General features: G+C 41.8%; 1 protein-coding gene and 1 pseudogene across 1 annotated transcript; one reads left to right on the top strand and one right to left on the bottom strand.

The window, feature by feature from the left end:
* Nucleotides 1-15447: 15447 nt before the first annotated feature.
* On the bottom strand, nucleotides 15448-65526 carry DYNC1LI1 (dynein cytoplasmic 1 light intermediate chain 1). The gene is made up of 13 exons (XM_020993252.2): nucleotides 65305-65526; nucleotides 64270-64343; nucleotides 39276-39395; nucleotides 38345-38575; nucleotides 34656-34822; nucleotides 31379-31472; nucleotides 29579-29714; nucleotides 28223-28334; nucleotides 26021-26080; nucleotides 25844-25888; nucleotides 23833-23953; nucleotides 23271-23426; nucleotides 15448-16408 (listed from the first exon to the last, which is right to left on the bottom strand). The coding sequence occupies exons 1-13, from the start codon at nucleotides 65433-65435 to the stop codon at nucleotides 16296-16298; spliced, it is 1560 nt and encodes a 519-aa protein (XP_020848911.1). The 5' UTR covers nucleotides 65436-65526; the 3' UTR covers nucleotides 15448-16295.
* LOC144455216 (U6atac minor spliceosomal RNA) lies at nucleotides 53357-53451 on the top strand (annotated as a pseudogene).
* Nucleotides 65527-72089: the final 6563 nt, after the last annotated feature.

The following is a 72089-nucleotide window of genomic DNA, read 5'->3' as shown; positions in this document are numbered from 1 at the left end:
CCTAACACATCCCATCCATCTTCTAAGGATACCCTCCCCCAGCCATGAAGAGGGCAGGAAGGGCCCTTGGAGAACCTCTAGAAACCGTCCCATCTTACAGAAGGACAAACTGAGAATCTGAGGGGGACACACTTTCTTGGTGCTCTGGTCCCTCCCCTTTCTCCTCCCTTATCTCTGTCTGATCCAGTTCAATCCCACAGACACTTAGGAAGTAGCTACGAGCAGGGAAGAACCACGTGTAGACCCTGGGGATACAAAACCCGATAAGACGCAGACCCGGGACCCGGGGGTTGAGCAGGGCCGAGCCTAAGCTCTGAATACGTTCTAGGACTCTAATTCCTCCATTTACTGGAGGAGGGGGGGTGAAGGAGGAGGCGGCATTTCTTCTTGGCAAAGGCATACCCTCTGCGTGGACTGACCCAGAAGCTCACCTCCGCCTTGACTCACTCTCTCACCTTCAGTCCTTCCTCGCCCACTGGAATTTACCCAGCCGCCCACAAACCCCTCTGTGTCTATCCAAGCCCATGGTTGCCCGTTCAGCTCTGCCATTCCCTCCGTCCGTTGTCCCATGGCCTTTTCCCCTACGCTGACAAACATCTAGAAAGAATAGTCTACATTCTGCACTCACTTGCTTATTTCTCAGTCCCTTCCAACCTGGCTGCAGAAGTCTCTCACTCGCACCCTGTCCCCAAGGATACCAACCTCCTCTTATCTATGCAAACGCCGCGGACTTTTCTCAGTCTTCATCCTCCTCAACATCTGTTGGCTTCCACCATGACTGCTCCCTCCTCGCTCCCTTTCTACCTGTCCAACTAATTCTTCTCAGTCTCACCCTGTGTTTTCTGCCTCTCAGGGTTCTTAAGAATGCCAAGTTCAGAATTCTTTGGACAGACTGCTTGAATATAGATAAGTGAATGAATGAATACATGAATGAATGACATCTGGCCTTGTAACAAGGAGCCTGGCTCAGTGTAGCAGGTGTAACATGCTCATGCACAGACTACACCTGCATGCGTGGCTTATGCAAATGCCCCTTCTGGAAGGGAGAATAAAATGGAGGTGCTTTGGAGAGACTGGGGAGCAATGGATATGTTCTGTACCTGGGACCACATATGGAACAGTAGCCTCTTTGGCTACAGTTGTAGAATGGAAAAGGCCTTAGCAGGCTTCACCAGTTCATTCTCTTCAGCTGCTCTCCCTGGATCTCCCTCCGCTCTTGGTTTGATTTTACAAATGGTGTCCAGTGAGACAATGCTAAAATGGAAAGGCTTTCTCTCCTCTGAGGGATCTGGGTAAATAAATCTGTCATCAGCATTTCTGTTGTTCAGTCATTTTTCAGGCGTATCGAATTCTTCATGACCCCATTTGAGGTTTTCTTGGCAAAGAAACTGGACTGGTTTACCATTTCCTTCTCTAGTTCATTTTACAGATGAGGAAACTGAGGCAAACAGGGTTAAGTGACTTGCTCAGAGTCACACAGCTAGTGACAAACACAGTTGATTAAGAACGGACTGAATGCCATACCAATCAAACTACTAAAAAATTATTTTATAGAGTTAGAAAAAATAATAAGATTCATTTGGAAAAACAAAAGGTCCAGAATATCAAAGGAACTAATGAAAAGAAATGCAGGGGAAGGTAGCCTAGCCATTCCAGATCTTAAATTGTATTATAAAGCAGCAATCATCAAAACTGCTTGGTAGTGGCTAAGAAATAGGGAGGTGTGGGATCAGTGGAATAGGTTAAATATGCAAGACACAGTAGTCAATGACTGTAGTAATCTATTATTTGATAAACCCAAAGACCCTAGCTTCTGGGATAAGAACTCACTCTTTGACAAAAACTGCTGGGAAAACTGGAAAAGAGCATGGCAGACACCAGGCATAGACCCAAATCTCACACCATATACCAAAATAAAGTCAAAATGGGTTCAGGACTTAGATATAAAGGCTGATACTATAAGTAAACTGGGAGAACAAGGAATAGTTTACCTATCAGATCTATGGAGAACAGAAGAATTCACGACCAAACAGGAGACAGATCATTACGAAAAGCAAAATGGATAATTTTGATTACATTAAATTGAAAAGTTTTTGCACAAACAAAGCCAATACAACCACGATTAGAAGGAAGGTAGAAAATTGGGAAAGAATTTTTACAACCAGTCTCTCTGATAAAGGCCTCATTTCTAAAATACATAGAGAATTAAGACAAATTTATAAGAACACAAGCCATTCTCCAATTAAATAAATGGTCAAAGGATATGAACAGACAGTTCTCAGATGAAGAAATTAAAGCCATCAATCTCTATTGATTAGAGAAATGCAAATCAAAACAACTCTGAGGTACCACATCACGCCTATCAGATTGGCCAACATGACAAAACAGGAAAATGATATAATACATTGTTGGTGAAGTTGTGAAATGATCCAACCATTTTGGAGAACAATTTGGAACTATGCCCAAAGGGCTACAAAAATGTGCATACCCTTTGACCCAGCAATAGCACTTCTAGGGCTATATCCCAAAGAGATCACACAAATGGGAAAAGGACCCACATGTACAAAAATATTCATAGCAGCTCTTTTTGTGGTGGCCAAGAATCGGAAATTGAGAGGATGCCCATCAACTGGGGAATGGCTCAACAAGTTGTGGTATATGAATGTAATAGAATACTATTGTGCTATAAGAAATGATGAACAGGCTGAGTTCAGAAAAATCTGAAAAGACTTATATGGTCTGATGCTGAGTGAAGTGAGCAGAACCAAGAGGACTTTGTACACAGTAACAGCCACGTTACGGGGTGACTAATATTGTTAAACTGAACCCTTCTCAGCATTACAAGGATCTAAGACATCTCCAGAGTCCTCGGGATGGAAAATGCTGTCCACATCCAAAAAAAGAACTATGGAAGTCGAATCGCTAACACTTATTTTTACCTTCTGTTGAGTTTTGTTTCATTTTTCTAATGGTTCCTCCTATTGGTTTTAATTTTTACTTACAACTTCACTAATGTGAAAATATGTTTTATTATTAACCCATGGAAGTTGATGAGGTTACTGGGAGAGACAGAATAAAGAAGAGGGCCTGGGATTGAACCTTATTGATGTGGGTGAGCTCCATCAAAAAAAAAATGGTAGAAAGAGGTCAGACAGACAGAAAGAGAACTGGAAAAGAATAGTGTCATGAAAACCCTGAGAGGAAAGAGCATACAGGGAGTAGTCAATGACAAATGAAGTCAAGAATGTAAATGTAAAGCCTATATCAGATTGTGTGCCATCTTGGGGAGGGTGGGGGGGAGGAAGGGGGAGAAAAATTTTCAACTCAAAAGCATATGGAAGTGATTGTTGAGAAATCAGAATAAATTAATAAAATTTTAAAAAAAACGGACTGAAGCTGCCCAAGTGTCAGTTCCCAGGACAATGAATTGCTCAGCGCTGACCAGACTGATCACTTTCAGACTCTGATTCTTTGGTAGATCTCCCAAACTCTCCCCTCCAGAAGTTCCTGAGCTTTCTTAAGGGACTTTAACTTGTTATGTAAAAACAACTTACCTAGTGAAACCCCTCCCACCTGCTGCCTAGTGCCTCTCTGCTTTAGTGCCCTATATAAATCCTGTTCTCAGACTCCTCTTGGGGTATCCCAGTACTTGCTGCGTGGCACTTTGAGCTGAAATTCACTTGCCCTGATTAAAGAACTCCATTTTGTTGTATTGACTGTTTTCATTTAAAATTCACTTTGACAATAAGTATCTGAGGCTGGATTTGAACTCAGGCCTCCTGACTCCAGACCTAGCAACTCTATCCACTGGCCACCTACCTGCCCCATTATTTGCACAGAGATGATAATTAAACCCATGGAAGTTGATGAGGTTACTGGGAGAGATAGAATGAAGAAGAGGACCTGGGATTGAACCTCATTGATGTGGGTGAGCTCCATCAAAAAAAAAAATGGTAGAAAGAGGTCAGATGGACAGAAAGAGAACCGGAAAAGAATAGTGTCATGAAAACCCTGAGAGGAAAGAGCATACAGGGAGTAGTCAATGACAAATGAAGTCAAGAAGGATGAAGACTGAGAAAGACCATTGAATGTGTCAAGTAGAGATTCTTGGTAACTTTAGAGAGAGTAGTTTCAATCGAATGAAGAGGGAAGATTGTTGTTTTGTTTGTCCTGCATTCTTGAAGAAGACCAAGACATCAGGGAGGTGATGCCATGACATGCAAGGGAATTGGATTACAGTGAGGAAGGGACGGCTGTGCAAAGTCACCAGCCTCACTTTCTCCTCCAGAGCCAGCTGGGACCAATGGCCAGATATAGATCAGGATGATTGGAGGTGGCCCAGGAGGCGGTGGGAGACCTTGGCCTTTTAAGCTAAGGTCTTTAACAGGTCTCAGTTCGACTGAGACAACACCCATTCAGTGATTAAGGCTAGATAAAATGAGGCAAAGAAGCCAAGCTGCAGAGAGTTGAAGAGTGAGTGAAAGGAGAAATGCAACAGTGGATGTGTATGTAGCTTTTCCAAGAAATTTGGGTGCGAAAGGGAGGACAGATAGAGGATGGTAGCGTCTAGTAGAAGGGTTTTTTTGGTGAAATTTCAATCATTCCCAATTTACTGTGCATAATTGGCTCTTGAAAATCCTGCAATACATAAACTTATATCCATTCCCCAAGGACACCATCAACCTAAATTGCTGTACATTACTTTTGCCACCTTCATACAATCTGGTTCATGTTTCAACTAAAAATTTCTAATGGCCTAAATCTAACCTATTCCAAACCAACATCTTGGACACCTATGCCACTGAAAATGAATTAGAAGCAGAGAACCTTAAAAATGGATACTACCACAACCCAAAATTAATTGCACATTCCCCCATCCTGCTTAAACAATACTTATAAAAGTTGAAAGGGTACTGTCTTGAGCAATACAGACTCAAGTGCATGGTAAAGGTTCTAATTATATTAAGGCTTCCACTGTCATGATCCCTTAGATTCTAGATTATTTAGTGTTTGTATACTGTTTATTATTATGAATTTTATTTCCTATTAGGAGACTTGGTTTGATCTTTTGATAGGCAACTACCCTATCTTTGAATGTTAAAGGTGATCCCACAGGGCTTAAGAGAAGAGGTGACAACCAAATTTTTAGTCTGCAATACCAAAACAACAGTGATTGACACATTGAAGTTAGGGGAAAAAATTGAAAATTGGTTAGGTATAAAAACATTTTGTAAAAGCTGTTGTTCTGGGACATTCTCCCCTTACCAAGAGCAAGTTTACACTGTATGGAGGGACATTTTATTCTTACACACACAGGTGTCGGGATTACACCCATTATATTTGTTTATAGGAGACACTGTAACTTTAAGGTAATTTACATTCCTTGGCATTCAAGTTACTGTGTAACAGGCAATGTCTTTTCAGTGTTCCATCTAGCACTTGCCAACACCATCCTTAAAGAACCTGGAAAATGAAGGTCAGTCACTCCACTTACCAAGGACACAACTAAATTACGACAAGTTTCTGGAGAAAGATCAAAAAATTCTGGTTCATCACTATTTCCCTTAGGGCAAAACACAACTCCTCCTTCCATGATAGCTTTCCAACAAAGGGAGGCTTTAAAAAAAAACCAACTAGAATTTAAAAAAAAAGACGACAAAAGAAAAAAAGTCTTTTCCCCACAAACTGTTGCGTTTATATAGGTGAAAGAGCCAGTCTTGGTAGCAGATGAATATTGCACTGCCATTCACATATTCTGTGTACAGTCCGGGTCCGATGTGGTAGAAGTTTTTTTTAAGGATGAGGGAGACTCAGGCATGTTTAAAGGCAGGGAAGGAGGTAAAGAAGTGGAAGATTAAAGAGAGAGGGAGAGATGATTGAGGTTGTAATCTGCTGGAGAAGATGAAAGGGATGAGATCTAAGGCAAATGTAGGGCCTTGGCAAGCATTCAAGTCTTCCTCTTCAATCAGAAACTGGAGAGAAAGAAGAGAGTAGGGCAACACTGAGAAGCACCAGTAACGGATCGCCACAGACTGAAACAGTCTGAGCAGAATCTACTGAAACAGTCTACTGGGGAACATGTCATTGGCTCTACGTTCTGAATTTCCTTCAGCAATTCAAGGATAAGAAGTAGCATGGTACAGGTGATAGAATGTCAGATTTGGAGTCAGAGGACACCTGGACTCATTCTGCCTCGTTTCCTTACTGTGTAACTTTAGCCAAGGCATTTGACCTCTACTGGGCCTCTGTTTGCTCATCTATAGGGCAGGGAGGTGGCACAGTGGACCGAGCACGAGGCCTGGAGTCAGGAAGACTCATCTTCCTTGAGTTCAAATCTGACCTCAGACACTTACTAGCTGTGTGACCCTGGGCCAGTCACTTAACCTTGTTGGCCTCAGTTTTCTCACCTGTAAGATGAGCCAGAGAAGGAAATGACAAACCATTTCAGTATCTCTGCCAAGAAAACCCCAGATGGGGTCATGAAGATTTGGACACAACTGACAAAAACAACCAATTCCTCATCTGCAAAATGACCTGTAGGTCCCTTCCAACTTTCAACGGATGATTCTCTATTCAGATCCCATCCTACCTCACAGGCCTGGGAGACAAATCTCATCCCCAACCTAATGGAAATGCTGTACCTTTGTAAATTCAGGCTTCATAAAAGAAACATAGACCCCCTTTGTTTGAACGTTTGCATTGGACAGAACTGTGGTAGGAATATCCCCACAGGAAACAGCTGCAGAAGTTGTAGTTAGCATAGATGGCCAAAAGGTGGCAGATTGAAATGTGGAAATAGGCAACCTTGTGTCCGCTGAAAAGGCAGCTGTTGGTTTTTTCCCCCTTTCAAACCTTTGAAAACTGAAAATCCAAAGGACAAATTACTATTTCTATATGAACATAAAGGTCCATTAGCCTTCACTAAATCGCGGAATTTCAAAGGTGGAAGAGAGCCAATCAACAAACATTTTTAAAAGACCTACCATATATGCCAGATATTGTGACAGGCATTAGGAATTCAAACACAAAAGTGAGACAGTTCTTGACCTCTGGGAGTTTATATTCTATTGGGGAGACTAAGTAAATACAGAGCACATGCAAAATAAATACAGTCATGGGGTGGGGCAGAGGTTGCCAGCTAGCAACTGGGGAAATCAGGCCAAGATGAGGACTGCCTGGTATGTTACGATTTTGTAGTTCACATTACCAGGACGAGGATTCCCTCTTACCCCTAAGAAGAAATTTGGGACTATCACGGGGATGTGCTAAAGCCAGCTGGTATTGGTGCCAGAGAATGATCGTTAAATTTTCAACAGGAATATTTATTTACACCTTGGAAACTCGAAAAGTACAAATGGGGGGGGAGGGACCTGATTTATTGCTTTGTCAGCTGTGTCAACTGTTTACCAAAGGTTTGGTCCAAAAAACAATCAGTTTCCCCCTTCACAGGTTTGTCCTAACAACAAACAACAGAATGGGGTTTTCCCTTAGCAAAGGTTTGGCTAAGGAACAAACAGAATCAGGCTGCACCCACGCTGTAAGCTGCTTATTTATTCTCAGTAAGCTAGAGAATCATGCGAGCTATGGGAATCAGAAAGTAAGTCGAGCTCAGAGATAAACAAGCTGAAGGAGACTATATACTCAGAGCAATCCCAACTCAGGCTGCCTGCATCAAGCAAAATTATAGCCCCCATCTGTCTTAACCATAATATGAGAAAGAAATTTCTTAATAGGATAGATTGTAAATACAGTAAGTGTCAACTGAAATTATAGATCCAGGATGTGTGTTTCTTTTATCATTAACATGACAACATATAGAGCATACCATAGCATAATGTGTCCATAAAATACTAAATTAGAAAAGTCCATTATTCAAGATAGTGTCCAGCTCAAGGCATCTTGCCCTGGACAGTCATAAATAGAAGAATGCTCCTGGTCAGCTTCATCTGGCCTTGTGGCTGCTGACACAGAAGGGGCGTTTTGGGTTCACTCAGAAAGCAAGGCAAAGCATGTCTGCTGTGCCAGGGCACGCAAAGCATTATGGTAGGTTAAGCCCAGAGTGGCCCCAAAATGTCTTTCTCCTGATGGGCCAATCCAGGCTTTAGGCCTTTCTCAGGGGATGGGGCCCTCAAAATGGTTCACATTAGTGAAGACTTAAAAAACTAGTGTAGAAAATGTTAATGACACACGTTAAACTTAAAAGCATGTCCTGACTACATTTCCTCTTAGCTAGAAGTTAAACATTTACCAGTAATCCCAGGGTTACGGTAATCTTTGAGCTCAGGAGGTGGAATTGAATCACACCCTAGAATTCTACTGGGGGAGACAGGCGGAAAGGAAGCGGCAGCAGCAACAGCTGGGTGGCTTCAGCAGCAATGGGGTCATCCTTCACAGCCCTGTCCAGGGCTTAACTTAACCAGCTGAGCTAGAAGGAGTTGGTGGCAGTGGGGTGACAGGAAATAGAAGCCATAAAAAATAGAATGGCGTGATGGCAAAGAAGGGAGAGTTCAAGCAGGGCCCTGGGCCCACACTCCAGACATCTCAGAGGAGAAGACTCGGGCTGAAGCCACCAGTTTTACTCCTCCCTCCTAGCTAAGACTGAGGAAAGTTCCAAGAATAGGTCTACTCTTTCTCCAGCATCCCTTCCTGGTTTTTGGCCATTAGCAGACACCGTAACATACTTTGAATGCTTCTTTACTTCGTAACCTGAATTTTGCCTCAACTATAAGAAGGCTGGGGGATAGCTAGAGATAAACATCTATTCAAATTAATTAATTAGAAATCATGCCCAAATGATTCTTTAAGGACCTATTTGCAGTAATCCAAGTAGCTCTAAATTCTCATTCATTCACCCACTCAGAAAATATTCATGAAAATATAGTGCAGAACACTATGCCCAGGATAGAGCTAGTACTGAGGAAAAGGCATGCAAGTAGAGAAACTCAGGGCACAGAGAACAACGTCTTGGCTGGCTAGAGCAAGTATGTGCAAGACAGTAATAGTGAAGTAAGATTGGTAGGGTCGGCGGTGGATGATGGAGGGCCTTGAGTGCCAAAAGAAATCTGAGCCTTACTTGTAGGCAACAGACAAAACTGAGAAATGACATAAAGATGACGAATCTTGCAGGGGTGGGAAGGATGGATTGGGGGAGATAGGAAAATGAAGGGCTGAATTTAGGTAAGATTGTCCTCGATTGCTTTAGAAAGTACAAAAATCAATCAATAAATATTTATGAAGTGTCTACTGTGGTAGGCATTGGAAGTACAAAGTTGATGACCTGTTAACCATCTCCTCACCATTTAACACATTCTCTGGCCCTCATCTAACTTCTTAGTCTTTGGAACCTTAGATTCCATCCTGGGTCTCACAGCTTTGTTAAGTAGGCTTCCCCACTACCACTTTCTAGCCAGATCCACACCCTGCCATTTTTTTTCCCCAATTAGAATGCAAGCTCCTTGAAGGTAGGGGCTGTCTTGTTGGCTTATATCTATAGAAGCCAACATTGCTCAGCCCAGTGCCTGGCACACATAATGTTTAATAAATGTTCTCTCTCTCCCTCCCTCCCTTTTTTTCTTCATATCTCTATCTACACACTAATCTCAACACATCATATTACTTCTTGTTGTCCTCAAGGTATACTTCCTGCTACAATGTCCTTTTAAAAAACTGTACCTGCCTTATTATGGTAGCTACTGGTGCAGTGGACAGAGTTCAGGGCCTGAAATCACGAAGACTCATCTTTCTGAGTTCAAATCTAGCCTCAGGTCCTAGCTGTGTGACCCTAGGCAAGTCACTTAACCCTGTTTGCCTCAGTTTCCTCATCTGTAAAATGAGCAGGAGAAGGAAACGGCAAACTCGTATCTTGGCCAAGAAAGCCCCAAATGGGGTCACAGAGAGTCAGACACACCTGAAATGACTGAACAACAACAAATGCCTTATTTCTTCTTCAAGGTAGAGAATTAAGGAACTGGAAGGAAAAAAAAAATAAAGAAAACAAGCCTGGTGATTCTGGCAGCCAAGTTAAGTTCAGTGGTTTGGACAGAGACAGAACGTTACATTGCATTGGTTCATACAAAACAGACAAATTAATAATGGAACAAATCAAGCCAGCAAACTAGTGTAACTCTGCGCACTGGGTGCAGGGTTATGCTTTGATTCCACCTTTCCAACGGCTGAGCCAAACTTTGCCAAACTGTTCCAAGAGCAATCATTTAAGGATTAAACTGGAAAGACAAGGAAAAGAAACACAAAAGAGATGCTGAGACTTCTGTAATGATCCCTTTCTTGGAAGTGGAGCCACATCTGGACTCAACAACATAATTCCTTTTTAAAAAATGATGTTTTTTAAAAAAATCTCAGCACCATGTATTGGAGCAAAGAAGTAGTGAAGCAAGACCAACCCATACACTCACGAAATCTACCAGCACATGCATGAGGAAGCAGAAACATCACTAAAGAATGTAAGAGCAGGCAGACAGCACTATGCACATTATATACAGGAGGGCTCTTGCACACCCTGGAGAGTACTGACAGGTCAGTTCTCAAGACAATGATAGCAAACTAAATGTCTGGGAAAAAATCAATGGACTTTTTTCTTTTTAATGGCAAACTGAGAACTATCCATCACAATTAACCTCATGTGCCTGCATTCCTGTTTCTACATCTTTGTAAGGATGATCTACATGCACATTGAGGGCATCCTTGATGGTTAGAGGAGAGAACAAAGTTGTCACAGATATTCCACAGCAGGTCACGTCTTTATAGTCATACAAATTCCCACTGTACTTGTTTACTATTTGAAAAAATCAAAACAAAACAAAACACATTTGATTCCCAAAAGCACAATGCTGACTTACAGGCTCACATGCAGTAAAATGTTTCTGGTGGTAACAGGGACTGAATCAGATTTCATGGGTACAGGGAACTTCCAGGTGAAGAAACTTCCCCCACTAACGCATCAGCACCTTCTCTTCAACTTTTAGAGAACTGTCTAGAGTACAGAGAGGTTGTGACTTGTCCAGGGTCACAAAGTCATCAAGTGTCAGAGTAGGATTTAAATCAATGTCTTTCTAATCCTGACCTCTAATTCCAAGGCCAGATCTTAATCCATTATACTAAGCTACATTAAATATGCATGCTTATCATGCATATGTAAAATTACATCAGATTCTTTGGAGCACAACTAATCATTTTCCTTCATGATTCTCTGATTAATAAAGTAGATGAAGAATTCCTATTGTTCAGATTCTAATATGCAGCTAGATGGAGAGGGAGACAGCCCAAAGACACCAGAATAAGCAGGTGGACCTCAGAACTGAACTGGAGAGGGGAGGGCTAGATTGGCTTGGGAACAAAAGTCCATCTTTTTTTTTTTAGTATCAATATCCTTGCAGTGATTTTGTATGGCTGAAAGTCATGGAACACTACAATTACTGAAAACTTAAAAAAGTTGTCGATCACCCAAAGGGTAACACAGTTTACATACAGTAGGCCTGAGTGCACTGTATCATATTACCAATGAAGAACCGTACAGTGAACAAAATCAATCGTTAGGAAAAAAAAGAGAAGCTGTCTTGAAAGGGGGAAAAACCTTTGCTATTCCCTAATAAATAGGGGTTCAAATGACACAAACGGGGAGTTTACAAAGGAAGCAGTACAAATGACAAATTATGGCATATGGGTGTGATGTAATACTCTCGTGCTGCAAGAAATAATACAGTGAGCAGTTTCTGGGAAAACTGGGAAAATGCATATAAACTGAGGCTGAGTGAAGTAAACCAGAGCTAGGAGAACAATTTATACAATAACAACACTGTAATGGCAAACAACTTTGAAAGACTTCAGAACTAAGGTCAATGAAATGGTTAACCACGATACCAGAGGAACAACGACCAATGCTAACCACCTCCTGACAGAGATGCAGGCAGACATCTATGTTGTGGACATGGCCAGGGAAGGAATTACTTCTGCTAAACTATTTATATTACAAAGGTTCTCCTCTCTCCCAGTGGGAGAGAGGAAAAGAAGGAAAAATAATTTTGGTTAAATGAAAAATTAAATTTAAAAAGAAACTGTGACTATGAAGAATTCGTATAAACATATTTTTAAAAATGTAAAGAAAAACAACATTGAAAGGAATTAAAGCTTTGCTCGGTGCAGTGACCAAACATGACTTCAGAGAACTATGAAAAACAACTTCATTCTCTTAGCAGAGATGGTGGAAAATAGACATGTAATGAGGCACAAATTGTCAGACGTGGACAATATGCTGATAAACATAGGCATAAGTGAAGGAAAAACAAGTTACGCATTCTGTGTATTGTACTACTATCCATACAATGTCAAGAGCTCCGGAGGAAAGCCTCCAAGACACTGGGCGAAACCCTTAAAGAGGATTTAAGGGAAGACACAGCTAGGTCTCTCATCTGATGAGAAGGTACAAATGGATCATGATGTGCACCCTTAGAGGAAGTACCTGTATCAGTGAGATCACACATTCATTGATCTATCGAGGAAGTACAGCTATTTATTTTAAAATGATTTACTAAACGCCTTTTCAACAAACAACTGAACCTTTAAACCACTTTCTACAAAGTGACAACGTCTTCCCACTTGCCAGTTGTCCTTGTTCAATAGTATCAACCACTTATTACAGAAATCTGAGAGTTAAGGAGCAAGGTTATTATCCTGCAAGGGGGGGAGGGTGGGAAGAAACATAAGCATTTTTATTTCCTCCGATTTTTTCCAGGGCTGGAATGATGCTTAAAAATATTAATTGGCTCATGTTAATTTTGGACCTGATCATTGCTTAGGATGATTTAAAAAATTGAACAAACATACAAGAATGAGTTAATAACCTGTTGGTTTTTTCCCCCCAAGAACGTCAACAAAAATATCACCACTTTACATTGCAAGAAAACTCAGAATTCTGATTACTTAGACACCAGAAAGAATATATAGTAGTAGTGGATGTATTTTAGGCAAATAATTTCTTTGAAAAATTGCAATTCAGGGGCAGCTAGGTGGCACAGTGGATAGAGCACCGGCCCTGGATTCAGGAGGACCTGAGTTCAAATCCAGCTTCAGACACATAACACTTACTAGCTGTGTGACTCTGGGCAAGTCACTTAACCCCATTGCCTAGCCAAAAAAAAAAAAAAGAAAAATTGCAATTCACCATTGTTGACATTCACTTGCAATGACTAGTATCATTTCCCTTTTTCAGTTTCTTCTTTTAAATTACAACAATACTTGGATAGGATGAGCAGTGACCTGCCATGTTGTTGTTCGGAGTACCTCTATTTTCAAGATCATATGCATTAACATAATGGGGCCTGTCTTTGCTACTCCTGTCTTGTCATATCATTGGCACCCTCTAATAGAAGGTGGCCTTGAGGGTAAAAAAACCAAATTACTGATTTTGTTACTTGGTTTAAAATTTGGCAAGTGAGTGACTTAAATTTTTTTTTTACATATCAAACATTTGCAAACATGGATAATAAGGGGTTTACTACAATTTGTCTTTGAATAAAGTATTTATTCATGATACTGTGACATTTTTGTTGCCTAAAGGGTCACTAAGTGAAGAGTTTAAATAATCTTAAGGCAAGGTTCTCCTTATCTGTATTTTAACCCATTTAATTAAGTGCACTGCTTATATTCGTTTCATACACTTCTTTAAATTACGGCGAATAGAGAAGCTTTCAATTAAGGAATAGTTTTTCGGTAGAGGACTAAATCTGACTATCTTATACAAATAATTCATAAAAAGGGGCAAAGTAATTTAATATGGCATAAACATTTTAAATGAGATGACGACTATATGGAGAAACTAAATCGGGCATTTTGCGACAGTTTAAAAAGCAAAGCAATTCTCTGTAAAAGTAAAAATTAAAAAAAAGAAACTCATGTAATGGGCACTTCTTCAATACATGCACCATTTGTCCAGTCTCACAAAGGGCCTCAAAATTTAATATCTGAAGGTTTGGATGGACAACTGAGATATTAAAAAAAAGTGTCTTCCTTGCAAACATTAGCAAGTACAAAAATAGTTTTAGCAGCCAGACATGCTATAAACATAAGGAGCTGGGATTAGTTACACCTGAACCTTCTAGAACAGCGGTATCAAATTCAAATAAAAACGGGTCAGCTAAACCTATTATATAAAGATTTTTGCAAGCTGCATTGTGAGAAAACCACATGTTAACATTATTTATGTTCTGCTGTATTTTTATTTGATTAAATATGTCCCAATTACATTTTAATCTGGTTTGGGATAGTGTCTGACACCTCTGCTCTAGAGTAACCAGCATTGGTGATGCCAGATAGCACATAAAGAATTGGATTTGCCTCTGGGGCTCTTCGGTACATCTCCATGCCCTATAGGAAACAGCTCATTATTCTGTGCATGCAAACACAGAAGTAGATATCCAAGGTATACAGAAATGCAGATTGAACACCAATTTTATTGGTCTTCCCAGTTATTCCATGGTGTTCTGTATTAGTGTCAAGTAGTAATTCAGAAAATTTGGTTATCATTACAATTTATTTGCATAACCACTTACTAAGCTGAATATTTATTCTTTTGTCAGTGGTATGTTTTACTTAGCTCAATTTTAAGAAATATTTTTTCAAGTTGACAACTTTTCAGTGTGAAGGAACATCCTTTCCTCCCCAAGTACTCCCTTATGGAGGAAACTATGAAGCTTTTCCTCTTCTCACACACCTTCAGTATTTACGTTCAGTTACAGAGGTACAGTAAACCAAATGCTTTTTCTATAACTAAATTGATTTTGAAAGACCTCCTGAAAGATGACTTTTCTTTAATGCTCAGGGACTTCTAAAGAATCTTTAGAATATAGAATATATCTTTAACGTTTAAAAATTGAGGTGTCATTTAAGAGAAAGCAAACAATTTTTAAAAAAATAACTTAATTGGTTTAAGTTGGTCTAACATGGCTGTATTCATCAATTGATCAATGAAAATATCCTCTAATTTAATGTTATTATAGCTAGATTCTAAAATCCCAGCTACTGAAAATCTACTACTGGAGAAATGACACGAATGTTGATTTGGAAGGGAGTAGTTCACCATGAGCATACTGACCAAATGCTAAAAAAGCAGCCTCTCTCATTCAATAATCGCCGAGGCTGAATGCTACAGAAAGTTCCAGAGGATGGAAACTCTCCATCCTTAGGGATGCAAGGTTACCAGAGGCGAGCAAACCATCCACTCTTCCTGATATCCCTTGGTATACAAAATCAAGGAAGTTGAAATAAACTTAGCCAGTTTTGTCTTAGGAAAACTTGGATGAAGAAATGGGAATTATCAGTATGCTTAATAATCCTACTGAGTCAAACATAAAAACACTAGCAGACCTTATCTTCTGTTAACTAACAAATAGAAATTTAAACATAAGAGAAGGCAATGAATTATTTAAATCTGAATGCAGAGAATAAATACTTTATTAACTGATTACAGTTTAAAAGACTGATCATTAAAACCATCATGGTAATGTGGAAAACATATAGGGGAGTATTAGGGCTGGGCCACAGAGAAACAAATATGGCGAGTGTTTTTCTTTTCATTTTGATAACCTCTGCATTTTTCTTTGCTACATAGTTAGGCAGTGGGCTGTCATCTTACGCTAGTTAATTAAATCAAACTTGGTCAACATCTCTCTAGGCCATCTACTTGGGAGAGGACACTGCCCCACAACTTTCAATAGATCTAGTGGCCCAGATGTGACCCAGTAGGTTGGTGAGCACATTCCACACGTGGCAGTAAACAGAGCTGGAATGCATTCATGTTGGTGCACACAAGAGTGAACAAGTTCATCATCTGTCTTCCAGGAAAACTAACAGGTTAATTTACTTACCCATCTTCACAGCCCTAACTCTAAAACAGACAGGGATTTCCAACTTAGTCCAGTGCCTAGGTTGCATATTGCTTACCACCCATCCCCAAACCCTTCCATTTAAAAAAAACAACCCCAAAATGGTGTTTAGAATAAGATCAAATGGACAAATTGCAGTTTTAGAAATTATTTTGAGTGTTCAAAATCTCAAAATTACTTCCTTACGCCAAGCGGCAATGCAAACAGCAGTCCGACATAGTGTAGTTTAATTTTCCATTCGTACAGTTCCCTTTTTGTAAGATTGGGCAACAAAAAAAGACATCAATTTTATCCTTCTGAAAACAATGTTTCAGCTCCCTAATTCCCCTTTTGAAGGAAAAGGCAGAGGCAAGTTTACATTATCTCAGAAAACTGAATAAATGGCTTTATTTGGTATCTTCAAGATGCTTCACCTTCTGTAGGGGACGTTGGTGTTGCAGGAGAAACCATATCAGGTTTTCGTGAGATTCTGTCCAATTCTGCCTGAACATCTGTCAAGACAGGTTTCTGGCCTACAAGAAAATGAAAAATACAAAGGTGAGTTTACAAGAAAAAGTACTTCATTTATATTAACACTCCTAGTAAAAATCTAATCATCAAATAAACTCAAAATTATGTCCCACACAGTAAGCTATGGCGAGTACTCAGTTAGAAAAGGTTCTATCTACCAAAGGGATGTCAAACTTGAAACTGCCTGCATGGAAGCAACCCTATAATAACACTCAAATCTTCAAGGTTCATTATTTCAGATGACTTATCAGTAGCAACTAGAGTTGAATATAGTAGCATCCCAAAGTTATATTACTAATTTCTAAGCTATGAATAGATCGTCTACACCGGGGATTCATCATACAAAATGTGAAGCCTTTGTGTGTTACCTAAGGGTCATCCAAATTGGCTCTTTATAGAGTGGCAAAGAACAAACCTGTTAAAGACTGGCCGATGGCTCTGCTGAAGCTAAAGATAACGAGCCCATCTTCTCCCTTTCGCCCCCCAATCAATCCATCAATGATTTGTGATTTCATCAGTGTTTCAGATTTCATCCAGCAACCCCTCTACAAATGAGTAGACCAATCTTAGAGTTACCTGAGGGTCACACAGCTAGTAAGTGACAAACATCTGGTGTCCCTGAGTTCACATTATCCCGCATCTGTGCAGTTTCTCCCTAGGATCTATACTCAATGTACAAAAATCTGAAGACCAAAAACTGAAGTGTTTTACAAAAACATTTCCAGTCCCCCTTTCCAAACGCTCAAAGAATGTTACCATCTTCATTTACAACCTGATCGTTAAGCACCATGAGGGGTGGTGCTGCTTCTGTGAAGTGGGATAACCCTGACCTCCGTAATGAAAAATGTGTTTAGTAACAGTAGCAAGATGGCAGAAGGACACTATTTAAAGGCATTCACTGATCACTATTTAGGGGCCTGGTCTCTATTCCAATTATTTTTACCTTCAACCATGAGTTATTAAGGTTTTGTATTGGGCATCTAGAATAGAAAGGCAACAGTTACTACTCTCAAAAAACTTACATTGTAGTGGGAGATAAAGCATGTAAATGCTGTTATTTAGTCAATCAGCCATGCCCAACTCTTCATGACCCCCTGGACTATAGTATACCAGGCCCTTCTATCCTCCACTGTCTCTCAAAATCCATCCAAGCTCATGTTTGTTTCTTCCATGACACTATCTATTCATCTCATCCTCTCCTATCCTGTTCTCTTTTTGCTTTCAATCTTTCTCAACACCAGGATCTTTTCCCAATGAGTTCTAATTATGTGGCCAAAGTATTTAAGTTTCAGATTCAGTATTTGACCTTCCAGTAAACAGTCTGAATTAATTTCTTTAAGCATTGACTAATTTGATCTCCTTGCCCTCCAAGGGACTCTCAACAGTCCTCTCCAGCACCACAATTTGAAAGTGTCGATTCTGTGGTGCTCAACTTTCCTTACAATTCAACTCTCACAGTCATATACTGCTACTAGAAAAATGATAGCCTTGACTATAGAGACCTTTGTCAGCAAGGTGACATTTCTGCCTAATACTATGTTGTCCAGATTTTCCATAGCTTTCCTTCCAAAGAGCAAGTGTCTTAATTTCATGGCACAGTTGCCATCTGCAGTGCCCACAAATACAAAATCTGGCACCGCTTCCATTTCTTCTCTTTCTATTTGCCCAGAAGTGATGGAAACAATTGCGAAGATCTTAGTTTTTATTATTTTTTTAACGTTAAGCTTCAAGTCAGCTTTTTTTTTTTTGGAAGGCAACTGGGGTTTAATGACTTGCCCAGGGTCACACAGCTAGCAAGTGTCAAGTGTGGTCTGAGGTCAGATTTGAACTCAGGTCCTCCTGACTTCAGGGCCGGTGCTCTATTCACTATGCCACCTAGTTGCTCCTCAAGCCAGCTTTTTATACTCTCCTCTTTCACCGACATCAAGAGGTTTCTTAATGATTCCCTTTTTGCCATCAGAGCAGTATCACCTGCATATATGAAAGTGTTGATATTTCTTTTGGCAACCTTAAGCCAGCCAAGCATTTCACATGATGATACATAAAAGTTAAATAAATAAGGTGGCAATATACAATCCTGTCTTACTCCTTTTCCAATCTTAAACCAATCAATTGTTCCATGTTTGGTTATAACTGCTGCTTCTTGGCATGCAGATAGGTTCCTCAGGAGACAAGTAAGATGATCTGGTACTCCCATTTCTTTGAGGACTTGACATTTTTTGTTGTGAACCACCCAGTAAAAGGCTTCAGTATAGTCCACCTCTTCTTAAACTTTTTCCACTCTCGATCCCTGAAGCACTTCTTAGACTGTGGGTTGCGACCCCATATGGCCTCGCAACCCACAGTCTGAAAAGTGCTATAAGTCAGTGAAGCAGAAGTAAATGCTGTTTGTGCAGAACTCCTCTGCTTTCTCTATAATCTAGTGAATGCTGGCAATTTGGTCTCTACTTCCTCTGCCTCTTTGAAAACCAGCCTGTCACCAATAGTTAAATGGCAAAGGATATAAACAGGCAGTGTTTATATGATGAAGAAATTAAAGCTATAGTCATATGAAAAAAGGCTCTAAATCACTGTTGATTAGAGAAATGCAAATTAAAATAACTGAGGGACCACCTCACACCTGTCAGATTGGCTAATACGACAGAAAAGGAAGACAATAAATGTTGGAGAAGATGTGGGAAAATGGACACTAATGCATTGCTGGCAGAGTTGTGAACTGATCCAACCATTCTGGACAGCAATTTGGAACTATGCCCAAAGGGCTAAGAAACTGTGCATACCCTTTGATCCAGCAATACCACTTCTAAGACTGCATCCCAAAGAGATCATAAAAAAGGGAAAAGGACTCACACACAAAAATACTGATAGCAGCTCTTTTTGTGGTGGCGAAGAATTGGAAATTTAGGGGATGCCCATCAACTGGGGAATGGCTGAACAGGCTGTGGTCTATGAATGTAATGGAACACTACTGTGCTATAAGAAACAGTGAGCAAGTGGATTCAGAAAAACCTGGAAAGACTTATATGAACTGATGCTAAGTGAAGTGAGCAGAACCAGGAGAACACTGTACACAACAGCAGCAGCACTGTGCAATGATCAATTAGGACTGACTTAACTCTTCTCAGCAGCGCAATGATCCAAGACAATCCCAAAGACTCATAATGGAAAAAGCTATCCACATCCAGAAAAAGAACCAACAGAGTCTGAATGCAGATCAAAGCAGACTATTTTCACTTTTTAGAAACTTTTTGTGTTTTTTTTCTTTTGTTTTGTTTCTTCTTTTACAACATGACTAATTGGAAATAGGTTTTACATGACTGTACATGTATAACATATCAGATCGCATGCTGTCTTAGGGAAGAGGAAAAAAATTTGAAACTAAACATTTTTCAAAAGATGAATGTTGAAAATTGCCTTTAAATGTAATTGGAAAAATACTATTAAATTTTTAAAAATCAATAAGTAAAATGTTAAAAAAAGAAACCCAGCCTGCTCTTCTGATAATTCTTGATTCACATATTGCTGAAGCCTAGCTTGCAGAACTTTAAAACATAACCTTGCTGGTGTGTGAAATGAGCACAACTGCTCAGCAATTTGAACATTCCTTGGCATTGCCCTTCTTTTGGATTGGGATGTAAACTGATCCTTTCCAATCCAGTGGCCACCGTGTTGAGTTTTCCAAATTTGCTGACATATTGCATACAGCAGTTTAATAGCATCATCTTTAAAGATTTTAAATAGTTCGGCTGGAATTTCATCACCTCCACTGGCCTTATTGTTAGCAATGCTTCCTAAGCCTCACTTGACTTCATTCTCCAGAATGTCTGGCTCTAGACCAGCAACCACACCATTCTGGTCATCGGTGTGGTAAGATCTTTCTTGTAGAGTTCTTCTTTGTGTTCTTGCCACCTCTTCTTCATTTCTTCTACTTCTATTAAGTCCTACCATTTTTGTCTTTTTTCAAGCCCATTTTTGCATGAAACATTCCCTTGATATCTCTAATTACCTTGAAGAGATCCCCTCTTTCCCATTCTATTGTTTTCTTCTATTTCTTTGCATTGCTCATTTAAGAAAATCTCTCCTCGCTATTCTCTGGAATTCTGCATTCAGCTGGGTATCTCTTTCCCTTTCCTTCTTTCCTCAGCTATTTGTAAAGCCTCATCAGAGAGCCATTTTGCTTTCTTGCTCTTCTTTTTCTTTGGGGTGTTTTTGTTGTTGTCTCTCGTACAATACTGCACAGTTTTACAGGCACTCTATGTACCAGATTTAATCCCTTATATCTATTCATCACTTCCAGGTCATATTCATATGAGATGTGATTTAGGTTATACCTATATGGGCTGATGGTTTTCCCTACTTTTTTCAATTTAAGTCTGAATTTTGCAAAGAGAAGCTCATGATCTGAGCCAAAGACGGCTTCAGGTCTTGTTAACTGACTGTACAGAGTTTTTCCACCTTTGGCTACAAAGCATGTAATCAGTCTGATTGTGATATGGATCATCTGGTGATGTCTACATGTAGAGTCACCGTTCCGGTTGCTGAAAAAGAATGTTTGTTATGACCAGTGAATTATCTTGACAAACCTCTTGTTAGTCTCTGCCCTGCTTCATTTTGTACTTCAAGGCCAAACCTGTCCATTATTCCAATTATCTTCTGTTTTCCTACTTGAGTATTCCAATCCTCTAGGATGAATGACATCTATTTTAGACATTATTTCTAGATGATGATGTAGGTCTTCATGAAGCTGACCAACTTTAGCATCTTTGACATCAGTGGTTGGAGCATACACTTGTATTAGTGTATATTACTTGTATTACTGTTGAATGGTTTCCCTTGGATTTGAACAGATATTGTTCGGTCATTCTTGAGATGATACCCCAGTATTGCTTTTCTCACCCTTTTATTGATTAGGAGGGCCACTCCATTTCTTCAAAGGAATTCTTGTTTACAGTAGTATATATAGTGATCACTGACCTAAATTCACCCATGCCCATCCATTTAAGTTCACAGACACCCAGGATGTCGATGTTTAAACTTTCCATCTCCTGTTTGACCACATCCAGCCTTCCCTGGGTCACAGATCTTACATTCCAGGTTCCTATGCCATACTGATCTTTGCAGCATCAGACTTTCCTTCTATGACCAGGCACATCCACTGCTGAGCTTCCCTTTGGCTTTGGCCCAGCTGCTTCATTCTTCCTAGAGCTACTTCTACTTGGCCTCCACTCTTCTCCAGTGGTGTGCTGGACACCTTCCGACCTGAAGGGCTCATCATCTGGTGTCACCTCTTCTTTTTTAATGCTATCCATGGGGTTTTTTGGGCAAAGATACCGGAGCGGTTTTCCATTTCCTTCTCCAATGGATCACCTTTTGTCAGAACTCTCCACTATGACCTGTCTGTCTTCGGTAACAGTGCACAGCCTAGCTCATAATTTTATTGAGCTATGCAAGTCCCTCTGCTACAACAAGGCAGGATATGTAAATACAGACGTTTACAATTTTAGTAACTACTAGCAGAAGCATTTCAAAAGCTGCTGACCCACGCAAAATGGTTTTTAATGAGGTCAGCTACTAGTCAGTACTTTTATGAAACAACCTCTAGGATGCATACATAAAATACGATACACAATTAGCAAATACTACTAAACAAAAAATGTTCCAGTTCAAAAAGACAAATTGAATGACTACTCAAAATCCAGGCCTACCTTTTAGTCACGTAAACAAAAATGCTTATTTCTAGAACCTAGGAGTAGGCACACTCTAGGGACTACAACTCATGTAACACACACAGTTCATTCCATCATTTTCAATATTTTACCCCAATCCTTACCTTACCCCATCCTGAGACTGTAAAAGTGATAAGCAACAGAAATATATAAAATAAGTGAGCATTTTCTAAATCCCCATGCCTCTATTTCCATAAGCTGTTTAAGTTCCAATGTAAGCTTGGAGAAGAGGGGGTTCCACGTTGACTTAACTTTGCCCAATAGGATCTAGGACTTTCACATGTTTGCTTATACTTCCTAATCCGAGGCTAAAGACCCCTTAGGCCTAGGGTAGCGCACGCTGTAGGACCAAATGGCTTTTTGTCTGAACTGCTGAGCCACCTCATTGTTACCTCAGCCTGATCTGTTTTCTCTAGTGTCCTTTGGCCAGGGGACGACCTAAAAGGCCCTGGACATCTCAGGCAGAGAATGATTTCCAGAATTAAACCCAAATCACACCATTGCCAGGAAATGGTTTTTTGGTTCCTTTAATCCTCTGCTCTGTTCCAGAATGACCCAAGTTCCCTCTGGAGTGTAATTCATCAGAAAATACCAACAGGGGGCAACAGATTCTTTTTTACTAAAAAAATTTCTACAGTCTCTCAAACTGTACATTTTATTTTGCCTTGTATCGATTACTTTCTCTCCCACTCTTTTTTTCCAGGTTAAAGAAAAGCTTTCCACATAGGGCTTATTTTTCAATATAATCATGAAATCAATCTTTGTGGAACTCCTTCAGTTGCTTCATGCACTCTTCCCACTTCAGTGCTTCAGAATGGCTGGGGTCCAGGGGGTGTGGAATTAGCCCAGGGCCTGAGAACCAAGGATGAGAGGCTCTTTGGTTTCCAAAGCAAATATCTGCTGGGTACTTGGGAAGGTCAAATGAGACCTCCCCCATGCCCCCACATAAAGTTTACTACCTGTGCAATAGCACAAGTATGGAATTCTTTACAAGTCTTAGATTTTGGTCCTAGCTGTCCCATTAAATCATAACCTCACTGTGCCTCAGCTTCTCACCTATAAAGAGTTTAAAATACGGGTTTTGTGGAAGAAAATCCACAAAAACGAAAAGTCAATTATTTACTAGAGTCCACCGTACCTGACTTTTTCACCGACGATGGTAAAGTGCTGCCGCCGCCACCCCCACCACCTCCGGGGCTGCTGCTACCAACGCCAGGGCCCCCGGGTGAGCCTGTTTTTTTACTCAGCAAACTATTGAAGAAATTAGCGAGGACACCTTCACTTGTGGCTCCGGCTGCATGAAAATAAAAATTTTTACTAATGAAACATCTTCATCCCTCCCTAAATGGGAAATGCTATTAGGCAAACTCAGTCTAACTAAAAAGATTCATGTATGAAGGGCCTTCTCTGGATTGAGTACTGCGCATCGCAGGGGGAGAAACAATTTAAATTGTTGTCAATTCCTTGCCTTTTGGGGCTTAGAGTCTAGAAGGGCACTGACATGTGTCAGACTACTTTAGCTGAGGAGTTCTGAGTTCTGATTTTGAGAATCTGAGCACATCAACTTTTACCTCAGGTTAGTCCTACGTAAATAATGTCTACTGTAGCAACAGTGTCATAAATGATCAATTAAAGCAGTATGTGCTAAAAGGGGGGCCCCAAACTCCTCAAATTTAATTTAATCTCTTAGAAAAAGATACCTTTCATATTTGGATCGATTTTTTTTGACCCAGCAGGGATGGGCGACACGCTGGCCACATTGGAGGACACTGATCTATTAGGTGTTCGAGGGGAGCCGCCAGGAACTCGTGGAGAGGAATCCTGTGCCAAGACAGTAACAGGCGGAACTGTGAAGTTTATCAACAACTACGGAAGCTTTCAGTACCAAAGAGACTGTTTTGTACAAAACTGCCCCAGCCCTACTGACCCCCCACTCCATTGATACATCTGACTCAGCTACCTATGAACAACTCTGCCCTGGGGGAAGCACACTGCAGACTATCTGGAGCACGGATCCCTCCATGACACAACGACCCTTTTAATTGTGAGTAAAAGTAACGAGGACATACAGAAGAAAGGCAATGGTCATCTCCAAAAAGTAAAAGATACCAAACCTTAGAGAGGGGGAAAAAATTCCATCCAAATTGGTGAAAAGACTGACCCAGAGACAGGATCCTAGAATCACAGATCTGGACTTGGCATCAATGCCCATGAGACCTGGGGCAAATCACTTGGCCTTCTGGGCCTCAGTTTCCTCATCTGGGCGCTGGACTACACGATCTGCGGCTTTTTCCAGCTCTAAATCTCTGATCCTATGAGACTTATTTACATCTTCAAATGTACACAATCTCATAAGCAGGACTAATGTAAATGGATGCCTCAAGAAGCAAGAAAATTTGTTTTATTAGAATCAATATTTTCTTCTATTACCTGGTTTAATTTGATTAACAATTTTTTTCAGTTTCATACATACTTTTTTTCCAAGTTTAATATAGAAACATTAACCCAGCCCAAATTTATTGAATGAAGTTTTGTTTTTAGTAAACTTTCTTTAGTTGGAAACTTGCTACAGAGGGATCTGGTTCTTAATCCCTTGTCTCTCAAAAGTGGAAGAAAACAAGCCCTGAAAAGCAAAGACACGAGGTGGCGGGGTTTTCAGTGCCAAGTGCCACCCCATCCCATTTTATAACTACCAACAGTAGTTACAGTTTGAGGTGAGGCTCCTCTCCTCAAAGGTGAATCGAAACCAGCCAATCAATATTTTTAAGCACATACTGGGGGTAGCCCTGTGCTGGTGCTAGGGCAAATAACAAGTGGCCCCCACTCTCAAGAAACTTACAGTTTAGTAGCAGACAGGACACTAACAAAACACAATATTAATTATGAAACAGAGGGCAAAGTGAGGCTGGAGGGGAAAATTCTCTTTCACTATCATTTCCTCCCAGCCCTAGGCCATGAAGTCAGCGCCCGCACCTCCCCCCCCCCACTCCACACACTGTATGGGTAGTGGGGTTATTGTTTCCAGGCTGCAGCTCCCATACAAATGCTGCTACACATGAATGTTAGGGTGCTATAGCACCCTTGGTACGATACATTGATGTACTTGGATTTTTTATTTAGAATGGGGAGCCCTGGGGGAACACTCCCTCCACTGATACAAGTCTGCATCTTTTCTACAAGATACAGTTTTAGGGAGTTACCTGGGATACTAAGAAGTTAAGTGACCTGTCTGGGGTCCCACAACATCTATCAGGGGCCAGATTTAACCCAGGGCTTCCTAATTCTCTATCCACTAGGTTACACTCCCTTTTTGCATGTATTATGGATTATATATGTGTTTCTCTGGGCCAGCCTGGAAACCTAACCACTACTGTTTCTACATGAAAACAAATTCAGTTTAAATGATGTTTGGATTGTTTGAGGACTGCCTTTAAATACTTTCAAAATTTAAATTGTTTCTTGAAATGGAGTAAAAGCTATGTTTAAAACAACAAAAAAGACAAAGTTTTCAGTTCTGTCTTTACTACTAGATAAAGCAGTCATCTCTCTCTCTCTCACACACACACACACACACACACACACACACACACACACTCTCTCTCTCTCTCTCTCTCTCTCTTTCTCTCTCTCTCTCTCGCTCTCTCTCTCATTTAGGAAAAAAACACCAAAGTAATATATACTCCTGCATTTTCTTAATTTTGTAATACTAACCACTGGCCTTCCGGCAGCTGTTGGTGGTTGCTTTGCTAACTGGGACTGAAAAATAAAAACAACTAGTTTAGGCATATATGATTACAGATGAGATTTTTGCTTCAATTTTTCAACTATTTTTAGAGGACAAATTTATATATTAAATTCTAAATCTGCTTTTGAATGAAATGTACTGACCTGTTGTTTCATAAGAAATACTTGGTCATCTTCTGCTACAATTTCCTTTTCATGAACAACCTGAAACAAGAAATGTTTAATTGAGTTCAATACATTATGGTATTGATATATTACTCTAAAGATACAGAAAAATCAGAAACTGTACTACAATATGTATGTTCTCTCTCCAAAAGTCAATCTTATTCTTTGCACTGAATAGATGTTGACACAGATTCAACCTTCCCATCTGGTTGCCTCATTTTGGGGAAGTCAGGCTGGGGCTCTGATAAGATAGGAAACACCTGGGTATAGCTCCAAAGATCTTAACTTCAGTCTAAAAGAGATGTCTCAAGCGATGGCTGCTGAAGTGATAAGCAGAAGAAACCAGCAAGAACTGCCTGGGAAATTGCAGGCTCCATATTATAAGAATGGAAGCACTCCTATCTTAGGTCTCCCAGCACACAAGTTCTTTCCAGGAGCCCAACACCTGGAGGTCTTACTTTAGCACTTACTTTACTGTGTACTGCATAGACCTGCAAACACGTGCATTGTGCTTTGTGAGCAATTTTAAGTAGATATATCAAACGTGGCCCATTAACCTCAAATGCTACAGAAAGAACACGATTAAAATGTAACAGGCAAACGTTATTAGGTGGTTTTCTGAGTCAATATGCAGCTTGCAGGGATCAGTATATACAGTTCAGTGGTCCCTATTTCTATTTGAGTTTGACACAACTGATATTAAGTAATTTTAATTTATCATGTATGCTACTTATTGCATATGGACCTAGATAATTCTTTCTCCCTGGAAAATAGCCTTTATTTACTTTTCTTATATTCTCCCCCACTTCCCAAAACATTTACTATATTATGTGGGAGTTTAATAAATGTTTGCTAGTTGGGCCAAGACACATTCAGGTGCCTGATGTATAAAACATCATCATTATTATTTTAAAAACTTTTCCAGACCGTATAGTAGGAATTAGGGCTATGAAGACTAAAAAACAAAACCATAAAACAAAAAGAAAGCCAAAAGCAAAAACCAAAAAATTACACAGAAAGTCTTTGCTTTCAAAATATTTACATTCTACTGGGGGCAACTCAGATCTTCCTAGTCACAGCCAGCTCATCACCGTCCCATTCCCACGCATTAAAGCAGATTGGGTACAATCACTCAGGCTTTTGAACAGTTGGGTTTTTGTTTGCTTAATTTTGTTTTAAAGAACTACAGAATCCCAGAGCTACAAGGACCAGGAAAAGGTCATTTGATTTGAATCCACGATGGCTCCACGCCCCTTTCAGTTTTTCAATTTTCTACATTCTAAAGCTGGCTCAGATAAAACGGAGGCAGGAAGTTTCATTGTTTTGCCAGCTCCACCATCACACAGAGCCACCTTCACTATTTATTACTGCAGAGATGCAACAAACTAGGGCATGGTCCTCTCTCCCAATCCAAAACTGGATTCTTTCCTAAAAGACTCTCATAATCTACTGAAGTGACGAATAGGCCCAGCAGGCCTACCTGTTCTCAATAAACCCTTGCTTAACCCTCCAGTAAAGAAATTTCAAAGATCCCAAGAACTACTTATCATGGAATTACAAATCATTGTGGCCTGCCTAATTATTGAACTGTTTATAAAATCTGTATGGATTCAGTGGGAAAAAAAGGCTAGGTCTGGAGGATCTGGGTTCGAAGCCTGGCTCTGCAATTTACTACTTGTGTGACTCCAAGCAAATACCTTAGCCTCCTCAGGACTCACTAGAAGGAATGGAGATGAGACAACTTTCAAGGTCTCTTTGAGCTCTAGATCTTTGATCTTATCCTTAAATGCACAACTAACTTCTTAAAAGTGGGAAAGGAGAGATAGAGGACACAGGTTCTTGGTTTCTCTGGACAGGAAAGGACTGAGAAGCTTAAAAAACCCTCAATCTCCAATGGTATGAAATAAGTCCCATAGGACTCTCTACTACTATAAGAATGTGAATATGTGCTTACATTTGTAAGCAAATATAAGCTACAAAGTTAAGCAATCTAAGAGCTCAATTTTAGCTCAATTTACCCTTGTTACAATTACAATTAGACAGAGCTACAATAAATAGAAAAGGTCCTTCCTTACAAGCAAGCAAACTCCTGTTAGGACTACAATCCCATTTCTTTACGTAAAAGACCAACATTCATTTTGAGGCTGTTTCCATTAAAAACAGATAATAAAATCAAATTACCTTTCGGACAGGTGGTTTGGTTATAATATCTTCAAAACTATCTTCTGCTTTTAACGTTTGAAAATTTTCATGTAAAATTCCTATTTTCTTATCATTATCCCATCCTGCTGGACTAGAAATAAACATTATGTAGACATCAGTTCTCAATCACTTATATAGATATATATCCTCTTTTCCAACCCAATGCCACAACAAGAAGGAATCTGTTAGGGTTCATTGCCATGGTCCTGATTATTTAAATTTGGGTTCTCTTTAACGAGACCTTTGTTACAGGAGACAGGATATAAAGTGTTTAGGAGTTTTCTTGATACAACATGTCTTCATAAAATATGATCATTATTAGTGATAATCTGGATGCAGCTCAGACCCTAGGAACCTCTTGATTTCATTCAGATACATGCCTTTAACCATTTCAAAGCAATGATTTTTTTTTTCCTTGAATGGACAAACCCTTCAAAGTCATTTATTCTGAAATATCCGATTATCCTAAGTCACCTTTCTAGGCACGTATTAGGAACAGAGGCACTTAGGTGGTGCCAGAGTGCACAGAGCTTTGGGCCTGGAGTCAGGAAGACTCAGCTTCCCGAGTTCAAACCTAGCCTCAGACTTCTTACTGTGTGATCCTGGGCAAGTTACTTCACCCTGTTAGCATTAGTTTCCTCATCTGTAAAATCTGTTGGAGAAGGAATGGCAAACCGCTCTAGTATCTCTGTCAAGAAAACTCCAATGGGGGTCGTGAAGAACTGGACATGACTGAAATAACTGAACAACAATATTAGGAACAGTGGCTCATCAGACCTCTCTCACACACCTGGCAATATAAAAATAGTAGAGGCAGTGTGCTGTGATAGACTGTGTGATACCCACAGACTGCTGGGGGGAGCCCAGCTGGCCAGCTCACTTCCCTTCTCTGGGATCTAGGCAACTCTCTCACCCTCAGAGTGGCAGAGAAAGTGTTGACCAACCTTGGTAAAGAGAGTTTACTTACCCAGGAGGTCTCAATATTAATGAAATCACAAGGCCAGTCCCTATCTTTAATACAAATAATATTCACATGTGTTATATGTAAATACACTGAAATTCTTTGATGTTGTGGTATAATTAGATGGCTGGAAAATAGCTAAAAGCTAAGAGACAAACTACCTGTGCAGCTCTAGGGAAGAGAAATTCTCTTCTTGAACAACAAATTTTTTTTTTAATACATAGAAGAAAATCTTGTTGATTCCCACCTCCCTCCAGCCCCTGCCCCTGGGTTTCTCCTACTATGGTCTTTCCAAACAACTCACTATCAATATCATCACCTCTGAAACAAAAAAAAAAAATCAAGAGAGTACCTTCCACCTATGAGATACTTACATAAATACTGCATCTTTTTCCACCACAACAGCAGGGATCTTAAACGGGAATCCGTATAATTTCTGAACAATGTACTTATATACTAAATCTATATTTTTATTTTCCTTTACTGAAGTGTAAATAAGTGCTGCACCATCTAAATAAATGTGTTAAAGAAATTTCTAAGCAGACTGTAAAATTACCAGATGCGTGTTAGTCACAATACCTGGAACATTAGCACCCATAATTATTAGCTTCCATAGTAGTTACCCTGGTTTTTTACTAATTATTTTTTTTTAATGAAACTACTTAAGTATAAACTAAATAACATGAAACAGATGTATCATGTAAACTACTTAGAATGCTTTATTTCTTCTCAAACCCCAAAGCAACAGTAAAATTGGTAGAAACAACAACATCACTAGAACAAAAACTACAGAAAGACACATATTTCTTAATCTACAAAAATCTGGGGGGGGAGGGGGCTGAGAGGGAGTGGCGGGAGGAAGCCAGGAAGCATTGTTTTAAAATAAATTTATTCACCATTAAGAAAAATCTTTCCACACAGGCTGTCCTCATTCACTTTCAAATTTCATACACCTAACATTCCAACACTTCAATGTGATTTCAATACTTGCAAATTAATTAGCAATAAGGTGAGATGAACTGAGAAGCAAGACTAATTCTTCTACAGCTGCCATTCCATATTTATGTTTCTCAGGTATAGCATATGTAGTTGTGGTTTGGGTTTTTTGGGGGGGAAGGGGGCATGAAGAACATTTAATCTTAAATTATCGGGTGTATAGAGAACCTTACAGAACACCAACCTCAGCTTTCCAACTAACCACTGTTGATATACACACAAAAAGTGTCTTTTAGTGAGCCAGTGTCCTTTAATCAATTCCATTTTCAAGAATCTAATCCAGTTTTTGCTACAGGGATGGAAGGCAAATTGATAGTTACAAGGGATGGCATGGGACAGAAAACAGAAAAAGGAAATACTATCAGCATATTGTTTTGACCTAGAATTTCAATGACCTCTTCCTTCCCTAGCTCTACTTTCTTCACTCTTCTTCAGGGTTCATTTTCCTTGGGTTCCAAGCTGGTAGCTCAAGAGATCCAGTCACACAGAGGGAGCCATGCCAAGGCTCTGAGCTACAACTGGAGGGTTTCCGGCAAATGAGTGACAAAAAACAGACATTACTCGTTTGAGATTCTCCTTTCACTTCCTTTGGGCACCAGATCATCTAGCTCATTCACGCTGAACAAGTCATACAGCTTTAGAATATAATTCCATTCTGCCACTTCTTTTAATTAGATATTTTCAATATATCACCTAACTTGCTAAAGGGACTTTCTTTAATAGGTAATTATTTCCATTTTTCTACTGAGGTCATCAGGATAAAAGGAACTGACTTTGGCTGGCATCTCTCATTTGGCACTTACCATAAGCTACATTTCAATGTGCATGTTTTATACCCCAAGTAGACTGTAAATGCCGTGAAGCCAATGCTTTCAACTTTAAGCAATACATGTCTTTAATCAGTATAAAACTGACTCACTGAAGTATCTTCTCTTCCAGAGAACCAACGAGCAGGAATGTAGCGAAAAAATAGCAAGGCAGGGAGAAATAAAAGTCATGGATGACCTATTGATCAGATAATTAGACCCTAAATGAGACTATTAAAATGAGGTTCTTTCCCCACAGAGTTTAGAACGCTGAGGAATTCAATCAGCTTACTTCCTTTCCCTCTATAATGAAAATACGGATATTACTGTGCATGTACAATCACTAGGCAATCCCAGATTTTAAAAGGATACACTGTAAACAAAACTTCCGGATATGTGATTGAATAAAGTCAAAGTGTTCATCTCTGTAATCATGTTCTTTTTCCAACACACTAATGGCATCACACTGTTGAGTTAAAATAATTACAAAATTGCTGAAAAGATGGCATTAAATAACAATACAAGAACAGTAAATGAAAATAGCAAAAAAAAAAAAGGATTTAAAAAATTAAAATTCACTTAAAAATAACGTGTACCTTATTTAAAGAAATGTATTCCAGGAAAGGTGTCAAAATAAATGCTTGCATAAAACAAATAATTTTAGTGATAAGATTCCTCTACTTTCAATGTCTATGCTGATGCGTCATCAAGGCCTGAGTTCCTAAGGCAAGCTGTAGTACTGAGCAGAAAAGGCTTTGTTTATGGGCCCAGAGACAGACTATAGGTCTGTTAACCAGGCTAGCTACCTTTGGAGAGGCTTATCACCAAAAAGGTGGCCAAGAGGTAATGAATTTTTGGTCACAGAAAGTAAAGACAGCCTAGTAAGGCACAGAGGGGTGGTAATTAATGTTGGTGGGATATAGGGACAGATAAAGCAAAAAAAAAAAATTCCATTTCCCCCATGATCTTCCATTGTGGTTTACAAGAAGCGCTTTTACAAAAAAAAAAAAAATTCCAGAATTCTTCTCCAAATGTTTGTTTAGGCCTGTTACATCCCCTGGCCAGGTCCTTGATGGGCGCTGAAAAGCTTCATCATTTGTAAAGTGCTGGGGCTAAAAGATGGATTTATCGTGGGGAGTTGAGTGTAAGAGAATAAATAACCCTGGCAGGTATCTATATTGAATAAATAGGTATGAACCCCTGTATCTGCGATCCTACAAATAGGGACACACAGGCGGGTACCTGGGGCTGGCCTGAGCCCAGCACTTCTTGTTTCTGTGCTGGGAGTGACTCTGTCCCTTTATGCCTGGTAAGTGTCAGGAAAATCTGCCACCTGTAACTCATTTAGGTCTTGAGTTTATTGTGAAAATATACACTGTGTGTAAGGGCTTTAGAGCTACCTGTTAAGAGGAAAGGGAAAAGTGGAGGCTTCGTAATCAGAGGCCTTGTGTTCAATTAAGGCTCTCAACTCACTCACTGTGTGACCCTGGTGAAGCATTTAACTTTAGGTGTCTTCAGTCTTTGCCTCTGTAAAATGGAGAGGGTTGGACTAGATGGCCTGAGATGGGCTCCACAACTACGGTCCTAAGTCATGACCCACGGACCCTTACAGTCTCTTACAGCTCTCCATCTTATAGACCAATTGTCCAGCTCTAAGCACCAGAGGCAAATGTGGTAAAGTAAATGGTGGGGGAAAACACTTCAGAGGAATTTTTAATCTCTTAAATTAAGACAGAGGGGATACTGAAGTATAAGTGGTTAGCTCAACTATTTCTTTTCCACAAGAAATATCTAGAATCTAAAATTCACTTAAGATCTATCTAGATATAAAGCAAAACCTCATCCTTCATACCCTTCAAAACTGGCCAATCTCTTCATGACTTTGTTTAATTACTGACCTCAGTGTTTCAGTTTTCTGTACCTTTACTTAATTAATCAAAGGTTTACCAAAGCATAGGCATGACAACTAATGGCCAAAGAGAAACAATAGGTTACTTCTGAAAATCATGGTTCTTCTAAGAACACTGGAATGATTTTGAAGGGCTCTATTTGCTAAAAAGAAATTTATCAAGAAAAAAATTAGGCATTAAACAAAACGCCCTTTACAGCTTTTTAAAAGAAACCTGAGCCACCCAAATTTTCCCATAAGTGATGGGCAAGAATTAAATGTTTAATGTTTTTATGACATCCTATTTGTTTTAGACCACATTTAGACTGTTATGCTATAAACTTTATAGTACAGTGGGATCAATGTGTTTTACTACACACTTTATACACATTCTATTCATTTTAAAAGGATTACAAGAACATGATCATAATTTCAAATTATTCACAGCTCTGACTGGAACAGGCAGTGTGCTTCAATGGAAACAACACTGGCCTGGAAGTCACAAGGCCTGCCACTAGCTAGTCACTTACCATCTCTTGGCCTCCATTTTCTGATCTGTGCAATAAGGGAGCTGGGCTAGAATGATCTCAAAGGCCTCTCCCAAATATAAAAATCTATGAGCCCATGATTCATTTCAGGCTCGTACAGCTGGTTTGTAATACTCTCCCCAATTATAACACTGATCCAATGGGAAAATGAGATCCACTTAAGATGTACTTTCCAGGAATGCATCATGGTGAAAATGGGATCTGCCTAGAAATGCTTGCCTACCAAGATTTAAGTTAGATGATTTTGAAATTGTTTATTCATTTCAGTACAGATAGTTCAGTATTTTGCCACCTTTCCTTGTAATAACGCATTTAAGAATGGAATTTTAGAAGGCTAAAATTAAAATAGAATGACCGAGATAAAAATTAAATTTCCTAAGACCAAAGCTATTTGCAAATCACTGACTTGAAATTCTTAAGCATATTATTACTGATATACAATAAAAGTTCATAAACCTATACTGGAAAAGACAGGGAAATTTCAAATATATAATTTTTCAAAAAGTAAATGTAGCTTTATTACTTCAATGCAGGATATGATAAGTGAACTAAAATAAGTGTCTTTCAGAGCAGAGGTCCATCGGACCACTTTTAATGAATCATCATTTAGTAAGAGCACATTTGCACGCAATGAATGCTACCAAAATACTTAAGAAATGTGTCCTCTAACTTAGGTGCTATCCGCCCCACACCCTGAAATTTTATTTACACCACTCCTTTATCAAATTCTTATCTCAAAATTGGTGCACAAGTGAATTTTAATCCAGTTACGTCTAAATTTTGCATGAACTGCAAAAAACTGGGTTCTAAATTTTTGAGGTTTTTAACTTTTGCTCATTTTTATTTAACAAAGATAAAAGCAGGTATAATTTTACTATGGCAGCTAGGTGGCACCACAGTGCACAGAGTGCTGGGCCTGGAGTCAGGAAGACTCATCTAGAGTTCAAATCCTGCCTCAGACACTTATAAGCTGGGTGATCCTGGGCAAGTTGCTTTACCTCGTTTGCCTCAGTTTCCTTAACTGTAAAATGAGCTGGAGAAGGAAACAGCAAACCACTCCAGCATCTTTGCCAAGAAAAATGAAGTCAGATATGACTGCAATACTGCACAACAACAAATTGTTATGTAAGGTTAAGTTCACACCAAAAAAGCACATCCCCAGCCAAAGCAAAATAACCCTGTGTCTCTCACTAGTCCTGACACAGACACCAACCTTTGTGCAAACTACAAGCATTGGGACACCTAAGTTACACGTAAGCGTGTCTGCTCCCAGCGGCAACATGACGCTGTCGTCTCTGTCTCCCTGTGATGTGCTTCTTCTCTGTGGAGACGCAGGGAAATCTTCTCCAGGCTCTACGTATTCTTGGAAATCTCTAATCACTGAAAAGCAAATCACACAATTTAGTGCAGAATGGTTTCATTTTTACATTTCCTACCAAAATAATACTTATCCAGGCACAAGGGTACAGTATATTTACCATTTTTTTGAACTATGCCTTGTAAAAAAGATGATATGAATGAATAAAGATAATATAACATTAATTCCTGGGAGGACAAGTACAACATTCAACTGGAAGGCAAGGAGAAAAGAGGCACCAGTTTTGTCTCTGTAATTAGAGTGGGTAAAGGGACTGGACCTGGGCACAGGACCTGTGATTTCATCATCATAGGAAACTCTCAGGGAAGAACTAGTCACTTCTACAGAAAGTGCGCACTGGCACTTTCTCCAGTGTGGCCTGGGGCAGCTAATGGTACAGTGGACAAAGTGCCAGACTGAAAGTCTAGAGGCCCGTAGACACTAGGCAAGGCTCTGTACTGCTCTCGGCCTCAATCTCTTCATTTATAAAATGGAGAGAGTAGCACCTAGCTCACAGCGAGGTTGTCAGGATCAGATAAGACAATGCACAGAAAGTACTTTGCAAACCTTCAAGTGCCACATAAATGCTAGCTGTCGGATCTACATCATCATCATCACTACCATCATGACTCATTGGTGAGACCTGAACCCAGGTCTTCCTGGCTTCAAAGTCTTTATTCACTATACATGACTGTTTTTCATAATAGTAAATATTGTGGGCAAATCACCTAATTTATACCTTTTCTAAACTAAACTTCCACAAGATAATAGAAAGGATAAAAAACCAAAATATTTATGTATTCATTTTATGATTACTGACATTAACTATACATATACATACATACATACATACATACAAACATACATACATACATACATACATATATATTTAAGCCTGTGTGTAGAAATGGGCTCTTTAAAATCAGCCAGCAAAATCTGCCAGTTACGCAGCCACTGACCTGTAAATGATTAAACAACCTATTTTTTTTTATTTAGATAATATTTCTTAGAACTACATCCCATCCTAAAATAGATTCCTTGCTTATGAAGGGCACAATGGATGGAGAATCTGAAGATGTGTATTCAAGTCTTGGTTTTTCCCTTTACTAGTTGGATGACAAGGAGCAAAGCCCCCTAACCATTCTGACCCTATTTTCTTATACTCATTGCTGTAATACCTGACTCACAAGATGAATATGAGGAAGGTGACTCTGTAAACAATAAAGCTCTATAGGAATCTGAGCTGTTATTTGTCCCAAGGAAAGTAAAAGGAAAGTAAAGACAGCTCAAGATTGTAAGGTGAAGAAAACTCCAGAAGAAAGACATGTTCATTTGGCAAGGGAAAATACACACTTGTTTTACCTCTTCTAAAGAGTCGTTTATTCATATATACTTAATAGGAAAGACCACAGTGAAATAAAACCTAAAATTAAATTGAATTTAAAAAACAGTAAGCTTACCACTATGCTGTCTTAATTAAATCTAGCTCCTAGAGAGCTATTCCTGATTACAACATCATTTCCTAGAGAAAAGGCAAATTCTGGAAATAGTCTATCATTCTTTTTTTTTTTTTTTTTGCTTTTTGGCTAGGCAAAGGGGTTAAGTGACTTGCCCAGGGTCACACAGCTAGTAAGTGTCAAGTGTCTGAGGCCACATTTGAACTCAGGTCCTCCTGACTCCAAGGCTGGAGCTCTATCCACTGCACCACCTAGCTGCCCCAATAGTCTATCATTCTAATAAGGAAAGGCAGAGGAGACGAAGGGGAAAGAGTTGACTACTCTTCTTTTCCCTCCTCCTTCTGGACTGGAATTGGGAGGGGTGAGCCAATGGGCTAAGCTGAAGAAGCTCCAGGAAACAGTTGAGGTTTTCAGTACTCCAAACTAGTTCCAAAATCTTAATCAAGTCATGTGCAGTGGGCAGCAGTGATTTTTACTGCTAAATAACCAGCTACTCAATGTGGCTGATGTGCGGATCTGTTTTGCTTCACTACACTTACTTTTGTTTATTTTTAATTTTTTTATTCTGATTTTAACAAGTACCAAAAAAATAACATTTTTAACCAAAAAAAAAAACCCCCAACCAACCCATGCTTCTGCTAGAGCCGTGGGGAAAACAGGAAAGGTGTGTCTTTGGTCCTGTCTCTCCTCAATCCCACAGAGGGCACGTGGCACCACGTACCACATCAGCCACCCAGTGGATGAATCCCACCCAGGTTTGCCTCTCTTTTCTCTCTCCCCTGCCTCAATGCCCCAAGATGCAGTAGAGGAGACAGTGGAGAGAATCTGAGATGTGGCTAAAATACTTCCCTGCCCTGCCCTGCCCTTTGGTTTTCTCACGTGTAAAATGGACACAAGTTCTAGGTGCATTCCTCACCAGGCTGGCATCTTATTCTGAGAAAAAGTCCATCAGATAAATGTGTGTGTTAGAGTGCAGCAGAGTTTGGTGCTGTTCTGACTCAAAATTGTTCATAATAAATGGCACATGAGGCTTAATCTCCCAGGAAGTCTTTCCATGTCTAACAATGACTTTCAGGGGGCCCCTTAAACACTGGTAGCCCCAGTGGATCTTTAAGGAATGCTGGGGTTTAAAAAGAGCAGTGGGATCAGAGGCACCTTCCAGGGCCACGCTAACATTCCTTCCACATTCTGGGCTTCCATTTCCTCTCCTGTCTTGTCCAAGGAAGCTGATCCCATTCTGCGGCACAAACTTAGCCATGGAGCTAAAAACACAAAATTAGCATGGTAGCTGCAACCATCCAATTCCCTCCTGCTCACCTTTGCAGCCCACGGGGGTAAGCCAAACAGTCATCCTTAAGAGAAAAGGCAATCACAGAAACAACTGAGCCACCCAAACCCATGAATGAAGAAGGAGCCTCCTGTCAATCATAATGTCTGGGACACTGCCTCTCCCTGGTTAACACAGCAGATTACACAAAAGTAAGCTTGTGAAATGACATCACCATGCAGCTAGCTGCACTATCAGAGCATACATCTAAAAGAATGGGGTGGCACACAGCAGGCACAGGCTCCGTCCCGGGTGAGGCCTCAGTTTCTTTACCTCTAAACTGAGAGGGTTGGATCAAGTGATGGCTAAAAGTTTGTTCTAGGATTGTGACTCTATGACTAAACACAATTTTAAACTATTAAAGAACAATAAAATTGGATAATTATGGAGTTGAAGATTTAAAACTAAATTCTGGAGAGATCAACAAATTCATGTGCTAAGCTTTAAACTTAAGCAGAGTTTTAAAAGATTATTATTTAAATTCCAATTACAACCTTAATTACAGTTTATGATCTTAACACACATGAAAGCATATAGGCAAGGTCTTTACCTTGAAACCAGGGAGCCAAGCCTTATTTTCCTAGGATAATGGAACAAAGTCCTTATCTAAATAATTATTCATATGAATAGGATTTAAAAAACAAAAAAGTACACCATGAATTTAATAATCATTTCCCAAATATCACTGACTAAAATCTAAATGCCAGCATGTATGTACATAAAATTAAAACTCTACATTAGTAGTTCTACAGCATACTCACATTTCTGTTCCATTTCTTTCATTTCCTCAGGAGGAATTTTTAGCTTATCAATATGTTCTCTCACCACACTTGCCCATTTCTGTAAAGAATCCAAAGCAGTCCAAGGCTTTGACATGTCAACAACCAGAATAACTAAAGTGTCTCTCAGAGAGTTGGCTTCCATTGCAAATTTAAGAAGCCCTTTGTGATACAGGTCTCCATCTAAGATCCACACATTACATCTTGTTTGATCTGTACCAAAATGAAAGATAGATTTTCATGTTTTATAAGTTATTCCTTTGAAAGTTAGGATATACATAAACTTTTATGAAATTATCTCATCATCAAACTAAAAACATTATTTTTAAACATTCTTTGTATTCTCCATGAGAGGGAATGTCAAAGTAAACAGAGAATCTTTAAGGTAACCATCTATTCATTAAGCAATAGTTTTTTCTGAAAAGAGCCTCACGCTAAGGGCCCAGTCTATCTGCCTCCCCCCTCTCCATATTTCCCAATCACCAAACACCAGCAGGCATACATTTGTGCATATGCCCCAACCAATTTACACAGAGACTCATCTACAACGCACCCAAGAGAGGATGTGCAAAGCACACATTTAGTAAATTCACTAAAGCGATGAGACAATTTTTGTTTTTAAGTCAGGGACTGCTATCAGAGACTAGATGAGTGACCAGAGAAGGTAAGGAGAACAAGAGGATGCTGGTTCGGTTTTAAATAGCATCTGATATGAAAAATGAAAGGACTGTCAGAGGAAGGCCAGAAAGTTAGGGCCCTGTCCAAAGGACTGCAGCCTGTGGACCTGAATACTTAAGGGAAAGCACAGAATTCTCTTGAAGTTTACCCAAGTAGGAGACTGAATACAATGTGGATCTCTATAATTTTAACAAGCCTACCACTGAGACAAATCCATGGTCAAGTCACTACTCACCATCTCTGTCCTCATCATGAATGCTCAAGTACAAATACTCCGCCCCTCTCCCCTTCTTGCACTCCTCCATTCTTCCCTGGATTCTCCCTATCAAGCTTGTCTTTCCGGCTCCATCTTCACCTAGACACAAATTTGTAAAAGGTATTTTAGATAAGGACAGAAATTGAAGTTTTAAAGTACTTGTAATAAGTACGCCTTAAAACATTTAATTTTTTTTTTATTTTAAAAAACTAATTCCCAGCATCATGATAACCCCCCTTTCCTAATACTCTATAATTTGGCCAATCTCCAGCTGTCTGCTGCTACAAATAAAGCCGCTGTGCATTCTCTAGTCCTTTTGTCTTATGTTTTACACAAAGTACTAGTGATGGACTCGGCCACAGCTTCTTAATCTGTCAAATGGAGATACTAATAAAATCTACTTCACAAGTCTGTTACGAGAATCAAGGGAATATGTGTGTATACATATACATATATTCATGTAAACATATACAAAGCCGTTGCAGGGTGAGCCCTAATGGACATCGCTAACTTTTCTGAACTCATGGGTCACTAACATACTCCCACCCCTCACACCCTTTCCCTCCCAGCGATTCCCAGTCACCCCAGTCATTATTCCTCCTTGCTCCTCATCCTCCAGTGCCTGCTCCCTTAACCCAAGCCCCCTCAACCCAGCCCTCCATTCTAAAGCTGCCCAACCCTTGCACTGTGCTCTCTTGGAGGCCTGTTCCGAAAGCAACAAAACAACTTTCATCTCCAACCTTTTCCTTTTGCCTTCTTGTCCTTACTGAGGTCTGGCTCCCTCCTCATGACAGCTTCCCTGGCCTCCCTCTGCAGCACCCACTGCCCCTTTCACTCACACCCGTAAGTCCCCGGTCGAGGTGAGAGCAGCTGGATCACTCTCTGCTCTCTAATGCCCTTGCTGGATTCTCCCTCTACCATCACTTGGTAACTTTTCTTCCTTTGAGGTTCATACAATTCACATTTATCACCCAATCAAGATTCCGGTGGTTGTTAGCTACCAATCTCTAGGACTCCACTATCTTTTTCCTCAGTGAGTTAGTGCTTGCTTCAGTCTTTCTCCTCTCTCCAACTCCTGACCACACACACACAACAGAATTTACACAATATAAAAATATACACACATGTTAACATATATGTACATACATATATAAATACATATTCCCTCCAACAACCTAACCTCTCAGGTCTTCAAATTACTCATTTCCCACAACCTACGCCCTCCCACTAACTCAGCAACACAATGAGACAGACGGTCATACCCTTGATCTTGCCATCACCCAAAATGCATACCCTTCCCCGTCTATGAATTCCGAAATTCCTTTACCTGACTACAGCATATTGTCTTTCCACTTCTCTCACTGTCTTGCAATCCTAAAACCTATTTTTCCTTCTCCCTATGACCTCAAAATCCTCCATTCCTCAGTTCTTTTCCAGGCTATCACCTCTGCACTGACCACGTTCCCCTCCCTTCCCTAGCTTGACCCTTTGGTGAACCAGTTCAGTTCTATGTCTTCTCTCAAGTCTCTTTTCCTTATCCCATGGAAGATCCTGCCCTGTCAAGCCTCAAGCCCGGAACACTCTCACCAAGTTTTGCTTTCATTCTGACACACACTCTACTGAATGAAGAAAGAAAGAAAGAGAGAAAGAGAGAAAGGAAGGGGGAGAGGGAGGGAGAGAGAGAGAGAGAGAGAGAGAGAGAGAAAGAAAGAACAAATCCACGATGACTGGATTCACTACAAATATGTTATATAATGTCAACTTTTTACCTACCTAATTAACTCACTTTCCCACTCCCCAAATTTTTTGATTCCTTTTATCTCTTTTATTGCTCTCCCTGCCCCTACCTTCTCAGCTGAGAGCCTGGCTTCATATTTTGCTGAAAAAAATTGAGGCCAATCGCCCCAAGCCCCCTCTTTTCTCCTCATCACCTCCTGTCACCCAGATGAAGCCTGTCACTCTCTCCTCTTTCACCCCATCTCACATGAAGGGCTGGTACTTCTTCTTGCTGAAGTAACCCCATTACACCCTGTCTTCTCCAGTAGGTTGTCCCTAATCATCCCATCTTCAATTTCTCCCTCTCTACTGGCTGCTCCCCCACTGCTTACAAACATGTCTACCTCTGCCCCACCCTCAAAAATTCTCACTTGATGCATTTATCCCTGGTTGCCACCGTTCTATCATCTCATCTTTCTTTTCTGTCAACTCCTGGAGAATGCCATCTACAACTGATGCCCCTACTTCCTCTCCTCTCAGTCTCTTAACTCTCTTAAGTCTGGCTTCTGACCTCACCATTCAAGTGAAACTGTTCTCTCCAAAGTGACCGATGATCATTTAATAGCCAAATCCAATGACCATTCCTCAGTCCTCAGTCTTGACCTTCCTGCAGACCTTTGACATTACTGATTAATACTCTCCCCACTCTGGTTTTTTTGTGACACTGGTCTCTCCTGGTTCTCCTCTTACCTATCTGACCCCCACTCCTTCTCAGTCTCTTTTGTTAGATTATCCAAGTCACCCCTGTTAACCATGGCTGTCTCCCAAAGCTATGTCCTGGGCCCTTTCTCTTCTCCTTCTAAAGTATTTCACTTCATCTCATCAGCTCCCATGACTTCATCTATCATTTCTCTGAGATAATTCTCAGATTTATTTACCTAGCCCTAACCTCTCTCCTAACCTCCTGTGTGGCATCTCCAACTGCTTATTAGACATTCAGAACTAGATGTCCCATAGACACCTTAAACAGAACATCACCAACATCGCCAACTTCATCATTTTTCTCCCCAAACCCTCCTCTCTTCCTAACCTCTCTGTTGCTGTCCAAGGTACCACCATTCTCCCAGTCACCTAGGTTTGCAACCCAGATGTCATCCTTGATTCTTCACTCTCTCATCTCCCACATCCAGTTGACAAAACCTGTCAATGTTACTTTCATAACACTGCCAACAGCCTGGTATAGGTCCTTATCACCTTACACATGGACTACTGCAGCAGCCTGTTGCTTGCCTCCCTGCCTCAAGTTTCCCCCCACTCCACTCAGCTGACAAAGTGATCCTCTTCTCAACCACCACTCAATAAACTCCAAGATCAAATATAAAATCCTGCTTAGCTTTCAAAGTCCTTTGTACCCTGGCCCCTTGTGCCTTTCCACTCTTCTTATCACTCCCCTCCCAAGCACTCTGTAATCCAGTGACACTGACCTCCTGGTCATTCTTTGAATGAAACTTTCCTATCTCCCAGCTCTAGACATTTTCACTGAAACTCTTCCATGCCTGGAACTCTCTGCCTTCATGTCTGCCTCCTGGCTTCCCTAGTTTCCTTCAAGTATCAACTAAAATCCCATCTTCTACAAGAACCCTTGATAATCTCTCCTTCTGTTGGTTATCTTCAAGTTAGCATGTACAGAGCTTCTATGTACTCAACTGTTTAGATGGTGTCTTCTCCCATTAGACTGGGAGCTCTCTGAGAGCTTTTACCTTTCTTTGAATCCCCAGTGCTTAGTACAGAGCCTGGCACATAGGAGAAACTTAATAAATGCTTTTTCACCAACTAGTGCTATAGAAATATTAGTTATCATCATCATCATCATCATTACTATTATTCCATTACCTAATTTGATCTTTATAAGAAAGCCTTCAAGCAAAGTCTGAATGACTACTTGTTAGGAATATTATACAAGATATAAGTTGCCTCAGTATGAGCTGGTCTGCAGAGGGATGCTGAGAGTCCTCACAATTCAGATTCTCTTATTCTTTAATGCTACAGACATTCCATTTTAAAGACAAGGAAATGAAGATTCAGAGAAGTAAGGTGACTTGCTCAGGATTACACATTTAGTAAGTTCAAGATGTGGGACCCAAACCCAGTCGTCACCTGACTACAAGCTCAGCACTGTTTCTACTATACTGTGTTGCCTCTCAAGAAAAGACAGAATCTTGCTTGCTTAGCCAGCCTAGGAAGTCAGAATTCGGAACGTAAGGTACTAGGCCTTTGTTTATGAAGTGAGCAACTTTAACTTACCGCTCTGGGTCAATAAAATGTTATGGTTTTTTTTCGTTCCACTGGAGTCAGAGCTATTTTTAAAAGAAGACACTGCCTTTAAAACATCTGATACCTGCCAAAGACCTATTAGACTGATTCATGTTCTCTATGGGTTACACATACCAGACTTCCATTCTGATGGCCAAATACTATTGACTTTGGAGTCTGATTTTTTTCCTTCCATATCTTCCACACCAAAGAACTATTCTATCTCACTTGAAGTCATCCAAGTCCCTAATTATACCAGAACATTTTTCTTTCCCTCTAATTCCTTGCAATCCTTAAGGACCTCTATCTGTCCTTCCCAAACCCAGGTCAAACTTGGACTTTAAACTTTAATATGAGAACAGCTAAACTCTACACATTTGAAAGGCCATCAATGGACAATGCATTCTTACACTAATACAATGTTTTCAGTAACAACAATAAATAAAAATGTTGAATTGGAATAAGTGTGTGTGTGTGTGTGTGTGTGTGTGTGTGTGTGTGTGTGTGCTCGCACAACAAAAAAATAAGGAGTAACTGCTTACTTACAAAAGGACTGGGAAGTGAACTGGTTAAGAAAATGTCTGGGAATGGGATTTAGATTTGTGAATCACAGCTTAAAATACAGAAATGACATGTTAAGCCTGAGATGGATAAGTGCTTATAACATGGACTAGTAAGAATATATTTGCATGCAATCTTGCATATCTTACCAAAAGGATTTTAAATGGAAAAGGATCATAGCCAGTAGCCACAGCACAAGGAAAAGCATGAGTAGTGATACCCAGAAATTCATAAGAAACAACATTTTAAAAGGAATCAGCTTTAATAAAAACCTATGACTCTAGATCTCTATTCAGAAGCACACAAAGGTGAACTAGAGATGCTTGAGGAAGGGAGGCAAAAATGATTTCACAGCTATCACTAAGATGTGGCAAGACGAGTCATATAACTGGAACATGGCTCTGGAAAAGCATCTTACGCAAAAGGAACAGGATAAGTGAAAAAAAGGGGGGAAGAGTAGTACACTAAGTAGACATACTCCTGAGGAAATATAAGAAGGAAAAGGGACAAGCTGCGTGAATGAAGATCCACGTTGGTAGAAACAGCAATATGTCCTCATCAATGAGAGAACCGAAGTTAGCCTAGTCCTCTACCTTCTAAAGGATGAGATCATCATTAAGATAAGTCAGGGAGTTATAACCTGCTCGGAAATAGAAAGAGCTCTAGCAAATGCCCAGATCACTACTGTCTCCCCCACTGCTACTAGTCGATCGCTTCTGTGGCAGGCTTGTGATGTTTTTCAAAATGCTTCCGGTTGCAAAAGGAGAAATGATGGCAATCCTGGGGTAGGGGGAAAAGGAAGGAACCACTCCATTTTGGAATCTGTGGTACTGAAGGAGGAGAAAGCTGGGCTTGGTCAGAAATACACTCTGACTTTGAGGACGGCAGATTTCAAAGGGTTTAGATAAAGGACAGGTAAGATCTCATGGTCTAAAGTTTTGTAGAGAAAGGCAGACCGAGTGGGATAGGAAGCTCTCAAGGATATCTTTTAGACAGAAAGAGAATTCTATTGGTGAGATGAGAATGACATTGAATTGCCCAGCCTGACATAGGAGATGACTGCCTGTCAAGGCCACTCTGTTTCCATACCTGGACCTCTCCTCTCCCCATTCTCCTTTCTGCTCATTCTACACTGATTACCATCCTCCCTCCCACCATCCCAGTGATTCTAAACCTTTAGCTGTCATGGCTCAAACTGCTCTTCCCCCTCCACCTGCTCCCTCAACTCCACCCCACCACCCCTACTCTAAAGCTCCCTCCTCTTTCCACTGTGCTCCTGAAGGCCTACTCCATTAGCAACCAGCTTAAACCCATTCCTTTCCCGGCACTCACTGAGATGTGGGTCCTTGCTGATGACACAACTCCCCCTGCCACACTTCCCAGCCCTGGCTGCACTTCTACTCATACTTCTAAAGCACTCACTGGTTATGGCAGGGGAGCTGGAAAACTCATTCCTCACTGCCACTTCCAGGCCCTCTTTCCCTCTAACACGTACTCAGGAAACTTTTCTCATACTAGGAGACTTACACACACGTGATAATCCCTCCCTCATGCACAGTTCCTCAACTTCCCCATTCCCCATGATCTGCTCCTCTATCCCACCTCAGCTCCACAGTGACATGAACTTTGAAATTCTCTTATCCAATTACAATCTGTTGTCATTCCACCTCTCACTCTGGCTTGCAACCCCTAACAGCTAGCCTTTATACAATGCTTAAAGTTTGCAAAGTTCTTTACAAATGCAATCTCATTTTGTCCTCACAATAACCCTGGGTGGTAAGTCCTATTATTATCCCCATTTCACAGATGAGGAAACTGAGGGAGAAAGAGGTTAAGTAGCTTGCTCAGGGTCAGCCAGATGTGAAATTCTGGTGTTCCTGACTCCCAGTCCAATGTTTCATGCATGGAGTCATCCAGCTGGCTCTAGCCTTGTTCTTTGTGCTCACCGTGAGTTCAAGCTGCTCCACTCCTCAGGTCTTTCCCAGGCCATCACTCTTGTACTCCTTCCCACGTTCTCCTTCCTTACTCATCTTGATCCCTTGGTCAATCAGTTGACTCTATACTGTCCTTTTCTTCCAACTCTCTGGCCCCATCAAGCTTTAGCCCTGGATTACTCTCACCATCCTTTGCCTTAGCTCCAACACACACCTCTACAGAATGAAACTGGAGAAAATCACAACACTGCTGACTGGGTCCACCACAAATTTCTGTTACATAATCTCACCTGGGCCTTCACCGCAACAAGGCAATCCTTTCACACCTCCCTAACTGACTCCCTCTCCCAATTCACCAGACCACCTCATCCCTCCTCAAACCTTCCATAGCCTCCCTTTCCCCTACTCCCTCAGCTAAGAACCTTATCTCACATTTCACTGAAAAATTGAGACCATCCACTGAGATTTGACTCTTCCCCCCCCCTCACATCACTCTGATGCCTTCCCCCCCTCATCTCCCCCTTCACTCTTTTCACATATGAAGGTGGTCCTTCTTGCCAAGACAAAAAAAAACCCTTCTAACATGTACAAGTGATCCCATTACACCCATCTTTTCCAGCGGACAGACTCCCTCTACCATTCCCATTCTTTGAATAATCCTCAATCTATTCCAGTCTACTAGCTGCTTCTCTACAGCCTACAAATATGTCCATGTCTCCCTCCCCTAATCTCAAAAACCCTAAACCTGATCTGTACAACTATCATCCTCCTTTTACCGATGAGGTAACTTCATAACCTGGCCCCTCCCCACCTTTCCAGTCTTCCTATACCTTATTCCCCTCCACGTACTCTATGGTTCAGTAACAGCGGCCTCAGTGCCTGGAATTCTCTTAGTCCTCATCTCCACTTTTTGGCTTCCCTCAAGTACCAGTTAAAATCCCACTTTGTACAGGACCTCTCCCCATCTTTCTTGATGGTAGGGCATTCCCTCTGTTGAACAGCTTCAGTTTTCCCTGTCTACAGCCTGTCTGTGCGTAGGTACTTGCATACTCTTTCCCCCATCAGACCACGAGTTCCTTGACAGCAGGGCCCAGGTTTTTTGCCTTTTGTTCTATCCCCAGTGCTTAGCCCAGCGCCTGGAATGTGGCAGGCACTTAATAAATGGCAGCGGATTTGAAGCGGAACAAAGACCAAGAAAAGTCTGCTGGATTTATTGGTCAAGAGATTATCGGTAACCCTGGAGAAAACCATTTCATTCAAGGGGTGGGGTCAGAAACCAGACTGCAGAGCAAGAAGTGAGAAGGAGGGGAGGAGATTGAGACATGAAGTATCTAGAAGATCCTTTCTAGGAGTGTGGCTAAATGTCAGTCAGTCAGTTAAGAAATATTTATGAAGCACTTACTATTTGCTAAGATCTAGGGATACCAAGAAAAGCAAAAATACGGTCCCTGCTTTTAAGGACCACCAATTCTAAGCGGGAAGAAAATATGCAAGTAACTATGGACGTACAAGATACACCTTCACACAGAGTACAGATGGGAAGTAATCTTTTTTAAAATTGAATTTTATTTTAATTTTCAGTTCCAAACCACTCCAATATCTTTGCCAACAAAACCCCACATGGGGGTCACAAAAGTCAAACATGACTGAAACGACTGGACATGTACCCTGAATAAAGCTTCTTTGTTTGCATGCTGTTTCTCCCATTAGATTGTTAAGTTCCCTGAGGACAGACATTGTCTTTTGCCTTGATTAGTGCCCAGCATACTATATCCCCAGAGCTTAGCACAGTGCTCGACACAAAGGAGACACTTAATAAATACTGACTGATTGAAATAGTACTATAACCTATATTTTTAAAGTTAAGTTTTATTTTCAGATTAGCATTCTCTCCCTCACATCACCTCCCCCATTTGAGAAAGCAAGAAAAACAAAGCTCCTGTTGCTAGCACATATAGTAGAGCAAAATAAATTCTTCTTTTGTTTTTATGTTTTTGGCCGCATTAGCCATGGCCAAAAAAAAGTACATCTCAATCCGCACTCTAAGACCATCAGCGCTCTGCCTTTCTGGAGGTGGGCAGAACGTTTCATCTCAAGTCCTCTGGAACTGTGGTTGGTCATCGTGTTGATCAGAGATCCCAAGTCTTCCAAAGCTGTTCGTCCTTACAATACTGTAATCATGATATTAAGTTGTTCTCAGGGCTCTGCTCACTTCAGTCTGCGCCAGTACAGAGAAGCTTTCACATTGTGCTCAGAAACCACCCCTTTCATCATTTCTTAAAGCACAAGAATATAGAACCTATATCTCCTGATTTCCTTTTCCGTAAGCTTTTTTCTTCATAGTGTTTAAAACAGTTACACATACCTTCTTTTAACAACTTTAGAAATGTCACACCAGGTTCATGCAGATCCAGTTTTCTGTCTCTGACAGTGGTCCTACAGGAGATGTCATAAAAGGGTACAATTGTCTTCCATACCCCAAATATTGTTTCCTTTAATAATGTTAAGGCTCTATCACCACACTTATTTAAATCATTCTTAAAATGCTATTTTCAGTTTACCCCCCTCGATGTGTGACAGATAAAATAAGTAAAAGTAAGCCTAGCAGGCATTTGCTGGCATTCCTTTGCTTATCAATAACTGATATTCCTTATTTCCCTAAAGCACTGATAATATCTTGAAGCACTTTAATCTGGCTAATCAAAAATGAGAAAACTATTTACTATAATTTTAGAGGCACATAGTAAACCTATTAATATTTTATATTTAAACATCAATTTATTGATTATTTTCTCCTCCACTATATTTCCCAAAAGAATGTAAGCTCCTTGAAGGCAGGACTTATTTTTGGTTTTGTCCTTGTATCTCCAGCTCTAGGCACAGTGCCTCACATACCACAGGTGCTTAATAAATGTTTACTGAATGAATCAAATAACGACAGTAAGCCTGGCATTTATGTATTACTCTATAATCTATAAAGCAATTTGTAGACATCTTCTAATCAGATCCTATCAAACCCCATACATAGATAATGAAACTATCATGTCATCATTACAGATTAGGAAACTGAGACTCAAGGCTACAGGAAATACCCTTTGAGATCACAACTGGAGTGCAGAGACGGGAGTCCATGTTTAAAATGGCCATCTTAAAAATGCACAGTAGATTCCAGTGCAACGTACTTGCGACCTCATCAATACAGGCATTCCATCTCTGCACTGGCTCCCTAAATCCTCGTTTGGATTATTTCCCTTAAATGGATTACTTGACACAGAGAGTGCAGAGATCTCCTAGTTTATCCTGCTGGCCTAGTTCTGTACTTGAAAAAGATTAGTGTCACCTGCTACCTTAAGAGAGATCACCTCTTACAACTGTTAGCTCCTTTCAAAGCTCAGCTCACATGTCACTTCCTGTATGAAGCTTTTCCCTATCCCCTCCCCCAACAAACTACCTTGCGCTTATTTCACACATACCTATAGATTTGCATGTTACATATATGTGTCTACATACATGCACACACATACATATGTGCACACATATATACATCTGTGGTTCCCTATATAGAATGTAAGCTCCTTGAAGGCAGACTTTCATTTTTTGTCGTTAGCACCTGGCACATAGTAGGTGCTTAATAAAAGTCTGGTGGCTGTTTCTGATTCCTGATCACTTATAAAACTGTTGGCTGAGCTCCAGAGTATCCCACAGTTTATACTTTTTATCCAGAGAAATGCCCATTTATCGCTATCCTGGTTCCTTACTTCTAAGTGAGTTCCCTATACTTGAGATTTAGCTGCAAATTGTTTCTTTAAAGATTCCTGCTGTTTCAGACATTACTGTGGCCTTCCATTGGTCAGTTTCATTGTTTCTCATCTACTCTAATGATCTGCATACAACTATGTTAAAAGGCAACTCAGGGGTACCACGGTGAGAGACTGGTAGGCCTATATTCAGGAAAGCCGAAGTTCAAATTTGACCTTGAGATATTTAGTAGACATGTGACCTTTGGCAAGCCACTTCACCATTGTTTGCTTCAGCTCTCTCAACTATAAAATGAGGCTAACAATAACACTTCCCTCCCAGATTTGTTGTAAAGGTCAAAAGAAAGTATTTGCAAGGTGCTTAGCACAATGCCTGGCACATTAAGTAGTCACTATATAAATGGCAGCTGCTATCATTAAAATAATAAATAAAAGTTTATAACCATGTAGGAACCATTTTTTGGCTACTTCACCTTTCCCACCATGGGAGAAAATGCCTTTGGCAGAAAGGATATCCAGACTCTGCCTGCTAAGTTCTTTCTCTTTCCCTCCCAGTCCTGGTGGCTCTACCCTAACATGCCTGGGGCCTACAAAAATACTGGTCCCACTTCTAAAATGAAAGAGTCAGGATGAAACAATAAGAGAAATTCCATTTATAAAAATGTATAAAATAACTGAGTTTTAATCTACCCAAGAATATGCAAGATTTATATAAATACAATTTATAAATCACTCTTCCAATAAATAAAGACAAATAATCGGAAACCTATTCATGGCTCATGGTTGGGACACATGAATATAATAAAAAAAAAACCCATAATATCTAAATCAATGTAGAGATCTAGTGCTATATGAATCGAAATAATATTCAGTTGAAAGAACAAAAATCTCACAAGAAATTAGAAAAACTCTGAAGGGGGCATGGCATTATCAATTAACAAGCATTTATTGAGCACTTACTTTATGCAGGCACTGTACTACACACTGGGGATTCAAATAGGAGCAAAAAGGAAAAAGAAAATAAAAGAACCACCAGACCTCAGTAGTCAACAAAACTGTGGTAATGGTTAAAAAACATAAGAGTGGGACAGTGGGTATAGACTAGACAAGCAAGAAACAGCAGCAGCCCAAAGCAGTAGCCCAGTGTATGATCAAACCCAGAACATAAACTACTATACTGGGATAAAGACTCTCCAGCAAGAACTGCTGAGAAAACTAGAAAGCAAAAATGAGGCTTAGCCCAACATCTTACACTGCATCATCCATACAAAATGGATACTCGTTAAACTGAACAGAAAAGGTCACAGCATAAAAGAAATTAGAAAAGAATAAGAGAAGGTGCTTTTTACACTAGAGCCAGGGGTGGAATTTTTAAAAAATTTAAATCATTTTTACAAGAGTGCTTTGTATTGTGTTGTAGCTGTATCTGCTGTAATTTCATTGCTGTAGTTTGCTTGCCAAATACATTCCTCCTCCCTCCCTGACAGCCATCAACAGAACCAGACAGTATATGCAATGCCTTAACTGGTCCCCCAGGCTCAAGGTTTTTCCCACTACGGTCCACCTTGCACATGGCCGCACAAGTCCTTTTTCCTTAAGTGTAGATCTGACCAAGTCATCTCCTACCCAAATAACTGCAGTGGCTTCCTTTTGTATCTGGGATCAAATGTAAACTTCTTGGCTCAGCCTTTGGAGTCACATACAACCTAGTCCCAAGCCCACGTTACTCTCCCCTTCATCACTGTGTGATCCAGTCAAACTGGCCTTCTCTGCTCCTCCCAGGTGACTCTCCAGCTCTACTCCCTTCACCTCGGTACTGGTCATCCCCTATTCCTGAAGATTCAGCTTGGGGGCTGTCTTTTCTGCATGGAGCCCCTCCTGACTTCCCTCTTCTAAATGACCTTACATTTAAACTCTGTGTATATGTGTATTTATTATCTTTATGCCACAAATATTTTTCTACGTCCTTGTGGCCTTCCCCAACAGAACGTAAGCTCACTGCAAGCAATGACTGTTTCCTTCTTTGCACTTCCATCTCTGGCTGTGTCTGATACATAGTAAGTGCTTATTAAAACATCTGATTGATCCTGCAGCCTTGATCCCCAACTCCTTCAAGGGCGGAAGAGAGGTATATTTTCTCATCTTTTCTTCAGGACACGTTTGATCATTATAATTACATAGCTATCCGAACATAATAGAATATAATTGCCCCATACAGTTTCTGAGAACCCTACAAAGACAACTGGTACAGAGTAAAGTAAGCAAGACTGGGAGAACAATTTATACAATAACACTGGATGACAAAAGCCTCTAAAAGGCTCTGAACAATGCAATGACTGACTGAAATCTCAGAGGCCCAGTACCAACAAGGCAGCCTCTCCACAGCCCAGCAGAGAGATGGAAGACATCTCTGAATGTGGCCAAAGGGGCAAATGGTTTTGCCTCACTGTGCATATTTGCTCAGGTTTTGTTTTTCTTTTTTCTTTAATGGGGGTGCAGGGAAAAGGACTCAGATAGCGGTGAGGAGCAGAAAGAAGAGAAAATAAACCACCTGCCAGAGCCCCAGTCGCTCAGTGCTCTGCCTTCCTGGCTCTGTTTATGCTGCTCTCCTTCAATGAATTTCTGCCTCCCAGGATTCTCCACCTACACCATCTGGTGAAGTACCTTAATAAGCCTTTTCAGATCACCCAATTTTGTCATTTCCCAACTGAGGAGGATCTATCCATCCATCTGGTTCCCATTCTCTGCAGGGACTATCCTGGTACAGCCTGAGGCCTTTCTGTTTCTGGCCACCTTAGGGCATACGCCTCAAGGCAGGATCTCTGGGACGAGAGGGCTGCACATCCTAACCCGCTGCCTTTATAAACTCTTGCTGCCTTTATAAACTCTTACGCTGCTTTCCTGCTGCTTTCCTGAATGGGGGACGGACTCACAGCTCCCCCAACACCTAAGCCAGTCCTTCCACAGCCCACATGACATTTGACTGCTCCTAGCTTTTGTCATTCTTGCCAATTTGTTGTGTGTGAAGTGAAACCTCAGACTGTTCTAATGTACATTTCTCTGAACTATACTGCTAATGATTTTAAGCAATCTTTTGCATGATTTTTAACAGACTGAAATTCTTCAATTGAGGACTGTCAAAGGATATGAAATTTTCAAAAGAAGAATACAAATGATAATTTCAAAATATGCTCCAAATCACTTATAGTAATAGGAATGAAAATTAAGACAACTCTGAGGTTTATCTCACCCCTTGCAAACAGACAAAACCAGAAAAAAAAAATACAACCACACAATAATGGAAAGGCTAAGAGAAACCACGCTGATGATGGAGCTATGAAAATGGATCCAATCATTCTGGACGTCGACGTGGAAATACCCAAGAAAAGTGACTAAAATGTCCACACACTTCTCACCCAGAGAGCCCAGTGCAGTAGTAGCGAAGACCTGGAGAACAACATGGATAGCTATTGACTGTGGAATGCTGAAAAAATCATGATTAACACAACAGAAATTCCTGGGAAGTAAGAAACATCTGCACAATTCAGAGAAACGTGGGGTTATGTGTATGCACTGATGCAGAGTGAAAAATGTGGAGCCAAGACCCCGAATGCATACACAATGAAGTGAGAATGAAAAGTCACAGAAAAGTAGGTGAGCTTAAATAGCAGAAAGACAAGGGAGGCAGAAACACAGCTCCCTCCAGAGGCAGGGTGACCACACTGCAGGACTGTTTTGGTTTTGTCTGTGTCTCCAGCACTTGCACCAGTACAACTAGCCTTGACAAGAATGGAAGGGGCCCTTGTGGCTTCTTCACAACCCACATCTGGGGAAGGCACGGCCACCTACTCTGGCATTTAACCACATTTTTTCTCATTTCTCCTCTGGCTCCTTTGGGACTCTTCTGACGACTTCTCCAGGCCCCAGATGTTCATTCTTGGGCTAACCTCATCTTCCCATAAGATCCCTTTAGCCTTTGACCTACCCTAACTGTAGTGTCCCTCTGCCCCTCTAATTGGAGGGTGGAGCCATGAACTCCCAAACCTCATTTAAGAAGCGAGCTTCAGACATTTTTCATTTCTCACCTGGCTCTGTCTGGTTTCTCCATGATGGCAGGTACCCGGCCTGGGGAACACCACCCCTTTCACCACCCCTTTGTGTTTTACCTTCCCCCGTTAACTTGTAAGCTTCTTGAGGGCAGGGACTGTCTTTCTTTTTTCCCATTCATATCCCAAGTCTGTGGCATAGAGCCTGACACACAAGAGCTTAATAAAAGTTAATTGAGAATCTGCTTAATAAATGCTTGTTGACTGATTTTCTAGGTTCACTATTTTGGGGAGTGGGAGGAAGGTTGTTATGATATAAGAACAAAAGGCATGAACCAGACTTTTTTTTTAAAATTAGCTGACAAAGAGATGGTAAACTCCACTTGTGCCTTTAAATGTCAGTAAACAGGATGGGATATTTTCAGAAGGAGCTCGGCTAAACAAAAACATTGAAATGAACAACATTTACAGAGCACAATTTTCTGAATTAGAAAGATACAGCACAGGCAGTGGAGCAAGCACTGGACCAGTCAGGCAGACCTGGCTTCCAAGCCCACCTCAGCCACCACCCTGATGAGCAAAAGCCCCTTCACCTTCCTCAGCCTCAGCTTCCTCAATATGTAAACCAAACGAATGATGCCAGCTCCTCCCTCACAAGGCTGTTGTGAGGATCAAAGACAAAACCTTGTATGGGAAGCACTCTGAAAAGCTAAAGGGCTGGCTACTTGTCAGTCACCATCTCCTCCCAACTGGAAGCAGGCTTGGGCTCATCAACAACACTGTCAAGAAGCCCTTCCAGGACCCTACTAATCTGACCTGCCTGATCTTGGAGACAAGGGGCCCCGCATTCTCTCCCTGGACCCAGGACACATGGCAAGTGTTAGTGTGCAGGTGCCCTGGGTTTTCTCAAGTGCTGCTCTGGGGAGGAAGGGCAGGGGGGCAGGTAGGCATTTTCTTCCCTGAGGCACAGGTTTCAGTCTATTCCACACTGACATTACAGCCTCCTCCTAGAGGTTTTATAGTCCCTGGCCTAAGTACCACCATTGGGGAAAACAAGAGCAACAAAATCCCAGCGAAACAGGACCCAGTGATTCAAGCTAAGTGTATGAAACACTCTGAATCTGTGGTGCACCATCTCTCTCCTGGGAGAGGACGCTAGTTTCATCATCAATCGGGACAGACTTGTTCTGTATAGCCCAGAAGGCTGAACTAGGACCAAGGCAAAGAAGTTGTAAAAAGGCAAAACATGGCTTAAGGAAGGACTTCCTGCTTCCCCTCACTTGAGGTCTTGAAGCAAGGAGTGGATAACCTCTTTCCACTGTGATGCTTCTTGCTCAGGCATGAGTCAGTCAAGATGGCTTCTGAGGCCCCTTTTAACTATGAAATACTAGGTCAATCCTCTGTCTAGGCTAGTCACTGCATTTAATCTGGGTTCCATCTCTTACTGCTGTTTTCACGTTTCTACTATGATCACTCTGCATTTTGTTCTCATGATTCTTTCCCACCAACTCCTTTTAGCTATGTCCGGTTGACTTTCTCTAACCACCCATATTATTTGTAGGTGGGCTGTATCCCAGGGAGATTTCTTATCGTTCTAACCTGCTCATCTGAGCATCTCTAGAGGCCATGGGACCCAAATGGCTTCTGGCTGGTGAAGAAAGCAAAAGATTCCCTTCATCTGTTTCAAGTGGTTGGACTAAACAACCTTTTTCAGGTTTCTCCCAGCTGATACTCTGGAGCATATGCTCCCTTCTGGGCTGCCCAGTGAGTTGCTCTTCTTGTCTAAGGGACGCCTCCAATTCTTGGTTCATTTGTAATACTGAAATAACCTTAGTTCAACAGTAAAAGTCATATCATTTGATCAATCAATAACATTTGCTGATTGCTTCCTAAGTGCCAAGATTCACTAGTTTAGGTCAGCAAATCTCCCTACTTCCACATGTAGCCCAGAGGAGTATAACTTTCCCTAACAGTGTGCTAGTTACACCCTCACAGTACATGACACTTTGACAATGAAACATTAATTCAGAGTCTAGAATCCAAAATATATATATACTTCTCTCTGGGAAGGGGAAGAGAACATTGGGAAATACAATTAATGTGTTTAAAAGTATGAAAGTGATCAACATAAAAAGGGAGCCTAAGAAACATCCTATTCTAATCACAGCAGTAAAATGGATGGAGAGTGGAAAGGAAAAGGAAAAGAGATTATGCCCCATGCGTAATCTCTGTAGGAAATTCCCTCTGGGGGCAGCTAAGTGATGCAGTGGATAGAGCTCCGGCCTTGGAGTCAGAAGAACCTGAGTTCAACTCCAGCCTCAGACACATAACACTAGCTGTGTGACTCTGGGCAAGTTACTGAACCCCAATTGCCTCACCAAAAAAAGGAAATTCCCTCTGCCTGAGAGGTGAGCCCCTCCCAGGGTTACCGTGGGCAGCAGGTGACAGAGGCTAAACCTAAACCCGGGTCTTCCTGACTACGCAGCCAAACCTCTAGCCAAGCCAATTGGCCACGCTGCTTATAAATAAGCAACACTGTTCACCACATGCCACGGGAGAATCAGGCACAAGGAATGTACAGGACACCTTTAGTTTCAACAAAGCAGGAAAAACACAACGAATGCCCTTCTTTCTGATCAATAAATGTGAGCGCAAAAAGATGTTCCCACAGCAATGGGCCACAGTCCTAATCCTCGCCTTCATTAATCACCAAGCAGCAGCTCCCACCTTCTTAACCTTCTCCTGTGCCCAGATGGTTCTGCAGATTAAGTTGGGGCTGTCTGAGGGTTTCTTCCTTCTGCGCATCTACATAACGGCATCTTAGTAGGGGCCAGTTAGGACTGAGCTTGCTTTTCTACTTGTCTCAAATGAAGCTGTTTTGATGCTTCAACAAAAAGCTTTTGATTCTAGTATACAAAGTCTGCCTCCTATAACTGGGTATCCTTGGACAAACCACAATCTTCTCTAAGGTTCCTCTGAGACTCAGTTTCCTCATCTGTAAAATGGAGATAAGACCAGTCCTACTTCACAAGAAATAATGTGTGTATGTGAAAGTTGTTTTAAAAAGTAAAAAGTACATTTTTACAAATGTAAAATGTTATTATCATTATTAGTAGTAATATTATACCTCCCCAAGTTGAATGGGAAACTAAGACTGAAAAGCCTTCAAGACCCAAAGATATTTAAAATGATAGAGGAGATATTCTGGTGCCAACAAACTCCATGATGTCAGTAAGCAGCCTCAACATTAAGTGAGCCCTGTGGGCCCTGCTATTTTTCTTCCATTATGTAGTGGTGGATAAAGTGCTGGCCTCAGAGTCACCAAGACCTGAGTTCACATCTGGCCTCTTCCAAATACCATATGACCTTGGGCAAGTAACTTAACCACTCAGGGCCCAACAACTGTCTAAGCCCAGAGGTTCATAATCTTTTTGATTTCCTATACTCCTCTGGCAGTCAGGAGATGCCTATGGAGCCTCTCCCAGAACAATGTTTTTAAAGGCATAAAATAAAACACAAACGATTACAAAGGAAACCAATTAACTCATCAAAATATTCTAACAAACAAGTTCACAACCATCAGGTTAAGAAGCCCAGCTCTAAGACTTATAAATTACAGAGCTATCGATCTGCCCTGGGGAAGAAGTAAGTTCCTCACCAGGAGCTCTATATAGGGATGAAATCCCTATCTGATCTCCCTACCCCACCCCAAATGAGGGGCTGACTAATACACTGAATACAGATGTAGAGCTGTGTGGGACTCTTAGAGGCCAAGTAACTTGTCCCACAGGCAGGAAGCAGTGGAGCTAAGAGTCTAACCCAGGGGTGGGGGAACCTGTGGCCTCAAGGCCACATGTGGCCCTCTAGGTCCTCGAGTGTCAAAGGGCCACACCTGAGGACCTAGAGGGCCACATGTGGCTGCAAGTTCCCCCCCCAATGGTCTAGCCCAAGTCCTTCTCAAATACAGCACTCTGCTTTCTACTGAGCTACTCTGTAGCTCTCAAGAGAAATCTGGATCAAGTGTTTTTTTAAATTAAACATCTGTTCGGTTAGCATAAGAACCCATCACTACAAAAAACTGTTCCAGTTCTTTCTTTAAACCTAAAAGTGTTTAGATGAAAATCTCAAACACTAAAAGAAAAATGTAAAAATTCATGCTCTCCTCATAGCAAATGCTGGATAGAGCAGAGAGAATCACTGAGTTCGAGAGCGATGGAATTCAATCTATACTAAATAAAGAGCAAACTGACTGCTGGACATCTATCCCATTAGCTCCTCCAACTCCCCAAGTCCATTATCTTAGCCCATAAAATACCCCCTCCTTCTACTCTCTCCATTTCAGCTAAGGGCACCACCATCCTCCCAGACACCCACATATAAACCTTAGTCATCCTTGAACTTCCACATCCCTTCACCTCCCATATCCAACCAATTGTAAAGATATCCAAGCAATTGTAACAAGCTTGGCAATCAATCAATACTAGGATGAAATCCCTAGTCTGAGTCCCCTCTTCTAAACATTTTCATCTCTCTTAAAACTTCCCATCATTCCCCCACCCTCTCAGCCCAGAACCTGCCCTCTCATTTCACCGACAAAACTGAGGCTGTTTGCTGAGAGCTCCCTCTTCTCCCTTCCTCCTCCTCTCCCATCCCCAAGAAGCCTTCTGCCACTGGCTCCTCCTTCACTCCTGTCTCACATGATCAGGTAGCCCTTCTCCTGGCCAAGGCCAACAATGGACACAAACAACTGATTCAAGTTCATCCTGTCTTCCCCAGCTGATTACCTCTTCTAGCATCCCCACTCTCACTAATCTTTGATCTCCCCCTGTCTATTGGCTGCTTTGCTAATGCCAATATATATGCCCATGTCTCTGGCCTTTTCTTAATCCTCATTCTTCTTGACTTCTCTACAGCCTTTGATACTGTTGATCAGTCACCTTCTTACTCTCTTCTATCTAGGTTTTCTCTCCTAGTTCTTTTCCTGTTTATGCTTCCTTCTTATTTATTGCTGGATCTTCCTGGACCCTGTCTGTGGGTGCCCCTCAAGGTTCTGTCCTAGGCCCTCTTCTCTTCTCCCTCTATTCTATTTCCCTTGGTGATTTCATCAGCTCCCATGAATTCCATTATCACCTCTAAGCTGATGATTGCAGAAATCTACTTATCTAGCCCTAACCTCTCTCCTGACCTCCAGCAGCTGCATCTCCAACTGCCTAATGATAACCTAGAATTGGATGTCTCATAGACAACTTAAACCCAACTTGGGCAAAATGGAACTTGTCATCTTTCCCCTAAACCCTCTTCTCTTCCGAACCTCCCTATGACTGTCAAGGGTGACATCCCTCTGCCAATCCCCCAGGTGCCTGGCCTAGGTGTCCATCCTTACCTCTTCCTCATCCCACCTCTGCAGCATCTCTCCAAGATGTTCCTTTCTCTGCTCTGGCACAGGCCATCATCCCCTCATGCCTAGATTGTTCCTATGGCCTGCTACTGGAGCTGCCTCAAGTCTCTCCTCACTCTGGTCCATTCTCCACTCAGTGGTCAAGTGCCCTCCCCAAAGCACTGGTCTGACCATTTCACCACCAAACCCCCGCTCAACGACCAACCTCCCTATTACCTCCAGGATCAAACATCAAAGTGTGGTTGGTTTTCAAAGCCCTGCAGAACCCAGCCCTCCCTACCTTTCCAGTCTTCTTAACAGCACAACCACATACTCTGCAATCCAGTGACACTGGCCTCCCAGCTGTTCCCCAAACAAGACTTTCCATCTCCTAACTCTGGCCATTTTCCCTGTCTCTCCCCCATGCCCGAATGCTTTTGCTCCTCATCTCCACTGCCTACTTCCCTCAAGTACAGGCTAAAAGCCCACTTTCCACAAGAAGCTTTTCCAGATCTCCCTTAATTCTTACCATCTTACCTCTATTGATAATTTCCAATTCATCCTGTATGTAACTTGTTTGTACACAGTTGTTCACATGCAGGCTCCCCTAATTGACCACTGAGCTCTTTGAGGGCAGAGACTGCCTTTGTATCCTCAGTGCTTAGCATAGTGCCTGGTGCTTAATAAATGTTTGCTGATTGGCTCCCAAGGAGTTTACAGTTTAGCTAGGTACATATGCAAAATTCTTACAAGGTAACTCAGGGAAAAAGTCACCAGCACCCGAGATCAAGAAAGGCCAATTATCTAAGGTGGTATTTGAGCCAAGTCTTAAGGAAAACTAGGAATTCTGAGAAAAAGATAAGGAGAGAATACATTCCCAAAGTTGCTTATATCTTAGCCACTCTTCTAGTCCAGCCTTTCATGAACTCTCTCTTAACTGGACATTCTAATAGCCTAAGTAGTAGGTCTGCATCCAGTTCCTGCCCATCTCCAATCCATCTGCCACCCAGCTGCCAAAGTAATCATCCCACTCTTCATACAAACATGTACAGATCCCTATCCTGTCCCTATCTCTATCCTTCAAACCCCCTCACTTGACCTTACCGTGCCCTTAAGCTATCATCTTACCTCTTTCATCGCTTTCACAGCAGATCGCCTAAAGAAAAAGCCTCCTACCCTCCACTTCCTCTCTTCTTTCTCACTTATTCACCCTTGCCACCTGGCTTTGAGCACATCACTAAACTTAAATTCCTTTCTCCAAAGTTACCAATCTTTGAATCTAATGGCCTTCACTTCCTCCCTACCTTTCTAGAGGCCTCTGTAACACTACTGAGTATGCTGCCCTCCTGGGGTTCTGTGCCACTGCTATCTCTTGATTCTCTTCCTACCTGTCCAGCTGCTTCTTCTCAGTCTCTCCTCTGCTGCGTTTCTGTCCAATATCATCAATATCCCCTAAGTAAGGGTTACCCCGAGGCTCTGTCCTCGGCCCTCTTCGCTTCTCGGACTACACACTCTCTCCTCATTACTGCATCAACTTCCATGGGTTCAGTTATCACTTATACTCAGATGATTCCAGATCTAGAGAGCCACCATCAGTCCTTCTCCCGAGCTCCAGTCTCTGGTGCCTAATGGACACTCTGATCTGGATGTTCCGTAAGCATCTAATTCTGTTGAGAACACAACTCAGGATCTTTCCCCTTACTCCACTCCTCTACCAAACTTCCCTGCGCCCAACAAAGACACATCCCATTCTTCCATCCCTCAATTCCTTGCTCTCTCTTCATCCTGACTATTTAAGCATTTACCAGATCTTGTCAATCCAGCCTCCAAAGCTCTCCTCTCCTCTCCACACTCACTCAGCCCAAACCAGATCTCTTACCTGGACTATTTCAATAGGCTCTCACCTCAAAGTTCTCCCCTCTCCAATCCAGCCTCTACATCGCTGCCGAAGTAACGTTACTAATGCACACGTCTGACCATGTCACTCCCCACTCAACTAACTGCAGCGGCCCCTTCCCTAGGATCAAATTTAAATTCTGGTTTGTCATTCAAAGCCATTCACAACCTGGATCCAATCTACCTTGCCAACCTTTTGACCTATTATTCCCTTTCAGACACTCCTATTCAGCTGAGCTGGCCTTCTCATACCAAGCATCCCATCTTCCCTCTTTACACCGTCTGTCCGCCATGGCTGGAATGCCCATCCCTTCTTACCTCCACCTCTTAGAACCCCTAGCTTCCTTTAGGGCTCAATTCAAACCCTCCCCCTCCCACAGGAAGCCTTTTCCAATCCTCATCTCCACCAGCTGCCACAGACTCCTCCATCAAAGTTACACTGTATTTACTTTGTGTACATGTGGTCTCACTCCCTGAGGCAGGCAGGGCCTATTCCATGTATACCTTTGTATCCCTGGAGCCTAGGGAGGAGTCTGACACATTGTAGACACTTAATAAATGTTTGCTTGCTTGATTCCTAAATCACACACCTGAAAACGACATTTCCCTGCTCAAAAATCTTCAGTAACTCCTTACCGCCAAATTACAAACTCCTTGGCCTAGCATTTAAGTCCTCCACTACCTTTCGACTCCCTCTTTTTCCTATACTAATTTCACATGACTCTCCTTCACCAACTCTAACATTTCAGCCACGCTGGCCTATAAGCTCTTTCCTGAACTCAATATGCCAACATGAATGTGTGTCTGCGCCCAGCTTGTCCAATAATCAGTAATGACCCCTCCCCTCCACCTCCTAGACTAAAGAGCTTCCTTCCTTCAAGGCTTGGCCCAGGGACCAGCCCCCCCAGGCAGTGTGGCTTTGGCTTTCTCTCCTAACCCCATTCATACTCTCTGCCCTGTCAGCACTTTCTCCTTTCTCAAACTGCCCTGTCCTCACTTCTCTGAAGACCTATTCGATTTCTTCAGCACAAGGCAAGCTTCATGTTGCTGGTCCATTCACATTCCCAGGACCACTCACATAGTAGCTACTTAATAAACACCTGTTGGGATGAACTGACCAGTCTGAGGTCTCTGAGTAAGTGAGAGCCTCAGGGCCTAGAATAGCAGCAAGAGTTCCAGAGAGAAGGCCAGATTCCCAACACCCTACTCCTTGCGTGGCTTCACCCTCTCTCTGGGCCTCATTTTCCTCTGTCTATAAAGTGGAGGGCTTAGGTAAGACTGGCCTTTTAGGCTCCTTCCTGGACTCAATGCTATAAGCCAATGAACTGACACCACTGGAAGGGGAAAGCCCAGGGTCTCAGCTGAGTCAAAAACACCAAGAAGCGTCCAGCAGAACTGTCAGCTGTGGCTCCTCATGAAGACACTACACAGTTAGCCCAGTTCACAGTAGGATGAGGTTTTTAGAAACTTCACCATCTGATTACAGAATCAGAATCCCAGAACATCAGAGCTAGAAGGCACCTAATGCAGCCTCCTCATTTTAGTGAGAGGGAGATGGAAGCCCTGAGGAGCCAAGCGACCTAAAGGTTTGGGTTCTGGGGTTTTTTTGTCTCTCCCTCTGATTTTGTGATTGCAGAGAGCTCCCCCAGCACTAAGAAGCTAGCGACCAGTCCAGGGTCATAGATGCTAAAAGTGAACACTGGCTGGCCATTCTAACCTCTACTCTGCACTTCTTTCCAACATTACCATGGTTGTAAGTGGCAAAGCTAGATATCAACTCTATGACTGGAAGTCAGGGTACTTTCCACTACCCCACACCCACAACAATGAAAAAGGTGAAAAACAAGTCTTCTTTACCATAGAAACTAAACTAATTAAAAGCCATTACTGTGACCGTCAAGCTCTTTGTCATTTTAAAAGACAAACACAAAACACTGCCTTGAGTATTCAAATGAAAGAGGGTCTTCAAACACTTTCATTAGTATTCTCATCTTACAATTTCCCTACAAACGGCATACTTATGGGGGACAAATTCAGCAAAAGAACATAAAAAACAGTTCTGACAAATCACGAAAAGAAAAAAGTTTACTTAAGGCAAATAAATCCACTATTAACAAGCCCCACTATTCCAAAAAATACTGCAGGGACCTCGTGTACACCAGACTTTTAACAACAACAAAAATACAAGTATGACATAATTTTGCTTCCAGCTCAAAGAATGATACAGTCTAGATTATCAACAAGTCACCAGATCTTCTTATACCAAAAAGTTCATATTAAATGTCAATATCTCATAAACATTTAACTTCTTTCTGTGATTTATAAAATCTCGTTTCCTTTTATGTTTTTAGCTCAACAGGTAAAAAACATTTCATTTTGTTATTTTAGATTCATTTAGCCTAACTGAAAAATCTATTTTAGTATGGCAAACATGGAGGAGAACCTTAGAAAAATTTATCTAAATGATTCAAGAGCTACCTACAAAGAGGGTGACAAAACCTAGCCCTTTACTATGGAAGCTAAGAAATGACAACTATTTAGAACAGTTAGTGAGCAGAAGAGAGAAGAATCAGGCTCCTGAATGGTTTCTAGATGGACTATGGTTACTCCTTATTAAAACCTTTTGTAAAGGCATCCATGAAAAATTAATGAGTTACGCCATTTCCAGTACAGTTCTGAATGCTGCTACAAAGCGCCTTAATTTTAAATTTACCACTGATTCATAAAATGTCCCCTTCAAGACCCTAAACAATCGAGAGCAGGGGATGGGTTTTTCCTCCATCAGACAATCCCTCCACAGAGCAACCCCGCCCCCCAATACATCCCGGAGGCAGAGGCAAAGCGAACAATAACAAATGGTCCCCGGGAGAGCTGGCCCTCACACACACCCTCGGCCCTAGGGGCCACCCCTCCCTCCTGCCGGCAGTGACAAGGTCCGCCGGCCAGCGCCACCTGACCAGCCATCAGGAGGAGGGGGAGGGGCTTGGGGAAGCCAAACAACAAAGAAAGCGGACAGCAGCCGGAGGGGGGGGGCGGGAGCCCCAGATGGGGGAGGGGAGGCCACTGCTGCAGAGGACACCACCGCCCACTCCCGGGGCGGGCACTGACTTGGGCGTCGGCAGTCCGGCCCCGCCCAGCACCCAGCAGGACAGGGGAGTGAGGGGTAGGGGGTGGGCCAGGATGGAGAGCCGTGGACGCTGGGGCTCAGGATCCAAAAGCGTCGGCGGGAAGCGGACCCGAGGCCCCCCTCACACGCCTCATGCCCATTTTACAGATGAGGAAACTGAGGCCCCGGGAGTCTTCAGAGCCTCTTCCAGCCAAGCAGAGCCCGGTCAGGCGAAGCTCCCCGAGAGCAGGGCAGGAGCCACTTACCCAGCAGTAAGACGTTCTTGCCCGATGGGAGCTTGGAGCGCGAGCGAGTGGAGACCTCGCTGAGGATGCAGGACCTGGCAGCGGGGAGGGGGGGGGAAGAAAAAATGGGGAGCCGCTAGAGAGGCTGCTGGAGGTCAGGGAATACCCTCAACCCTGACCCAGGGCAAGAGAGGGACCCCAATCCCGGGGAGGGGGGGCAAGAAAGGGACCCCAACCCAAGGGAGGGGGGGCAAGAGAGGGACCCCAATCCCGGGGAGGGGGGGCAAGAGAGGGACCCCAACCCAAGGGAGCAGAAGCGAGAGGGACACCGTAATCAGGGAGAGGGGAGCAAGGGAGGGACCTCGAGACCCCCAACCCAAAGGAGGGAGAAGCAAGAGAGGGACCCCAACTCAAGGGAAGGGGTGCAAGAGAGGGACCCCAATCCCGGGGAGGGGGACAAGAGAGGAACCCCAACCCAAAGGAAAGGGGCGAGAGGGATCCCATTTCCGGGAAGGGGGGCAAGAGAGGGACCCCAACCCAAGGGAGCAGAAGCGAGAGGGACACTGTAATCAGGGAGAGGGGAGCAAGGGAGGGACCTCGAGACCCCCAACCCAAAGGAGGGAGGAGCAAGAGAGGGACCCCACCTCCAGGAAGGGAGGCAAGAGAGGGACCCCAACCCAAGGGAGGGGGAGCAAGAGAGGAACCCCAACCCCGGGGAGGGGTACAAGAGAGGAACCCCAACCCCGGGGAAAGGGGCGAGAGGGATCCCATTTCCGGGAAGGGGGGCAAGGGAGGGGGAGCAAGAGAGGGACCCCAACTCAAGGGAAGGGGCGCAAGAGAGGGACCCTAACCCAAGGGAGGGGGACGAGAGGGACCCCAACCCCGGAGGAGGGCTGACAGGGGGAAGGAGGGACGTCCTGGGGGACAAGAGAGGGACCCCCGGGGAGGGGGCTGGGCCGGGGCGGCGGCCCCTCCCTCTTCCTCCCCCGCCCTCCCCGCCCCGGTCGGGCCTCGGGTCCCGCCGCCGCCGCCGCCCCCGCCGCGGGGTCCGGTTACCAGAGGTTCTGCCCGTCGTCGTCCTCGGCCTTGTCGCCGCCGCCCGTGCAGGCGGCCGGGGCGAAGCCGTTGGCGGCGGCCAGGACCGGCGGCGAGGAGCTGAAGGAGCCGGCTCGCCCCACGGCCGCCATCTTGGTCAGGACTCTCGGCTCCCGCGAAGCTGAATGAGCGAGGCCCGGGCGGCGGCGGCGGCGGCGGCGGCGGGACCCGGATGTGAGGCGAGTGCCCGGCGCCTGGAGAGCGGGAGGGGCGGGGCCTGCGTCGGGGGCGGAGACACGGCCAGGGGCGGGGCCGGGGCCGCCCTTGCCGCGGGGCTGCCCCGGGCGCTGCCCTGTGACGTTACGTAGGGGGCGGGTTCGCCGGGATGGCCCCTCCCCCTGCCCCACCCGCCTCCTGCCTTAGAGGCTGCTGCGGGGGATGGGGACGCTGCATGGGTGCGGCCCCTCGGCCGCCGCCCCTCTCGGTCCTCGGCCACCGCTGCGTCTCTGGGGCCTCCGCTTCCTCCCCGGGAAATGAAGGAGGGAGGCTATTGGACACAATGACCTCCGGATCCGGGGGACCGCGGTCACACCTGTGGCCAGCAAGGGCCCCTGGACTGTCCGAGCTGCGAAGAGCCGGCCCTTAGAGGTCAACCACTCCAACCACTCCAACCTCGCCCCCACACGCACGTTTTACAAAAGGGGAAACTGAGGCTTAGAAAGGAAGGCGCTTAAGACCCTGGAGCTGCGAAGGGCCAGCCCTTACTGGTCCACGACTGCAACCCTCTCGTTTTACAGATGGGGAAACTGATGCACAGGGATGAAAGGGAAGATTACACAATGGCCGAGCTGGAAGGAACCTTGATGGGCCTCAGTTTCCTCATCTGTAAACCGCGGCGGTTGCATTAGATGGCCTCTGAGCCATCTGTGAACTAATGATAATAGAGTCCAACCACCTCATTTTTACAGACCCAGGGAGGTGAAAGGGCATAGAGTCATAGGTTTTCAGAGGTGGCAGGTACCTTTGAGATCATGACTCCAACCCCTCGTTTTATAGATGAGGAAACAGGCCCAGAGGATAGAAGGGCCATGCTCTAAGTCACCGTGCAAGTTAGTGGCAGAGCTCAGATTCAGCCCAGGTCCTGACTCTCTGAATTCTGTGAGAGTTCAGAACCCACAGATGTCCATGCCGACTGACAGTTGGTGTTCGTGCACACAGTGTGTCTTCAGTTTCTAGCCTCCATTTCCATTCACCAGGGAAGGGGAGGCATGCATTGATCATTGCCTCTGGGACATTTATTTGTGGTATTGGCTGGCTAAACACAACTACACTAGGGCATCCTTAAGCTAAGTTGCTATCTGTCTCTCCTTTCTGTGCTGACATTTTAGTGACCTTAACATTGATGAAGAGGGTTTTCCCATCATCCATTCCCAAGTAGCAAGAGTACTGTTGTTGTTCAGTCCTGTCCAATTCTTTGTGACCCCATTTGGGGTTTTCTTGGCAGAGATACTGGACTGGTTTGCCATTTCCTTCTCCAGCTCATTTTACAGATGAGGAAACTGAGGCAAAGTGAAGTGACTTGCTCAGGCTCACACAGCTAGTAAGTGTCTGAGGCCCCAATTGCCTCACTAAAAAAAAAATAATAGTAATAATGCCTAGTTTAAAGAAAATACTGCTTTCCCCTAAGAAAAATCTAGTTATTAGAAATCCAGCCTGGGGAAAAACATACTGCATTGCTATTCTCTGTTTTCCCTTCACCTTTCCTTCTTTAAAAAACATACAAACAAATAAACAGTTAAATAAATAAGTAAATGCATGAGTTGACTTGAATATTTTCCCCATCTTCTTGCCTTGGACAAAAGCAGAAAACCAGACGAGAGAGACTAGCTCATTCTAATTTTTAGTTCATTTAAAAATTGCTTTTAAACTCATCTTTTTTCAACATGACTGCTTTATTAAATGAGGTTTGTCTTTTGAAATTTCTTTCAAAAGCACACACAATCCCTTTTTTTCATTTTCTCTTGCTTCATCAGGGCTTGTAAAAAAAGAAGAAAATGAAATGTGACACATGAAATTGAAAAAAAATTAAAGAGTTCTAATTTCAAAAGAAGTCATTAAAATATATACATGTGTATATTTCCAACTTAAATGAATCTGATCTAAAGTCATCTCAGTGACCCTGTAGACCAAGTGTATTATAGCAACCAATTTGCTCAGAAAGATTTTTATGGCAAAGGTATCTGATTCCAGGTTATGAATTTTCACTATGAAGGCCCCAGTTCCATAGCTATCTAATTATACCACCATGGTCAAGAAATAACTGACCTTACCCTGAAGTTCACAGGTTTCAAATTTCTCAACTGCGAGAATTAGGTCTAGTTGAATATTTTTGCATAAGCTTTTGCAAGTGTCCCATTAGGCAGAGTAGCCATGTCAACGAATGCTTTATTAACTTTACCCAACCTTTGAATATCAGTTGGTCAGTTGGTCAGGCACATTTTTTCAGGCATTTTTTCAGTTGTGCCCAACTTTTTTTGTGACCCCATTTGGGGTTTTCTTGGCAAAGATACTGGAGTGGTTTGCCATTTCCTTCTCCAGCTCATTTTACAGATGAGGAAACTGAGGCAAACAAAGTTAAGTGAATTGCATGGGTCACATAGCTAGTAAGTGTCTGACCACAAATTTGAACTCAGGAAGATGAGTCTTCCTAACTCCAGGCCTGGCACCCTATCCACCTCCTTAATATCTATCCCTCAGCAAGTAATTACCAAGCACTGCTTTCAGGGTTGCTTCCTCTACTTCAGACAGCTTCTATAAATATAGACAAAATGTAATAATAAAATCACAAAGCCATTTTCCTCTTAATGAATGACAGAGTTCTTTTATAGACATAAAGAGGAGTGAACTTTATGAGATGATGCTACCAAGATCGGGGCAGATTTTTATCATAATCAGAAAACACAATGTTCTTCCATGAGCACTAAATTTGCTTTTGACAAGAGGAATCAGGGCAGTTTCCGTACTTGTTAAAGGAATTAAAATTGCAGTGCAGTAAAACTTTGTTACAGTGACACCTGTTCTTTCTGGAATCATCTAGGAACTAGGCCTTCCATAAAATGGATTTTTCCAGATAACTGAAAATTACTCCTTGAATCATTACAATGTATTTCAACCATTTTGGATGGAAAACCCTCCAAAAGATATTATCACACTGGGAGATGTGATGCGTCATTGAATTTATTATTGACAATTCAGGGTTATCAGTTTGAATAGAGACTATTGTCCTAAATTAGATTATGATGATGTCTTCAGGGACTATTCCCATGGAAGGCACTGCATTAAATGGAGCTCAGACTACTGCTTTTCCTACCTCCTCTCTCCAGTCAGGCTGTCAGCGGTCACTTCTTAATATTGTCATGAATGTCTACCTCTAGTGGCCCTCAGCCACCTTCCTTAACTTGCTGCTTCTAATCAGTTCTAGGCTTGGGAGCAAGATAAGAAGGTTTCACTGGTTCATTCAATAATCATTCATTAAGTGCCTCTAATGTATAAAAGAATGGCGGCATCCCATAGTGAAGAGAGCCATGGGCTTGGCATCAGAAAGGCATGAGTTCAAACACCACCTCTGACACTGTGTGAACCTGGGGGGCAGGGTCATTTTTCCCTCTGAGACTCAGTTTCCTTATCTATAAAATGGGAATCATTTTCTTGTGATACCATCTCACAGGCTAGTTACAAAGATCAAAAGAGCTAATAACAGCTAGAAAAGGTTCTATGTTAATGTTTGTTATCATTACAATGAGAATGAGGAGCAATCCAAAGGGAATACAGTTGTTGTGAGTAAGTTTTTACAGTTATTGTTTGGTTAACATTTGTCTTGTATCAAAATGCAAATAGCTAAGAGTTTAATTTTCTCTTTGGTGCTTTATTCATGGTGTTCACTTATTGCATTGGGTTCATGTATGTGATTAAGTTTATAAGAAGACATAATTTGTCAGCTCAAGGCTATTTTTCACCCCTCCTACTTCCCGGTTTAGGGCTATGTTGTGCCTAGTTGAGATTCCCAAATGAGTGACTCTCTTTACTATATCACTCTTCTGGTTATCATCTTCCTTCCTATGCTATCTGAAGTCCCTGCTAATGCAGCGTTCTAACTGGGGCAAATGCTGTCTGGAAAGTCAAAGTTAATGATAATCTGGCAAAAAAAAAAAAGCTTGAACTCAGAAGACCTGGATTCAAATTCCACCTTTGTCACTTACTGCCTCAGTTTCCCCAAGTATAAAATGTGGAGGTTGGACTACATAATCTCTAATGTGCCTTCCAGCCCTAAGGCTCTGATGCTATGCTGTGATTTCTGTGCATTTTCTACCTGGGACATGTAGGCAAATTGTCCTTTAAAGGATCCCTTCTTTGGCCAAGAAAAGAATTAGGAAAAGAGCACTGTGAAGACTGTCTTTGGACTGCTAAAGGAAGCTTCCTCGTGAGACACTGTAACTCCTCTACTTTTGTGTCTGGGCACCTTCCAGGGTCTAAAGGGAAGTAGCCAGTCTAGGGACTGCTTCCTCTTATGAACACACTCTGCCAGTCCCTAGCACTAGCAGCTTTTCAAATCCACTTTTGTGGGCTGCTTCAGATTTGGTGGAAAGTTGGTAAGCACGGTACCACAAGGCTGCTGCTGTCTGACTCACCACAAGAGAAATCACATAAAGAGAACAACAGTGGGGAAAGTAGTAGGAATCCATGAACAAGTCATTTATCTGTTTGTCTGGACTTGTGGGTTCTATTGGTAGGGGGAAGATCTCTCCATTCGTTCTCCCCAGTAGATGAACAACATATTTTAAAACCTTAACAGAGTTATTAAGGGCATTTAGAAGGAATGTGACTCGTTCACAGTCATACAACCATTAAGTGCCAGCCTGTATACTTTATGGCAACACATGCTTATAACTTTTGTAATGTTGCCAGCTACAGGAACCAAATGCCTGTGAAACAGGAACTTTTTGTTTCAGATTTATTTCACCCCATGTTTTGTGCTTTGCGGCTTATAGCTGTATCAAAGTCTTTTCTTAAATTTTCTTTTTAAAAATGTAATACTTTATTTTTTCCGAATTACATGTAAAAACAATTTTAACATTCTTTTTTTTTTCAAATTGTGAGTTCCAAATTCTTTCCAACCCTTCTTCCTCTTCCCCAATTGAGAAGGCAAGCAACTTGACACAGGTTATACATGTCAAACATGTATATATCATGCAAAACACATTTCCATGTAAGTCATGTTGTGAAAGAAAACACAGATTAAAAAAAAACCCAAAAAGAATGAAAAAGAAAAGAAAAAAGTATCTTCAATCTGCATTCAGGTTCCACTAGTTCTTTCTCTGGAGATAGCACCTTTCATCATAAGTCCTTCAGAATTATCTTAGATGATTGTATTGTTGAGAATAGCTAAGTTATTCACAGTAGATCGTACGATATTGCTGTTACTTTGTACGATGTTCTCCTGGTTCGGCTCATTTCACTTTGCATCAGCTCATGTAAGTCTTTTCTGGTTTTTCTGAGAGCATCCTGCTCATCATTTCTTATAGCACACTAGTATTCCATCAGAATCACATACAACTTGTTCAGCCATTCCCTAATTGATGGGCATCCTCTCAATTTCCAATTCTTTCCCACCACTAAAAGAGCTGCTATAAATATTTTTGTACAGACCTAGTAGTGGTATTGCTGAGTCCAAGGGTATTCATGGTTTTATAGCCCTTTGGGTATAGTTCCAAATTGCTCTCCAGAATAGTTGAATCAGTGTACAATTTCACCAACAGTATATTAGTGTTTTAATTTTCCCACATCCTCTCCAACATTTATCATTTTCCTTTTCTGTCATATCAGCCAATCTGATAGGTACATGGTGGTACCTAAAAATTGTTTTATTTTGCATTTCTCTACTCAATAGCGATTTAGAGCACTTTTTCATATGACTATAGATAGTTTTGATTACTTTGTCTGAAAACTGCCTGTTCATATCCTTTGACCATTTATCAATTGAGGAAGGGCTTTTGTTTCTATAAATTTGACTCAGTTTTCTATGTATTTGAGAAATGAGGTCTTTATCAGAGAAACTTGCTGTAAAAATTTTTTCACAGTGATGATTACCATGTATTTACCTCCATCCTATTTTCCCCATTTATTCTACTCTCTCTCTCCTTTCACCCCATCCATTCTCAAGTGTTCTGCTTCTGACTTTTACCTCACTCAATCTGCCTTCTATCAGCCCCCTCCTCCTTCTCTTATCCCCTCCCTCTCCTACTTTCTTGTATGGTGAAATAAATTTCTACACCCACCTGAATGTTTGTTATTCCCTCTTTGAGCCAGTTCTGATGAGAGCAAGGTTCACACACACTCCCCTCCCTCAATTTCCTCCATCTTCCCTTTCTACCCCTTTCTATCTCTCCCTCTGCCCTTCTCCCAATGCATTCTTCTTTCTTAACCCTTAATTTTTTTGTGTGTGAGGCAGTTGGGGTTAAGTGACTTGCCCAGTGTCACACAGCTAGTAAGTGTCAAGTGTCTGAGGCCAGATTTGAACTCAGGTCCTTCTGACTCCAAATTTTATTTTTCAGATAATCATCTCATCATATTCAACTCAATCTGTGCCCTCTATGTATACTCCTCCAACTGCCCTAATAATGAGAAAGTTTTTAGGAGTTACAAATATCATTTCCCCATGTAGGAATATAAATGGTTTAACCTTATTAAACTCCTTATGATTTCTCTTTCCATCAAAGTCCTTTTCCAACAATTCATCTCATGGTAGA

The sequence above is a fragment of the Phascolarctos cinereus genome, unplaced genomic scaffold, assembly GCF_003287225.1.
Source record: "Phascolarctos cinereus isolate Bilbo 61053 unplaced genomic scaffold, phaCin_HiC Scaffold_1;HRSCAF=81, whole genome shotgun sequence".
Lineage (NCBI taxonomy): Eukaryota > Metazoa > Chordata > Mammalia > Diprotodontia > Phascolarctidae > Phascolarctos > Phascolarctos cinereus.
The sequence above is the reverse complement of the archived record's forward strand: the minus strand, read 5'-3'. Positions and strand labels throughout refer to the sequence as shown.

Excerpts from the sequence above, each read along its gene's own strand:
- DYNC1LI1 (XM_020993252.2), bottom strand. The coding sequence starts at position 65,435 with ATGGCGGCCGTGGGGCGAGCCGGCTCCTTCAGCTCCTCGCCGCCGGTC. Across the intron at positions 29,715-31,378 it reads CCGGAAGTTTTGTTTACAGT|ATGGTGCAGCACTTATTTAC; the intron begins GTATCCTTTTAA and ends ACATTTATTTAG. Across the intron at positions 16,409-23,270 it reads ATCGTCGGTGAAAAAGTCAG|GCCAGAAACCTGTCTTGACA; the intron begins GTACGGTGGACT and ends ATTTTCTTGTAG.